The sequence below is a fragment of the Rana temporaria genome, chromosome 1 (assembly GCF_905171775.1).
Source record: "Rana temporaria chromosome 1, aRanTem1.1, whole genome shotgun sequence".
Classification (NCBI taxonomy): domain Eukaryota; kingdom Metazoa; phylum Chordata; class Amphibia; order Anura; family Ranidae; genus Rana; species Rana temporaria.
The window spans coordinates 618,811,776-618,883,864 of record NC_053489.1 but is presented as its reverse complement, the minus strand read 5'-3'; the positions used below and the strand labels follow the sequence as shown (position 1 = coordinate 618,883,864).

Genomic DNA, 72,089 nt, shown 5'->3' with positions numbered 1-72,089 from the left:
ACCATTAACGCATGTGGATAACTCACCATTTTGAAGACAGTGTGGCTGATTTACAAAACATGGAAAACCATTGGATTAATTACCCATAACTTCCTGAATTTTTTATTTATTTTTTTGGTTGAACTTGATTGGATGCTGTGCATAGATGCGCCAGTTTTTGTAAATCAGTTCCCAAAGTCAAATGTAAGTCAGCTGAAAGCAGGCAACCCCACTGTGCGTTTAATTAGTGCGACAGAGAAATAGTATGTGTTCAATAATCTGCTGTAACAAGCCTAAACTGATATCAACACAGCACAAATCCATTTCATGCAGAAACAATCACGCCTGTATAGCCCATAGATTTTTTATGGTTACGCAGCCTAATTATTTATAAGAGTTCATAATAAGTAAATGCTTAAATATAATTACATTATAAAAATATGCCTCAATTAAAACACGTTCACTAACAGGAGCCATAAGATTGGCCAATGTAGAGAAAGTATATGATGTCTTTATGGCGAGGACTAACATAATGCTCGGCTGTGAGGTTATTAGTTATCATGGTCGATATGAAGAAGAATAGAAGGCATAAGGAAGTTCACATATAATCTGCTCATTAGACACTCTCTAATCTTAAAGGTCACAGAGGTTTAGTAATGTATCAGCTGTAATGCAAGCCGTCTTGCTTTTGCCTTCTCTTGCCAGTCGGATGGGAGGTTTTCATACAGGTAGTGATAGGGCCGGATTCCAGACAAGGCCACCGAGGCCAGGCCTTGGGGCGGCAAAGGAAGTAAATCCGGGCCTGGTGATAGTCCACACAGCAGGTGGATTGAAATTGTCAGCAAACAACTTTACTGTGTCTTCTTTATAAAAAAAATATAACCAGTATTTCCAATATGCAATAACATACATAGCTTGTCCACAGCAATAAAAGGTAGTACAAAAAATATCCAAGAAGTCCCTTTCGGAAAAGGAAGACAGTCTTCAATAATAGTCGTCTGACTTGTCCAATGCTGCTGCCGCCACACAGGATCTCTCTATAGAGCCAGGCGCTCATGCACCCCAAGGTTTGAGTGATTTTGAGAAAGACCCTTGGGAGAGCAGTTGCCTCTTATATAAATACCACCACAGCATGGCATTAACCACTTCCCTACCCGCCCATAGTCAAATGACATCCACAGATGGGATCTCCTATCCTGGGTGGACGTCATATGACGTCCTGGGCTTCCCGGCCGTCTAGGGGGCGCGTGCGCGGCATCACTCACGACCCTGTGCGCGTGCCCAGCGGCCACGATGTCCGTCAGGCACCCGCGATTGCCCGCGATTACAGCAGGACCGTGGATCTGTGTGTGTAAACACACAGATCCACGTCCTGTCGGAGGTGAGGAGACCAATGTGTGTTCCCAGTACAGAGGAACACAGATCGGTTTCCTCCCCTTGTGAGTCCCCTCTCCCTACAGTTAGAATCACTCCCTAGAGAACATATTTAACCCCTTCAGCGCCACCTAGTGTTAACCCCTTCCCTGCCAGTCACATTTACACAGTAATCAGTGCAGTTTTATAGCACTAATTGCTGTATAAATGTAAATGGTCCCAAAAATGTGTCAGAACTGTCCGATCTGTCCGTCGCAATGTCACGGTCACAATAAAAATCGCAGATCGCTGCCACTACTAGTAAAAAAATAATAATAAAAAAAAATGCAATAAATCTATCCCCTATTTTGTAGACGCTATAACTTTTGCGCAAACCAATCAATATACGCTTATTGCGATTTTTTTTTTACCAAAAATATGTAGAAGAATACATATATATATATATATATTTTAAATTGTGATATTTATTAAATCAAAAGGTAAAAAAGATATATTTTTTTCAAATTGTCGCTCTTCTTTTTGTTTATAGCGCAAAAAATAAAAAACGCAGAGGTAATCATATACCACCAAACGAAAGCTCTATTTGTGGGAAAAAAAGGGAGTCAATTTTGTTTGGGAGCCACGTCGCACGACCACGCAATTGTCATTCAAAGTGCGACAGCGCTGAAAACTAAAAATTGGTCTGGGCAGGAAGGGAGTGAAAATGCCCTGTATTGAAGTGGTTAATAACCATGTTCACAAGAGAAAACTGCATGCTTTCAATGCCAAAATGGCTTTCCATGAAGATTTCATAGCATGAAAAGTGCTTCTAGCTGATAAACACACTGCGGTGGTCAGAGTGAACGCCTCCCTATGCCAAGACTTGTTCTTATAAAGTAAATTTGCTGCCTGATTCGTCAGAATTGGTAACGGAAGTGACATTCCATCGCCGCCATCTTGCTACACCCCACATAGTGAGGATACTCTGAGAAGGGGGAAAGCGGACATCTTGTTACACCCACAAGAGTTTTCCATTATACACTTATATTTAACAGGAAAGTGAGTTTATACAGTGAAATCCAGTACTTAGAAGTCCGTCTGACTGGTTAGATATTGAATTTTAAAATCAGCGAACTTCTGTCAGATTAGCAAACCTGTGAGATGTGCAGGCTTGCCGCTGCTTTTAGAATTCAACATAACAGTCAGACGGGGTTCTAAGTACTGGATTTCACTATATAAACTCACTTTCCTGTTAAACATAAGTGTAGAATGCAAAACTCTGGTGGGTGTAATAAAATGTCCGCTTTCCCCTTCTGATGCCGCGTACACACGATCATTTTTCGGCATGAAGAAAACGTTGTTTTTCAAAAACGTCATTTAAAATGATCGTGTGTGGGCTACACATCATTTTTCAGGCTCTGAAAAACGACAATTTTTTTTTTTCCGAACATGCTAAATTTTTAAACGTCGTTTTAAACAATGTCGTTTTTCGGGTTGTAAAAAATGATCGTGTGTGGGCTAAAACAACGTAAAATACCTGCGCATGCTCAGAAGCAATTTATGAGACGGGAGTGCTTGTTCGGGTAAAACTACCGTTCATAATGGAGTAAGCACAATTCATCACGCTGTAACAGACAGAAAAGCGTGAATCGTCTTTTACTAACATGGAATCAGCTAAAGCAGCCCAAAGGCGAATGGAACTTCCCCTTCAGAGTGCCGCTGTACGTGTTGTACGTCACCGCGCTTTGCTAGATCATTTTTTAAAAACGATGGTGTGTGGGCAACGTCGTTTTAATGATGAAGTTGGGAAAACTTCATTTTTTGGACATGCTGAAAAACAACGCTTTTTTTTCATGCTGAAAAATGATCGTGTATACGCGGCATCAGAGTACTCTTACAATACAATGCAGGGTGTAGCAAGACGGCGGCGACGGAATGTCACTTCTGTTACCAATTATGACGGGTTGCCTAATCTGACGAAACACCTGCATCCTCCTCAGTGAGTAACACTGTCATTCATCCGACATTTGGATTTCCCATCTCTGTAGCATTATAATACAGCCAGTGTTATATTCACCAGCCAAAGGTTACTTTGAACATCAAGGCCCGGATTCAGATACGAGTTACCACGGCGTATATATCTCCAGATACACCGTCGTATCTCTGAGTGTGCGGGGTCATATCTATGCGCCTGATTCTTAGAATCAGTTACGCATAGATTTTCCTAAGATCCGACCGGCGTAAGTCTCTTACGCCGTTGTATCTTAGTTGCATATTTACGCTGGACGCTAGGTGGCACTTCCGTATATTTACGCGTAGATTAGGTAGATACGCCGATTCAGAAACGTACGTCCGCCCGCCCGGCGCATTTTTTTACGTAGTTTACGTAAGGCTTTTTCCGGCGTAAAGTTACCCCTGCTCTATGAGGCGTAGCCAATGTTAAGTATGGACGGGCCAGCGTCGAATTTTGCATTGTTTACGTCGTTTGCGTAAGTTGTTCACGAATGGGGCTTTGCCTAAGTTATGTTCACGTCGAAACCAATGAGGCTTTGCGGCATAATTTGGAGCATGCGCACTGGGATACGTCCACGGACGGCGCATGCGCTGTTCGTAAAAACATAAAACACGCCCACCTCCTCCACATTTGAATTAGGCGGGCTTACGCCGGCCCAGTTACACCACGCCGCCGTAACTTACAGCGCAAGTTCTTTCTGAATATGGGACCTGCCGCTGTAAGTTACGGCGGCGTAGTGTATCTGAGATACGCAAATGTATCTGAATCCGGGCCTTATTGTATTCGAATGAGAAAATATTGTTTGTTTTTTTGTTTTTGTTTTTGTAATTGCTATGAAGCCTACACCTGCTGCACCATCTATGTTCATATTTACTGCACATTTAAAGGATTAAAATATACTCATTACATTTCTAGATAGATAGATAGCTGTGACGCCATGGATAGGCAACTGAACTGTGATTATGAAATAGATATTATGATTATGAATGTACACTCACAGCCTACAGACATGATGACTAATATGTATGTCCACTTTAGGGAACCCATACGTTGCTTGTGGCCTAGTAATGCAGTTTCATTGTTTATATGTGAGTGGAGATAACAGAGGGGTTGGTAATGATAGTACAGACTTCAGAGCATTCCACATATATTGCTTGTGTGCCCCTGGACATCACTAGGTCTAGGCACTCATTATCTGGTCACCCTCATGAACAAGCACAAAGGCACACTGAGGATAAATCTGCTCCCCGGCACCCTAATTGTAGTTATGCAGTCATTAATATAAATAGTAAATTAAACATTCCTTTCATCTATCCATTGTGTAATAAATTGGGTTTTCTATGGGTACAGATTTTTTTTAACGGAGAATCATTGTTGGGGTCTTGTCTCTAATCTTGGTCTATCTTACAAAGACAGTGTGGTTGCCAACATTCAACCTGAGAATAAAATGAATCTATCTAGGCTTTGCCCTCAGAATAAGCCAAACTTCGTATCCTAAGTATATGCTGCATATCTGATCTCATACAGTCTCTCTGTTGGGAACCACTAGGAGAAGTGTATGAGAAGGACGCGTCTACTTTGCAAGCTTTCCTGGTCCTTCGAAAGCCTCATACACACGATCGGACTTCCATCTGACTTTTCCGTGGATTTAGCTTCGAAGGGCGTTGTCCATGAACTTGGTATGCATACACAAGGCAGGACTTTTTCAGCCAACATGTGGTTTTTCAGCTCTGCACCGCACCCCTGTGGGCATCTTCTGCTATTGTTGTCTGATCTTTAGCATTGGTTCTGAGCATGCGTGTTTGTACTTTGGACTTTAGTCCGATGGACTTGTGTACACATGATCGGATTGGCCCACGTAGGACATTTGTTGCCGGAAAGTTTGCCTGTTCTCACAGCGAACATTTGTCTGATGAAGAAGCGAAAAAGTTTGTCCGATGGAGCGTACACACGGTTGGATTGTCCGCAAAAACAGGTCCGTCGGACAATTGTTATCAAAAAGTTTGATTGTGTGTATGGGCCTTACCAGTAATTACTAGGTCCACCACCTGCCTTCTCAGTGCATCTTCACTTGCAACTAATATATGGACCCAATATTTAATGAAAAATATATACATGTATACGTATAATGTACTGTCAGGGCCGGCCCTACCATGGGACCCGATGGTACCATTGTACCAGGCAGCACTTTCAGGGGGGCAGCAAATTTCCTGCCCGCATGCCATCCCATTCCGCCAGCTCCACTCTCCACTCCACTGTGGGGCTAATTGCCGCCCGACCGCTCCTCCCGTTCCGCTCTCCGCTCCACGGTGGGGTTAATTGCATGAATAGAGCCATAACAGGTCCTTTTTATACTCCTATATACATGTATAGAGCCATGATAGGTCAACTTTAGTTATTATGATATAAAATAATGGATATGGGGGCATTTTGGTGAACGTAACTTTTTTTTGGGGGGGCAGCATTTCATTCTTGGTACCAGGCAGCACAATGTCTTGGGCCGGCACTGTGTACTGTAGATTACAGACACCTACATCAGTCAGAATCACCAAATAGAATACTAAATAAGTATACACATTACACTACATACGTTGTTTGTATGGCCCCCGTGTGCTTGTATGCATGCCTGACAATGTTCAGACATGTTCCTAATGAGAAGACAGATGATGTCCTGGGGTATTTCCTCCCAGATCTGGACCAGGGCATCACTGAGCTCCCTAGCAGACCGGGGTGCAACCTGGTGGTGTCGGATGGACCAAAACATAATGTCCCAGACATGTTCTATTGGATTTAGGTCAGGTGAGTGTGGGGGCCATTCAATGGTATCAACTCCTTGATCCTCCAGGAACTGGCTGCATACTCTGACCACATGAGGCCGGGCATTGTTGTGCACCAGGAAGAACCCAAGACCCACTGCACCAGCGTAGAGTCTGACAATTGGTCCAAGGATTTCATCCCGATACCTAATGGCAGTCAGGGTGTCATTGTGTAGCCTGTAGAAGTCTATGTGGCCTTCCATGGATATGCCTCCCCAGACCATCACTGACCCACCACCAAACCGGTCATTCTGAATGATGTTACAGGCAGCATAAAGTTCTCTGTGGATTCTCCAGACCCGTTCACGTCTGTAACATATGCTCAGGGTGAACCTGCTCTCATCTGTGAAAAGCATGGGGCACCGGTGGCGGACCTGCCAATTCTGGTGTCCAATGGAAAATGCCAATCGAGCTCCACAGTGCCCGGCAGTAAGCCCTCAGGCCACCCTTATGAAATCTTTTTCTGATTGTTTGGTCAGAGACATTCACACCAGTGGCCTGCTGGAGGTCATTTTGTAGGGCTCTGGCAGTGCTCATTCTGTACCTCTTTGCACAAAGGAGCAGATACCAGTCCTGCTGATGGGTTAGGGACCTTCTACGGCTCTGTCCAGCTCTCCTAGAGTAACTGCCTGTCTCCTGGAATCTCCTCCATGCTCTTGAGACTGTGCTGGGAGATACAGCAAACCTTCTGGCAATGACACGTATTGATGTGCCATCCTGGAGGAGTTGGACTGCCTGTGCAACCTCTATAGGGTCCAGGTATCGCCTCATGCTACCAGTAGTGACACTGGCCCTAGCCAAATGCAAAACTAGTGAAAAACAGTCAGAAAAGATGAGTAGGTCGTCTCATTATTCCTCATTAACACCAAAGCAGCTGAACTGGTTAACAACCCCCTCTGCTACTAAACTGACCAGATTAATATCCTAGGAGTTCAATTGACTTGATGCTATACTCTGATTAAAAAGTGTTCCTTTCATTTTTTTGAGCAGTGTATTTTAGCAGAGGTCATAGAGAATAAAATGGCGGTCATTGCAATTTTTTTATGTCGCACGGGATTTGCTCAGCGGGTTTTCAAACGCAAGTTTTTGGGAGAAAATACACTTTAATTCATTTTAATGCACAAAAACACAAAACACAAATATCACCTTGTGATGCGGCAACACCCTAGTGCAAATAGGTGGAAATAGTATTTGTTCACAATAATACTGGATGTTTATTATTTACTTCTGATTAACTGCTAGCAACCGCTGCTGACTGATGACTGATGAGGAAGTGGATTTAACTTCTGCAAAACATGCCAGGACCTCAGCTACACTGTAGTTATATAACTAGTCAATACTACAACACTTTCTGTTGTATAGGATGAGTTGCATTTTATTTTTATATATTTGCTAGGGATTAGCAATATGACACAGCACAGATAAACATTTTACGGAGTAGCAATGGGCATGGCACAAACAAACAATTCATGGAGCATCAATGTAGCTTTATGGCACAACAATGTGAGATGATTCTCAGGGCGACAACGGGTACAGCAAGTGCTAGCAGTCCATGGAGTAAAAATATGGTACAGCAAAAGGAAACAGGCCACAGGGCAACAATAAGGCACAGTGAGGAAAAATGGCACAGCAAGAGGAGATGATCCTCTGGGCAGTAGAATCGCACAGCGAGGGTTAACAGTCCAGGGAGTGGAGATATGGCACAGCAAAAGGAGAACAGTCCACCCGACAACAATAAGGTACAGCAAAGGGTAGACAGGAGGGTTCAGGGACTCACGTTAAGAACACCCGATGGTCCCAGGCTACTGGTGAGTTGGTCTCAGTGACAGATGGCTGGTTTTAGAGGGTCTCTGAAGGCAGGTCCTAGGCCCGATGGGTCAAAAGAGAGAGAGGGAAAGGAGCTTTGGGCAGAGGTGTATTTAGGTTTTGTGCTGCCCTAGGCCTGACTAAACTCATGCACCCCCTAATTTGAAAATGACCCACCCTTCCTGTCAAGGACACACCCCTTCCTATGTAAGACCCGCCCTGTCATCTGTAAACCACACCACTTCCTATTTAGGCCCCACCTCATCCTCTCTGAATTAGCACACACAATCACACACCATTTAGTCCATACTTACATCAATCACTCCATAATGAAACTGACATGATGATGTTTTTAATAACTCAGATAACTTTAATAAACTGCGGACATACTGCATTAGATTACCAGAGACTGCGGACAAACTGCATTAGATTACCAGAGACTGCGGACATACTGCACAAGATTACCAGATACTGCAGACATACTGCATTAGATTACCAGATACTGCGGACATACTGCTTTAGATTACCAGATGATACTGCGGACATACTGCACGAGATTACCAGAGACTGCGGACATACTGCATTAGATTACCAGAGACTGCGGACATACTGCACAAGATTACCAGCGACTGCATTAGATTACCAGATACTGCAGGGGGGGGGTTGTCTGGCGGGCCTTGCGGCTGCTATTTTCGCCGAACAGTAAATTGGTCCTGTTTTGATTTCAAATACATCATCATCCCTCGCTCAGCCTCTTATCAATTTGTACCTGCTAAATTCTGAGTTCTGCCTGATCTGTTTGTTTCCCTCCACGGTCCACCGTCCGTCCACCATCGTTCAACTTCTCCCCTCTCCCTCGCTCCTCCTCCTCCTCTCCTCCCGTCCCGACCAGAGCAGACGCTATGATGCCGCACGGAGGCTGGTAGGCGGAGCATTGGGCTCCACCTCCACCAGCTAAACAGATGGCCCATTGATCATTCCATTTATGGGGGCGGAACTGGCAGTTGCTCCCCACAGTATGCGGCGTGCTCCCGTGACAAACAGAAAGGCAGCCAGCCGCAGGAAGCAATCTGAGCGGGCGGGTGGCTGCCTCTGAGTTGGGAAGACGGGTGGGGGGGTTTTCGTGCAGGGGGGCAGCGAAACACCGCCCCCCACAAAGTGCCACCCTAGGCCTAGGCCACAGATTGGGAGCCAACGAGAACAGAGGGCACAAGCAGTTGGGTAATGGGGCAGAGGCAGCTACCTGGAGGCCCAACCTCAGTGTAGGGTCCTCACATGCATATGTGGCATTAAGTGGGATTGGCAGAAGGATTACACGCTTCACTTGTAAGCAGGCAGTGGTTAATGCTACCTCAGCCAGGAAGTTGAGAGCTAACTGTGTTTTCCAGGTTTTTCTTGGCAGGCTTTCCTGGGATCGGAGTCCCCCCCCCCCCAATGTGTCCTATAGAAGGGACAGAGACCTGGACCCTCAAGCCGCCTAGGGGATTCCTATTTCTGTTCTGCTGGTTCAGTCCGGCCTCGCCAGACTTGTCCCCTTCTTCCACCGGAGTTTGGATATTCAGTGATATGCCAAAATTTGAGTTCCCACTGCTAAGGAGGATTGCTGGGGCTAGCAGTCCCTTCTGAAAAACGCCAGCCATGGACTTTGCTAAAGATGTACTCTTTACTGTGCAGGTATGCTGGGGCAGCCACAAGCCTAAGTTAGGTACTAGGTACATTATGGGAATGTTTGCACTTTATTCTGGACTGTTCACTGTCTGTCATCATGTTAATTCATTTAAATAAAGCATTTGAAACTATTTCCCTGCCTGGTCTGATCTGAAGTTACTGAAGGGGTGCAATGCAAGTAACCGGCACATATAGTTACAGTTCGGGTCAAAAAACACATTGGGTATGAAGATAATGGTACAAGAGTTACTACACTGTGAACAATACAAGTGGTTACCAGGGGTAATGTAGGTCTCTCTAGCAGCCTGCCATTAAGCGTGTACATGTGGCAGGTGAGGTGCCTCTTGCAGCGAGGAAAATGTTGTTGGCACTCCTTCAGCAGCGATCCATCTCCTATAGCAACGTGAGATCTGCACCGCTGGGGTCCTTGTCCTGTACACAGGTACGGAAGAGTAAGGCCCCATACAGACGACCGAACATGTCTGCTGAAACTGGTCCGCGAACCAGTTTCAGCAGACATGTTCGGTCATCTGTACAGCCGAGCGGACAGGATTCCAGCGTACATTTGCCCGCCGGGCCTTTTTCAAGCGGGAAAATATTTCTAAACATGTTTAGAAACAGCCCGCTGGAATCCTGTCCGTCGGACATGTTCGGTCGTCTGTACAGACCTACCGTACATGTCCGAGCAGCCGCCATCCCTCGCATGCGTCGAAGCATTGAACTGTCAGGGCCGCGCACGTCGCCGCGTCATCGTCGCGGGGACGGCGCGGCCTCGTCGCCGCGTATCGAGTACGCGCGGATTTCTGTATGATGGTGAGTACAGCCATCATATAGAAATCTCCGGGCAGACATGTACGCTGAAAACGGTCCGGCGGACCGTTTTCATCGTACATGTTTGCTCGTCTGTACGAGGCCAAAGAGTTAAGTGAAGTGCATATGTAAACAAAAACTCACCCAAGCTCTACCGCATGATTGTAGAATGATGAACTGAATAACGGTGCTCAGCCTTGTTGTGTCCCATAAACATCAAAATAGCAAAAAGAATGCCGGCTTAATTGCTTCTTCTTAAATCTTTATTTCGCAGTAACAGCAGGGTGACATCTAAAACGCTAACATGTTTTGGCAGAAAGATTTAAGAAGAAGCAATCGAGTTGCCGGCATTCTTTTTGATAAGTAAAGTGCATGCTTGGAGTCCGTGCTAGGTGCATGGTGGGATCCAATATGTTTACTGTGAGTGAGGTAGCGGTGATGATACGCTGGACAGGTGGGGAGGACATTGGCTCTGTGTGTCCCTCCTAAATGCACAAGTAACTGTGGTGATGTTTAGTACATCGAGAGAGTTTATTCAAGTTGTCTGTTCTAGTAATGGTACTCGAAGTGTAAGACAGTGACCTTGTAAAAAGTGCCTAGCGTAGCCTAGAAGAATTCACCCCGGGGTAGGCCTCTCATGTGACCCTTGCTTGGGCCCAATGAGGAAGGAAGCATGGAGGATGTGACGACCATCCCCATCATCACCCTACCCTTACACACTGGGTTCCCCATGTAGATATACCTAAGCCAGACATGATCTCATGACTCAGGCAACCTGATGCTTAGAATCTGATCACCTGGGCAACAGGCCTTACCCCCTTCCCACATGGCTACATCAGGTGTGCAGCTGGGGGTAAGCATTTTGTCTACAGTGGGGCACAGTGCAGGAAGAGGAGTGCACCGCAACCGCTAAATCTAAGTCTGTGGCCAGTATGAGGGAATTCACATATGAACTGCAGCAGAGGACCTACAGCTCTTCCGGGTAGTGAGTGCAAATTCCGTTGTGATAATACATAACCGGAGCCAATCAGCGGGTGCCGTAGACTCGATGTCTGCTGGCACCCACCAATCATCCTGCAGAGACAGAACGGCGATCTGCCTATGTAAACAAGACAGATTGCCCTTCAATCAGTAAAGAAGGCATGGATTCCATTACATTGACCCTAGCTCTGTCTCTGAGGACTGCAGAACACCTCCCCCATGTTATGGAGAAAAGGGAGAGGTGTTTGTATTCTATTACTGCAGTGTTGGCACTGCTCTTCCAAACAGTACAATGAGAAAGTAATGCCGCGTACACACGATCGGAAATTCCGTAAAGAAACCGTGGATTTTTTCCCAACGGAATTTTGCCTCAAACTTGTGTTGCATACACACGGTCACACAAAATCCTGACGGTCAAGAACGGGGTGACGTACAACACTGCGACAAGCCGAGAAAAATTAAGTTCAATGATTCTGAGCATGCATGTTTTTTTTTTTGCGCGTCGGAATTGCATACAGACTTTTGGAAATTCCGACAAGAACTTCTCCCGTCTGAAAAATTGAGAACACGGTCAGAATTTCTGACCAAAAGCTCCCATCAAACTTTTCTTGTCGGAATTTCCGACCGTGTGTATGCGGCATTAGAGTAGCAGTGCCTTGTTACCCTAGGACAGAGAGGGCCAGATTCAGGTAGGGTGCGCGTATTTGTGTGCGGGCGTAGCGTATCCTATTTACGCTACAACTCCGCAACTTTGACAGGCAAGTGCAGTATTCACAAAGCACTTGTTCCGTAAGTTGCGGCGGCGTAGCGTAAATAGGCCGGTGTAAGCCCGCCTAATTCAAATGTGGAAGATGTGGGCGTGTTTTATGTAAATTTATTGTGACCCCACGTAAATGACGCTTTTTCCGAACGGCGCATGCGCCGTCCGTGAAAGTATCCCAGTGCGCATACTCCAAATGACGCCACAAAGACTCATTGGTTTCGTCGTGAACGTAACTTACGCCCAGCCCCATTCAAGGACGACTTACGCAAACTACGTAAAACATGAAAAATTTGACGCGGTCCCGACGTCCATACTTAACATTAGCTGCGCCTCCTATAGCAGGGGTAACTATACGCCGGAAAAAGCCTAACGTAAACGACGTAAAAAACAATTGCCGGGCAAACGTACGTTTCTGGATCAGCGTATCTACCTAATTTGCATATTCAACGCGTAAATATACGGAAGCGTCACCTAGCAGCCAGCGTAATATTGCAACTAAGATACGACAGCGTAAGAGACTTACGCCGGTCGGATCTTAGTCAAATCTATGCGTAACTGATTCAGGCGCATAGATACGACGCTGCACACTCAGAGATACGACGGCGTATCTGGAGATACGCCGTCGTATCTCCTCTAAGAATCTGGCCCAGAGTGTGTAACTGGCAGCATCACTGGGTAAAAATAAAAGGAAAAAAAAATGAAATAAAACTAATGCAGCCACCATATCTAAGGATTGGTAAGTTGAAATGTATTACATTTTTGTTTTTGGCTTTAGATATACTAAACACATAACTAAAGGCAAACTTTTTTTTTTTTTTTTAGATAGAATGGTGAGGGAATAGAGTACCTGTCAGTTTGTATTGCTGTTTGTGCCCCCATTAGGGAGATTCACAGTCTCTATTTCTCCTGTTTACCATTATCACAGAGAGCAAAAGTAAAACAAAATCCCAAATTTTGAGTTGCCCCCAGTCTCTTGTCTTTTGTCACACTACACTGCTTTTTTTGGTAAATTAGTAGGGTTCATTCACATGGGGGGGCTGGATCTGGGAAAGGGGGCTTCCGGATTCTGATAAGCCCCCCACCTGCAGACCCCCACAACCACCGGCCAGGGTTGTGGGGAAGAAAACCTTGTCCCCATCAATATGCACCCCCCTATGTTGAGGGCATGTGGCCTGGTATGATTCAGGAGGGGGGGGGGGGGCGCTCGCTTGTCCCCTCTCTTTCCTGGCCTACCAGGCTGCATGCTTTGATACGGGTCTGGTATGGATTTTGGGGGGGGACCCTACACCATTTTTCAACATTTTGGCTTAGGGGGTGTCCCCTCCAAATCCATATCAGACCAACGGGTCCGGTAGAGCTTGGGTGAGTTTTTGTCTACATATGCACTTTGCTTAACTCTTTTTCTTCATACCTGTGTACAGGACGAGGATCCCATGCCATTTTTTTACATTCAGCTGTCAGCGGGGAAGCTTAGCAATGACCTATATGCAGTGAATGTAAAGCCCAAACAAAAAAAAAAAGCAAAACGCAAATTGCACTAAAATCGCAATAAAAACGCAGTACTTGCTATTTGAATGCGGGTCCAAACGCTGCATTTTGCGTGAAAAAAAGTCCCAGACCCTTTCCAAAAAAGCAAAGGTACAAAAATGCATTGATGTGAACGTGTTCCATAGGAACCCATGTTAAAAAAACGAAATGCGTCTCTGCAAATATCAAGAAGTGTGAAAAAACACATTCATGTGAATGGAGCCTGAGATGCCATTAAAGTTCATGCGCGTGTAAAGGCAGGCGTCCATGCGCGTGTAAAGGCAGGTGTCACAATACTTTTGGTAATATAGAGTATGGGGTAGATTCAGATAGAATCGTCTATCTGTGCGCCCGGCATAACGTATCTCAGATACGTTACGCCGCTGTAATTTAGGGCGCAAGTTCTGTATTCAGAAACAACTTGCGCCCTTAGTTACAGCTGCGTAATGTATCTGTGTCGGCATAAGCCCGCCTAATTCAAATGTGGATGATGTGGGCGTGTTTTATGTATATTAACTGTGACCCCGCGTATCAGACGTTTTTTTACGAACGGCGCATGCGCCGTTCGTGAAAAAATCCCAGTGCGCATGCTCGAAATTCCGCCGCAAATCGCCATTGCTTTCGACGTGAATGTAAATTACGTCCAGCCCTATTCGCGAATGACTTACGCAAACGACGTAAAACTTTCAAAACTCAACGCGGGAACGACGGCCATACTTAACATAGGATACGAATCATATAGCAGGGGTAACTATACGCCGAAAAAAGCCTAACGTAAACGACGTAAAAAAATGCGCCGGCCGGACGTACGTTTCTGAATCGGCGGATCTAGCTCATTTGTATATTCCTTGCGTAAATCTATGGAAGCGCCACCTAGCGGCCAGCGTAAATATGCAGCCTAAGATACGACGGTGTAAAACACTTACGCCGGACGGATCTTAGGGAAATCTATGCGTAACTGATTCTATGAATCAGGCGCATAGATACGACCGGCTGGACTCAGAGATACGACGGCGTATCTGGAGATATGCCGTCGTATATTCTATCTGAATCTACCCCTTAATGTATAGCTGTGTGAAAATTGACGGCGCTATAGAAGTACCTGTAATAATAAATAAAATACAAATATAAAAAACTATATATATTTATATATATATATATATATATATATATATATATATATATATATATATATATATATATATATTATATATATATATATATATATATATATATATATATATATATATAAAATCCTTCCTGACTAATATTTTATGAGCAAATATTGCAATGTTCTCAAAACCAAATGTTAATATAGGAGGAGGATGAACAGAACTATTTTAGGTGAAGTTCGGCTTTAAGTAGAACTAAAGGAAAAACGTTTTTCCTCACTTTGAATAGGGTAAAGAAATAAATATGTTCAAGCTGATTTCTGAAGAATTTGTTTCCTATTTTAGTTTATTGAAGTTTCCTATTTCAGATCTGATGGGATTTTTTTTTGGCACCATAAAAGTCCTTTCTAACCATCCAAGCAACCCCCATTAAACCCTGGACACTAGACTCTTGTAGAATGCAGACATTAAAGCGGAGGAACAATAGGTTTGGGGAGGGTCCTGAGTCTGAGGTTCCCAATCTGTGTGGATTGCTTGGAGCTGAGTCAGACACATGATCGCAGTCAGCTGACAAGCCAGTCTCAGGACAAGCCAAGCTGCAAACACAGGAGGAAGTTTGAAAGTTTGGATTGTATTCCAAGTCCTATGAAGAAGTCTGCTGTCTGGGGACATGCCACTGTCACCATGCATAGACTCCGGGGGGTCATTGGTGGGCTCTTCGGCTTTGGTGAGTAGACACCATACACACTATCGGAGGCTCTTTCATTCACTTTTATCCTCATTTCAATGGATCAGTGCAGCTTTCATTAAATAGTCACATGATGTGAAATTATTAGGGGCTTTATCTGTCAAAGGCCAGAAACCGGACAACCCGGTGGCCCAAAAATGTGTGTCTTCTGCCACGGTGAGCAGAAAGAGCCACCAAAATGTCTTTTTTTATTTTAATTTCTTTTTCCGACTGCTTGGCCTGAAATGAAGGGCACTAATAGGAAATGTTTCTACACAGGATTTATGCAGAATTTTAATTTGGATTTAATTATGAAGATGTGTGAAAACTTTTGTACATATACCGCTTATTGTGTGCTTTAAAACGTTACTCCGTGCCACGGCACCGAGACTTTATACTTTTCTCTTTTCTATAATCACATACAGATAGAAATAATTGACGACCTGACATTTAAAAACTCTTATGCATAGTTTGGGTGATGAATATGTAGTAGCGTTTTACTGCTTTTGCTTTGCTTAAGATAATGTGGTTGCTTAAAAAACAAAAATACCATAAACAAATTGTAGTAATTGATGGGCTATGTATGCTATGACTGCATTATTTTTTTTTTTTTTTTTACTGAACACAATTAATAATAATAATAATAATAATAGTTCTTCTTTTAAAGAGGGGGAAAAACAAAAATCATAGCAAGCACATATTGTTATCCTAGAGTCTGAAATAAATCTGGAGTCGAGATTAGCAGTTAGACAGTATGCTGTATGATAGAGGTATACATGTCTTCATTATTAACATTTATATAAGCCTGATGTATACCTGAAATACGTGTTTTTTTTTTTTTGTTTTTTTTTTTCTTCTTATTTCTTCTCAATCAAGATAGGGCATTGTTAACGCTCTGGTGATATATTAATGTTATCTTATACATAGAGAATAAGATAATAAATAAAATATATATTCAATTTATTGTTGGGGGGGGGGAGATGCAGTAATAGTTTTGCCCATCTGCTGTTGTTTTTTTCACTGAACGCAAGTTAAAAATAAATAATAATAATACAAAAATACACACACTCACACTCCACTAATACTATTAGATAATTGATTGGACTAATGTTGTTATGACTGCATTTTTTCACTAAACACAATTAGAAAAATATTTATTATAATATGATTTTTATTATTATAACTGCTGTTTTCACTAAACCCAATGTAAAATATTATTTCATTTTTTGTTGGGTTTGCATTTTTTCCCTGAACCCTGGTTAAAAAAAATATTAGTAGTAGTAATATTACTTTAAGTATGCAAATAATTCAATACATGATGCGAGATTAATTGCAATTTTTTTTGTAAGGGGAGGGTAAGATTTCCCCTTCACCATCTATACTAGTAAGACTTCGTCACCAGGACTGCTGAAAACTTCTGCCGCACAAAAATGGTCTTTATAAAAAAAATTAAAATAACATTTTTTTTTTTTTCTTTGCAAAGGCTGCAGGGAAAAAAATTAGGGTCTAACTATTCTACAATTTTAAAGAGCTGGCTACGTTTTGGGCTTAAAAAGATCATCTACCTGAGTACCTAATTGTAACACATAACTCCCTAACATCTATATACAAGGTAAGAATACTGAAGAAACACCTATTTTTAATCAAATCTAAATACTTCCTTCCCTGGTGACACGACAGAAGGTGAGGATTTTTTATTTTATTTTTTTTCTAAATAAGAACACAGAAAGCAAATAAACCTTGTCCAAAGCAAGGAGCAAATTATCTGCAGGAAGTCCTGAAAAAACTATCATGGAAAGTTCTGTAATAAATGGGCACTTCAGGGGCACTTGGTTATTACCAAACGTTTATGTTACTTACCAAGTAGGGAAATGTTGCATCCAACGTGTTGTGCTGCATACATGCACACCAAGCATACACAGCACTTTTCTCCTCCCTCCCTTTTTAATTTTTTTTTTTGCTAAAGCCCAACCTGGCTAAAAATGTTTGGTAGTTTCTGGAGTGTAGAGAAAAAAAAAATTAACTCCGATGACCTCCAATCTTCTTTTTATTTCTATACATTTGCAGCCAGAATTGGCAATGGAATTGGTGCTTCAGCTTTTTGTTATGACTTGGGATCTTTTGCCCTATTCCATGCCCCATCTTCAGTATCAGTGAGAGGAATTGTGCCCCATCACTTGTGTCATTGGGAGGAATTATGCCCCAATCGTTGGTGTCTTTGGTAGGAATTGGGCCCCATTGTTGATGTCATTGGGTGGAATTGTGCCCCATCCTTGGTGTAATTGGGCCCAATTGTTGGTGTCATTATGAGTAAGTGTGCCCCTTTTGTTGGTGTCAGTGAATGAAATGGTTCCCCAAGGGCTGGATAAAAGCAAGCAAAGGGTCGCATCTGGCCCCCGGGCCGCAGTTTGGAGACCACTGATCAAGAAGATTGCAAACACACAGATGGGAATCTTTTATTGCAGAAGAGACATGGTGGGGTTGATTTATTGATACTGGAGTGTGCAAAATCGGCTTCCAGGATTTTATGTCAAAGCTTAATTGAACAAGCTGATTGGCTATAATGCCTAGCTGCACCAGATGTGTAGCCTCCATTGTTAGTAGATCAACCCCTGTACATCAACCCCGTCTGTCCAACCCGCAATATAAATCCTGCCTGGCCACCATTTTTTATTTGAGGTTTATTTACACTTGCTTCGAATTTAAAACACATTAAAGTGCCTATTGCTTCAACATGCGCTTTTCTTTTTTTTTTTTTTTTTTGCTTTGTTTTTGATGCTTCTGTGATGCTTTTTTTTTTTTTTTTTTAAGCTTGACAAATGCCCTGTGTGTGTTGATTTTCTATTTTCTCAAAGTACTGCAGATCCCTAGATTATTAGTATCCCCTTTCAGCAGATCCTCAGCTCATTAGAACCCCCTTTCCGCAGATCCCCCCCCCCCCAGCTCATTACTACCCCCTTTCAGCAGATTCCTGGCTCGGCAGTAACCTCCCAGCTCTGCTGATTCCCCCGCTGCAGCAGCAGGAACCTCCCCAGCTCCTCTCTCTTTTTCTCTCTTTCTCTCGTATCCAGCTCTGCTGATCCTCCTCAGTACTATCTCTTTGGTCCCCACTCACCTCCTGCTATAGTGTTCACACTTTGCACACCACATGCGCCATCTGTTAGTTGCTCCACTCCGGTCTAGCTTTGACCTTTCTTCCTGAGTCTCCATGAATGTGATGTCTGCACCAGACACTACCAAAATATATACACATGAACTGGAAGTGACTACTGATGTCTTTCTGTTTCGCTTGTTGGTTTCGCAGTGCATCCTGGGATATCGCATACCTCTAAAACAAGCAAAGCTATCTCTGAATAAAAGACTCTCAAATACTTCCGGTGCTGTTAGTGAGCATTGTGATTTACTTATATGGAGGCTTTGGTGACTCTTTGAACCACCAAGAAAGCGACATGGGGTATATATTTTTATTTATTGTTTGTAAGCAAAAACAACCATGTGAACTAACCATTTTATTTGGTGAGAGGTGCTTTGATTGGCATTCAGAGTGCTTCAAAAAAAAAAAATTTGTCAAATGCCAAATTTTGAAGCAAGTGTAAACAAGCCTGGAAAAGCATTATAAACCTTCCTACCTGCACCTTGTGTATTTCACCTACTTAAAATGAACACACAGACTATAGTACAGCAAATCTTCAGATTCCGGTGTCAGCAGTTTGTGTTCAAACAAGCAGCATGGCACTGCACAGGGTTAATACACAGGGCCGCCATCAGGAATTATGGGGCCCCTTACACGGCTTCAGGCATGGGCCCCCTGGAGCAGAGAAAAAAAGTATAAAAAAAGAAATAACAAAAAATATTAAAAAAAAAATGCAATTTTCTTATATAAAAAAGGGGGGTTGCCAATCCGGAGCCCTGGGGACCTCTGGGCCTTTTAATAATAAAAAAAAAATATATATATATATATATATATATATTAAAAAATAAATAAACATTTATTAAAAAAAAGGGGGGGTGGCCACATGGGCCCTCTGCGAACCTCTGGGCCCTTTAATAAATATATATATATATATATATATATATATATATATATATATATATATATATATATATATATATATATATATATATATATATATATATATATATATATATATATAAAAATGTATTTATTTATTTTTTATAAAAAAAAAGGGGGGTTGCCTTCCGGGGCCCTGGGGACCTCCAAAACCCCCTTTCCTAAAAATAATTATAAAAAATCAATTATAAAAAAAAAAAAATGGGGTTTCCATTCAGGCCCCTTACAGGTGTACTGCCTGTACCCCCCCTGATGGCGGCCCTGTTAATACATGACCTCTGTCTGTAGTGTGAAAACTGACACATGCTGTGAAGAAATTGTATATTGATTGATTTTTGAGCTTAGTTAGGCGCCAAATGCCCACTGTGAAGTGAGCGTCTAAGCGCCGCTGGTGAGATGTTACTTTGAATCAATCCGTGGTGAGGAAGAGAGAGGAAAGAGAAGAGAGGGCGGTGACAGGAAAGGGTATCCAGCCCTTAGGGGAGCAAGAGGAAAGAGCCGTGGAGTGTAAGAGAGAGAAATAGAAACAAAAAAGAGGCAATGGGGATACTAGAAGAGGGGTAGAAGACATCATAGATGTCTGAATAGTCAGGGCCGTTCCGGGATCATGGTTATTAGGGAGGCAAGTGGCCCCTTCAATGAGGTGGCGGACTGTGAGAGGGGGAAAAAAAAAAAAAAGTCTAGTTCTGGTGCAGGTCAGAGCTACACTGTAATTGGATCTAACACAAGCAGGCAGAACATTCACAGCAGCCACCCCTCCTGTACAGGTGTAAAACCAAATGTGAAATAGAGGCTGCACAGGCCCCATGAAACATAGGCGGGTTGCTATTGTACCCAAAATCATGGCCCATTAATTTTTATTGTCCTCTTGCTGATCTGTTTCTGAAGTAAGAATTTTGCCCTGTTGATCAGCAAACCTTTATTACCTCCTGATTAGATAATTGAAATGCACCCACCCCCTATCTCAATCAGTATAAATATATGCATCCTTTTGGGGAAAGCATAAGCAGGGGGGCTCTTCTTTCTCCGAGTGGGGGCTCTTCTTTCTCCGAGTGGGGGCTCTTCTTTCTCCGAGTGGGGGCTCTTCTTTCTCCGAGTGGGAGCACTTCTTTCTCTGCACTTCAGCGATTGCACAAAGCGAAGGAAAATAAAATACCTTGCTATTTATAATACAGGTATACTTTGTTACAGTTTTCACTTTTCCTCCCCTTTCTAAAATGTCTACCACTCCTTCTGACAGCTGTGTTTTCTATCCTTTAAACTGTCTTTCCCTCACTCCTCTTCTCCACCCCACTATATATATATATATATATATATATATATATATTTATATTCTCACCCTCACTTCTGCCCTCTTCTTATTACTGCACACGCCAACTCATGCTAATTCTAGAGTCAAACGCCCAATACTCCAAATCACTGGGGCATGTCCCCTCATATAAATCACATTACCTCCCTCACCCTTATGCTTCTCCTATCCTCTGGTGATGTCTCCCCAAACCCTGGCCCTCCTTCATCTAATTGTGCTCAATGCACCCATTACCCTACACCCTCTGGATGCAGCCGCAATGCACACAATCTAGTTCCCATTTCTCTTCTTCCCAAGACCAGACTCCCTTTCTCTTGCGCCCTTTGGAATGCTCGCTCTGTCTGTAACAAACTCGCCTCTCTCCACGATCTCTTTATCGCTAAATCATTTAATCTACTCGCCATTACTGAAACCTGGCTTCACGAATCCGACACTGCGTCTTCTGCTGCTCTATCTTCTTTGGACTCACTCCCCCAGACCCAGTGGACGCAAAGGAGGGGGTGTTGGAAACCTATTAGCTCCACATAGCACCTTTCAGGTACTTCACCCACCTCCCTCTCTGGCACTCGCCTCATTTTGAGGCACATTGCATTCGTCTCTTCTCCCCAGTTTCTTTAAGGATAGCTGTGATCTACCGGCCCCCGTCCAGTATCCTCCTTTATTAATGACTTCTCTGCCTGGCTACTCTACTTTCTCTCTTCTGAAATCCCCACAATCATTCTTGGTGACTTCAACATCCCTACTAATGCGAACACTCCTGCAACTTCCAAACCTCTGTCTAACCTCCTCCTTTGACCTGAAGCAATGGATACATGCTCCTACTCACTCTGAAGGCAATACCCTTGACCTTGTCTTTTACCACCTATGCACTCCATGCAACCTCTCCAACTATCCTCTTCGCTGGTTCTCTACCTACTTATCCAACCGCACCTTCAGCGTTGCTTACAACTCTACTTCCTCCTCTCCTCTACTTCCATTCTCTGGGGTCCCCCAAGGTTCTGTTCTTGGACCTCGCGTATTTTCAATCTACACCTCCTCCCTGGGTCAGCTGATAGCCTCCCACGGCTTCCAATAACACCTTTGCGCTGATGACACTCAAATCTATTTCTCTACCCCTCAACTCACTCCTTCATTCTCCTCACATATCACTAATTTAATATCGGATATATCAGTTTGGATGTCGCACCACTTCCTCAAACTCACTCTATCCAAAACGGAACTTATCATTTTCCCTCCCCACGTGCCTCTTCCCCTGATCTCTCTGTCAACATTGATGGCGCAACTATCAGCCCATCCCCACATGTCAAGGTCCTAGGAGTAGTCCTGGACTCTGAACTGTCCTTTAAGCCTCACGTTCAATCACTGTCCAAATCTTGCCACCTCAACCTTCGCAACATCTCCAAAATACGCCCATTTCTAACCAATGACGCCACAAAACTCTAATTCACTCCCTGCTCATCTCTCGCCTTGATTACTGCAACTCCCTCCTCATTGGCTTACCTCTGCATACTCTAACCCCCCCTTCAATCCATGATGAATGCTGCTGCCAGACTCATCCACCTTACCAACCGCTCTGTCTCCGCTACTCCCCTCTGTCAATCCCTCCACTGGCTTCCGCTCACCTAACAAATTTAATTCAAACTACTAACAATTACCTACAAAGCCATCCACAACTCTGCCCCCAGTTACATCAATGACCTAGTCTCTAAATACCAACCTAATCGTTCTTATTAAGGCCTCCTACTCTCTAGCTCTCTCATCACCTGCTCCCATGCTCATCTCCAGGACTTTTCCAGAGCCTCTCCAAGCCTATGGAACTCCTTACCCCAATCTATCCGTCTATTTCCTTCTCTATTGGCTTTTAGAGGATCCCTGAAAACCCCCCTCTTCAGAGAAGCCTATCCTACCCAACCCTAACAACTGTATTTTCATTTGAGTCCATCTGATCATACCCCACAGCTAACTACCTTGTGTTCCACTTGACCCTCCCTTCTAGATTGTAAGCTCTAACAAGCAGGGCCCTCGGATCCCTCCTGTATTGATTTGTACTGTCTTCCCTGATGTAAAGTGCTGCGCAAACTGTTGGCGTTGTATAAATCCTGTATACAGTGGGGATCGAAAGTTTGGGCACCCCAGGTAAAAAATTGTATTAATGTGCATTACGAAGCCAAGGAAAGATGGAAAAATCTCCCAAGGCATCAAATTACAGATTAGACATTCTTATAATATGTCAAAAAAAGTTAGATTTTATTTCCATCATTTACACTTTCAAAATTACAGAAAACAAAAAAATGGTGTCTGCAAAAGTTTGGGCACCCTGCAGAATTTATAGCATGCACTGCCCCCTTTGCAAAGCTGAGACCTGCCAGTGTCATGAATTGTTCTCAATCATCGTCTGGGAAGACCAGGTGATGTCAATCTCAAAAGGTTTGAAATGCCCAGACTCATCTGACCTTGCCCCAACAATTAGCACCATGGGTTCTTCTAAGCAGTTGTCTAGAAAACTGAAACTGAAAATAGTTGAGGCTCACAAAGCTGGAGAAGGCTATAAGAAGATAGCAAAGCGTTTTTAGATGTCAATATCCTCTGTTCGGAATGTAATTAAGAAATGGCAGTCATCAGGAACAGTGGAAGTTAAAGCAAGATCTGGAAAACCAAGGAAAATATCAGACAGAACAGCTTGCAGGATTGTGAGAAAACCAATTCAAAACCCACGTTTGACTGCACGATCCCTCCAGAAAGATCTGGCAGACACTGGAGTTAGGTACACTATTCCACTATAAAAGAGATATTTGTACAAATATGGTCTTCATGGAAGAGTCAGAAGAAAACCTCTTCTACGTCTTCACCACAAAAATCAGCGTTTGAACTTTGCAAATGAACATATAGACAAGCCTGATGCATTTTGGAAACAAGTTCTGTGGACCGATGAGGTTAAAATTAGGGGTGCACCGAAATGGAAATTTCAGAAACGAAACCGAAAAAAAAAAAAAAAAAAATCAATCCGAAAATGACTTTTCTTCCCCCCCCCCCCCCCCCTATTTCAATTTTTTTTGGATGGGCACAGTGGTGGCGTTTGATGGGCACAGTGGTGGCGTTTGATGTTTTTTTTGGTAGTCAGAGAAGGCAAGCATGGCTCAATAACACACAAGTTTTTAAAAAAAAAAACGTTTGTGTGTTATTGAGCCACGTATATAAGAATGTCTAATCTGTAATTTGATGCCTTTTGGAGATTTTTCCATCTTTCCTTGGCTTCGTTATGCACATTAATACAAATTTTTACCTGGGGTGCCCAAACTTTCGATCCCCACTGTAATAATAATAAATAATATTGTGACCTCTGAAGCGACGTTGGTGTGCATGGGGTGATTAAAGTGTGCCCAGGCACACCCTGTGTGCACTCCTATGACACCTACAGAAGGAAGTTCGAGAGTTCTAAATTTCTAGAATGAGACACCTGGAAGTTATCGAACCTCAAGTACAAATATACTATATTGCAATTTACAAGATCTTCATTGTGGTGGCTGGATTTGTGTTTGTTTATAAGCTAAGATCACTTTCTGTAAATAGAGAAAATACCTATAGGTTTAAGAGTGCTGTGTCCCCCGTCACTTCCTGTGAGATGAATCCAAAGCACAAATCATGTTATCTTCTTTTCAGGCCCACTGCTTTACCATACAGGAAGTGTTCATTCTGTCTGGTGGTGCCTTTATGGGTGTTTTTTGGGGGTTTTTTTTTTTTTTTTTTTTGTTTTTTTTTTTTTTTTTTTAGGGCAGAGCATGGTTTACCTTTCTTTATAACTTTATAGAAATGTCACAAGCCAGGGGGAAAGAAGTATGTGTGTTTGCAGAATAACCCTGTTGGGTGGTGTGAATTGATTTGTTGCTTTTTATTCCTTGCAGCATGTTTGGTTGGTAGTCAGCTGACCACAACTAGTATTGTGATGACCCCCGCCGATTTCAACTGCAGCTCCGTTAATACCACTGAATGCATGGTGTGCCCTGCTGGTACTTACCCTGATAATGGTAAGTGCACATATCACTCGGGTTGTTTATAACTGTGTTGTCTCTCAGCCCTGGTTCACACTGGGCTGCGGGAGTGAAGCCGTGTGAGTTCAGCTGAACTCTCACGATTTCACTCCCGCCAGCAGTCCCGATTTCGGCCGCGATTTAAGAGACATCTGTGCAGGTTTCTGCACAGATGTCTATGTAAATCGCGGCCCGAAATCGCAAAAAGTAGTACAGAAACTACTTTTTGAAATTGGTGCAGCGCCGCAGATGCGGCGTCGCACCGATTAGGACGGTGTCATTGCCGACAATTGGCGGCAAATGCCACCAATTTGAGATGCGATTACACATGTGAAATCGCATCTCAAATCAAAGGAAATCGTACCCAGTGTGAACCTGGGCTAAGTGTCCGTTACGTTTGGCAAAGCTTGACAAACCAATTCTGGATTTCCAGCTGAATATTTTATATTTTACTGCTGCAACCACTTTTTGGGAGTACATACATGGACGGTACAGTTGGGTAAACAGAATCTGTCTTACACTACATCATCATGTTCATAGAAGCCTGACAAGCACACTTGGCCTCACCCACTCACAGATTTACTTCTACCATAGGTGGAGCATAATGGACTAGGTCAGCCACTGACTTCTTGAATATTTTACATACCTCAGCATCAATATCTCCCTGTTGCATCCCTTAGGCTCCATCATACCTCCCAACTTTTTGAGATAGGATTAAGGGACACCTACCGGCAGAAGCATGCAGGCATAGGCCACACCCCTTGCCGCGCCCCCTTAAAGGAGAATTGTAGAAAAAACAAGATTGGTTAAACCCACAAGTGCTTTTTTTTTTTTTTTTTTTTTTACCACTACTATTTCTTTATATTGGCCTTTGGAAATTACAAATGCAGCAATTTAAAATTTGTATGAAAGGTTTAACACTAGAAAAACAATTTTTATAGATAAAAAGTGCATTTTATATACATATATAATCAGACCAAAATGAGGGACAGAGGGACATTGCTACAAATCAGGGACAATCCCTCCAAATCAGGGACAGTTGGGAGCTATGGGCTCCATTCACATGAGCGTTTTTGGTATGCTGCAATTCCCAACAGCAGGAATCTACATGTGTGCAAACGGGCATGCATAACTGCAACCCATGACAGCCTGTCATTGCAGTTTATGGGCTCAGAAGCTGCTGCTATCCACACAGCGGAGGCTGAGGGGGCGAGCAGGAGTGTCAGGACACTCTACTTTGCAGATAGAGAAAGGAGCTGTGTGTTACAGTAGTGGGCATCCTGACACTCCTGTTCGCCCTCTCCCCCCTCAAGAGGCTTTCTCCACACCAGGGAGAAAGCCTCACATTACTGTGTGGAGTTACAGACAGAAGAACAGGAAGTGAGGATTTCTCAGAAGAAATAAGGACATTTAAAAGCAAAATGGAAGGATGAGGTAAGTGAAGGAGGACTGCACTAAGGTAAAGGAAGCTATTTAGGGGAAAAAAATGTTTTTTTCCTTTACAACCCCATTTGTTGGAGCCCTCAGAAAAGCCTGTTTTTTCTGGGTATGGGGGAATATGTGACCTTCGCCACTTCCGTCCAGAATGTAGTAATCTACCCAGAGTGGCCAATCACCAGGCCTCAACTTTATCACCTGAGGGTCCTTAGCACTTTGTAAGCTCTGACACCAAGCTTACTCAAAAAGATTTGACCTGGGGCTATGACAAGTAAACAGGGTGTTGGAGGAATGGCATTAAGGTGAGAATTGTGAGCTTTGTTTTGAGACGTTATTGCTTTGACCTGATTGGGACACAATCCTTTTAGGGTGACCACGTGTCGCGGATTGCCCGGGACAGTCCCGCATTCTGCAGGTCTGTCCCGGGCACCTTCACACTGGGACAATACAGTGTCCCGGAATGTAACTGACACAGGTCTTAGCATGAACCCCTCAGAGCTTAAGATGTGACACCCCCCCCCCCAAATAGTGAAGAACTACAGGTCCCAGCATAGATCTGTGAAATCTATGGGATCACACCCTTAGATCTCACGGGTTCATGCTGGGAGATTCAAATTGGGGGGGTCACATCTTTAGATATCAGGGGTTCATGCTGGGATTGGTAGTCCTTTACTTTGGGGGTGTGTGACCTCCCCAGAGCTAAAGTTGTGAGACCCCCGCCCCCCAAATAGTGAAGAACTACAGGTCCCAGCATAAACCTGTGAAATCTATGGGATCACACCCTTAGATCTCAGGGGTTCATGCTGGGTGTTGTAGTCCTTAAAATTTGGGGGGGGGTCACATCTTTAGATATTAGGAGTTCATGCTGGGACTTGTAGTCCTTCACTTTTGGGGGGATGTGACCCCCCAAAAGTGAAGGATTACAGGTCCCACCATGAACCCCTCAGAGCTGGATATGTGACCCCCCCCCCCCCAACCAGTAAAGAACTACAGGTCCCAAGATGAACCAGTGAAATCTGTGGGGTCACAAAAAAGGTATAAAAAAATTATCTTTTTTTAGGAAGGGGGGGGGGGGGGAGGGTGTCCCAGAATGGCAGTTTGGAAATGTGGTGACCCTAAATCCTTTTAAATAATGCATCCTAGATTATCGAAGGCCTCATTGAAGTTTCCCAGTGCATTGCAATCAGCAGTTAGTAATACTGTGCAGTAACTTTAGCCAAGGGCGGCCATGAACTTTCTCGAGTAGGAAGTAGTATGGAAAAGGCAATAATCTAGTTATTTAATCCTCGTCTGTCATATGAGCTTAAATTGGGTGAGTGAGTCAGCTGCAAGAAACTATTTCTGTTCAGATGACAGAATGGAACCATTCACAGTAATTTAGAGACAAACGGGAATTGTAGATGGTCTCATTTACTGGTATATTTGATGGCTATGCTTTTCTATTAAAAACACACAACCTCTTATTAACCTTGTGTTTTTTTTTTTTACCTGCATAAGTTGTGCATTGATCGTGTGGTTTCATCATGTCATTTGTTGCCCTGTATATATACAGGCCTATAGTAGAGTAAATCTTCATATTCCGGTGTTGGAAATTTCTGTGTTCAAGCTTGAGGTATTTGGCATGACACTGCAAAGGTTAATGTAGGACCTCTGTTGTGTGAGAACTGACACTTCCTGTGAAGAAACTACATGCCTCTCAGTCTAGTGCTCTGCAGATGAGAGCTAATTTAGTAATTGGATCTAACGGACCTAAAAAGGCTTGACTTAGAAGGGGAGAGTTGTTTCATCAAACTAGCCTTGCCACATTTGATGTAAGGCAGAGAAAATGGCAAGTCCATGGATTGGCCGCTGTGTGACCTGGAACAAGTTGCCTATCTGTTTAATGAATAGGGACAAGCAAGGGGAATGAATACATATAGGAATTGATAAGCCATGACATGACAAACTGCAGCCACAACATGTGAGCCCCTCATTACAAGGCAAGGCAAGGCAAGCAAATGACACAGGGAATAGAGCCCCACCTAGTTAAAACATTTAAAAGCATACAATGTCTTGTGTATCGCCAACCGAAAGTGTTTAAAGAAATAACCATTTAATTATTGATGATGAAAAAGTGTGTTTCACCAAGTCAATAGTCTTATTTCTTTAGGAAGAGAACGAAAAAAACGAAAGAGCTTGGGAGGAGCCGCTGTACGAACTATGCAATGTTAGTAAAGCGATTTCCCCCCCCCCCCCCCCCCGCTGAGCTATTGTCTCCTGCCTGATCTTTTTTGGTCATGCTCCTTCGATAGACGCTGGATGAACGACCCGATTTCTGTCGGATCGGCTAACGTATAGTACATGGGCTGAATACTGCCTGTGTGTAAAGCACCTTAACAACTTCTTGTTGTACACAAATTTTTTTCCCCAATTTTATTTTTACTGGTATGTAGCGCTACCCCCGCAGGAGCCGCTGGTTTGTTGTTGGGATCGGCATATTAAGTTACCTCACTGTTGTCTAGGGGTGTAGCTGATGAATAAAATAGTGAGCGAATGTCCAGTACATGAAAGAAAGTTTTCAAATGCTTTATTTCAGGCCCAACATGGCCAACATCAACATGCAGTAGGAAGGAAAAGGTTGATGAAGCGATAGAGAACTTTGCGGTATCAGGCCTGGATATAGAAAGAGCAATCCTGCTCTCAGCAGCACAATGATAGTAGTCACTGTTCGTCGCCACTCTAGCCAGAGTGGGTGAAGTGCCCCCGGACAGACTTCTGCCACAAGCCTGGCAGCCGAAGTGTCACTTTAGATTGCTGGGAGGAACACGCCTCTGCCACAGACCTGGCTCTGGGGCCTCTGCCACAGACCTAGCTCTAGGGCCTCTGTCACAGGCCTAGTACTTAAATGAGCTAAATGGACGAATTGGGCGAATCCTCCCAGTAAACTGAACATAGGTCACCGGATGACAGCAAAGAGTACCTGTCAGCATTCCAGTCACCAGATCCCAGATGGTTCGTTCAAGCTCTGTTGGACAACCTGCCTGCGGGTTCTCCTCAAGCCGATCCCCCCAATAGAGCGGCACCCAGCCTGGGATCTTCTCAGTAAAGCGGGGGACCCAGTAAGTCACTGGGGCCCCTCTCTGCAATATGGAGCTCTGCGTAGCATGCGACCCCGGCCTGGAAGGCAATCGCCGGGGTCCGTTGGATGCGTGCACCCTAAAGGTGGATGCCGCACCTGGAACCCGGAACCCACGGGGAGAACCAATAAAGATGGCTTCTGCCACAGATATACCCCTCCCTAGCATGCCCCACGAGGGAAAAGTCCTCTAATTGGCTGCTGGGGAGAAGTGGCTCTGCCAGAATCCCTCTAGCGCCACCTGTCGCCCAGGGGTGGAAACAACACCCCTGGAGCGCAGGCTGACCTACAGGACAGTTCAGGAATGACAGCAGACCATAATTTAACAAATTGTGAATGGGAGCAAAATAACTCTCCCATTCCCCACTAACTTTAGCGTAGTGCCCGTACTGAAAGTAAGGGGGCACTACAGGTATCATTTTAGACAAGATTTTTACCGGCTGGTCCTGTCTCTATCTCTCTATCTATCACCTCTCTCTCGCTATCTTGTATACTCACCTATTCCGTCCTTTATTGCAGATACAGAATTTTGTCAGTGCTGTTCCAACGCTTCCTGCGTAAACTCCTCACATTGCTTACCTTGCCAGTTCGGATATTACCAGCCACACAGTGGTCAAGCTGATTGCCTGCCATGCCCACAGGGCTTTTATACCAAGTAAGTCATAAAAACAATTGACATTTCGCTTTTACAGATCCCTTTCCCACAAAACGCAGGTAACTGCACATAGTGAGAACTGGCTCTTAAAGCAAAACTGCTTGTAATTTACCATAGTTATACAGTAAAACCTTGGATTGCGAGCATAATTCGTAATTGTATACATCGCTCCTAAAGTGCTGCAAAGATACTGCTTGCAGGACTTTTTTCTTTTTTTTTTTTTGTCCTGCAAGCGAACCACTCACTGGAGTGACAGGAAAGGTGCTTTACAGGCACTATTTTTAGCGCTATAGCGACTGTAAAGCACCTCAGTGTAAAAGTAGCCTAAATGTAATCCTATTGCTACACTCAGGCCCCATACACACGGGAGGATTTATCCGCGGATACGGTCCAGCGGACCGTTTCCGCGGATAAATCCTCTCGAGGATTTCAGCAGATTTCTCTGCGATGGAGTGTACTCTCCATTGCATTGAAATCCGCGCCGAAATCCTCTGGCGATGACGTGTCGCGCCGTCGCCGCGATTATGACGCGGCGACGTGCGCGACGCTGTCATATAAGGAATTCCACGCATGCGTCGAATCATTACGACGCATGCGGGGGATCCCTTCGGACGGATGGATTCGGTGAGTCTGTACAGACCAGCGTATCCATCCGTTGGGATGGATTCCAGCAGATGGATTTGTTCTGCATGTCAGCGAATATCCGATCTGCTGGAATCCATCCCAGGGGAGATATATCCGCGGAAACAGATCCGCTGGCGTGTACACACCATAGGATCTATCCGCAGAAACCCATTTGCTGGAATTTATCTGCGGATGGATTCTATAGTGTGTATGGGGCCTCAGAGGCGCCTCTTCTCTCTTTTATACTCAGTTGTGACATGATGCTACTTGTATATCAAGTAAATATTTATGTAAAAATGTTGCTTGTCTTGCAAAAAGTTACTCTCAAACTAAGATTTTACTATATAGGGAAATGCAGTATTTTGATATCGATCTGACTGTTTTGATGTTGAATTTTAAAATCCGACTGACTCTTTAGATGCTCAATTATAAAAGCAGCGGCGTTCGATCAGCAAACCTGTGAGATCAGCGGGCAATCAGCTTGATCTCACAGGTTTGCTGATCTGACAGAACGCTGCTGCTTTTATAATTGAACATCTAAAGAGTCAGTCGGGTTCAAAATACTGTATTTCACTACATAAGCTCAGTTTAATGCTAAAAATGCATGTGAAATGGCCGACTCCGGTGGGTGTAACAAGATGTCCACTTGCCGGCGTCTCACTGTTTCCTTATTGTGGGCGAGTGCGGGGTGTACCAAGATGGCCGTGACGGAACATCACTTGCGTTACAAAATTTGACGGGTCGCCTAATCTGACAGAACACCTGCATTTAACTCTGGCCCCATGAACACGATAAGCAATTACAAACACCTCTAAAGTCACGTTTTCAAAGGCAAAAACCGGCGTTTAAAACGCCCGTTTTTGCCGCGAATTGCGCAGCGTTTTGCCGCGTTTGCGGCTGTCAGCGCTTATCTCAAAGACATTGTAGACCCTCCCAAAGTTTAAAACGCAAAAATAAAACGCTTCTGAACCCAAAATTTTGCGTCTGAAAAAACGGACATAAACCCAACTGCTTTAAAACGCCAAAAAATGTGATTGTGTGCATGGACACATAGGATAACATTAAATGTGTTCAGGGGCAGTTGAAAAAAATGCCCAAATGCCTCTGAACTCGAGTTTAGCATCGTCTCGTGTGCATGGGGCCTTACAGTTTATAGAAAGTGTTTTATAGATGTAACATTTGTAAATGGTGACATGTGCAGGCCAGATGTATGAACCCCACAGATCTGCACCTCCTATAACAGGCTTATTTTGTCTATGTGATACAATAAATATGGAAGTAATCATTTTTATTTTATTTTTGCTATTTTGTCCTGTAGCACTTCAAAAAGTGAGGTTTGTCAGTCATGTCAGCCAGGATCTTTTTCTAATGCAAGCGCATCCGTGTTGTGTACATCGTGTGAAAAAGGTATGGTCACGTATTTATGATGGTACACTGTAGCAGAAGCTATGGGATTAAAGCCCAGCTCTGGCAATGCAAGAAATATTAAGTGTCAAGGGGTTATAGTTCATGGCTGCTGCTGCAAGCTTGGTATTAATATCTTTTACAGCCGGTAATCCATTTTCAGGTAAAGGGGATCCTGGTGGCTCTAGAGCTAACCAATCACTTTTAAGGGTCTCTGAAGGTGCAGTCCACTACTGACTCTTGCAGTTTCCCAGGCTCCCATTCATTCCGGGATCTCAGGGCTGTGGTAAAATGCTGTAGCAGTGAGAGCTGGAAAAGACTAATATACCCAGCACAGAACATATTCATAACATATTCAAGCACAATCTGTGCTTGGTTAGCTGCAGCGGAGGGCAAGAGAGACATTGAGGGTATAATAGACCCTTGATGTCTCCATAGAGCAGTGGTTCTCAGCCTGGGGGTCGAATGATGATTTGCCAGGGGTCACCGAATCCTGGGCTGTTCCTGAAGCCCGCACCGCCCTACCAGCCTTTTTGCCCACTCAGCCTCTTCGCAGCCTCCCACTCAGTTCACGGCATGACTGGGGGCAGAGACTAGAGGTCAGCTGACTGGTGAGGAATGTGAAGTGGAAGGGGCTGGAGGAGACCCTATCTCCTGATTTCGGCAAAGGTGTCACTGCTACGAGACACCACAAAGGGGTTTTAATATTGTACAAGTGGAAAGGAACTCAGGGAGCTGTACATTTTCATGGGTTATGGGTGCAAATTACTTGACTTGCCTTGGGTGCTGACAACCCATGCTATGAAAATAATTTTACTGTTAGGGGTCCCGACAACCTGGGAAATTTTATCAAGGGGTCACTAAACTAGAAAGGTTGAGAACCACTGCCATAGAGGGTACCTGTCATCTTCCCAAGCTGTCACACAGGGGGCTGGTTAGTTCTCTTGTGATGGCAGTAAAGTTACAAAAAGAACAGGAGGGGAAAAAAAATATATAAACAAAATGATGCACTCCCATTCAATGCGAATGTGCAGGGCATGCACATGTGTGGGAAAATAACACACATTTGAGGTCTTGCCGCAAACATCAGAGTGAGAGCAGTAGTTCTAGGGCCATAATTCATGGTTCACTCCTAACCTGTAAATATTTTTAAAACCTATAGAACATTTGGGGTACTAATAGTTTTTTTACAATTTCACAGGCATGTACAATGTTTAGACTTAACATGTTCGTTATCTATTTTGACGAAACCTAATCTCTAAGGGCCAGATTCACAGCCGAGATACGACGGAGTATCTCAGATACTCCGTCGTATCTCTCAGAGTATCTATGCGACTGATTCATAGAATCAGTTACGCATAGATAGGCAGAAGATCCGACAGGTGTAATTGTTTACACTGTCGGATCTTAGGATGCAATACCGCGGCCGCCGCTGGGGGGAGTTCGCGTCGTAAACCAGCGTCGGGTATGCAAATTAGTAGTTACGGCGATCCACGACGGTTTTTCGTGTTCGCTACGTCGCTGCTAGTCTAGTTTCCCGTCGCAAAGTTAGTCGTCGTTTTAGGTGCCCTAACTTTACACAGCACACGTATGTGCTGTATAAAGTATGGCCGTCGTTCCTGCGTCGAAATTTAAAAATGTTTCCTTCTTGTGTAAGACTTCCGGGAATACGGAAGTACGCTACGCACGTCGCCATTCGAAAAAATTACGTCACTTCGCGCAAAGCACGGCGGGAAATTCAAAAGGGAGCATGCACAGTAGGTCCGGCGCGGGAGCGCGCATAATTTAAATGGCACACGCCCCTTTGAATTACACGGGCTTACGCCGGAGCCCGCCGGCGGAAGTTTTCTTGCAAGTGCTTTGTGAATCAGGCACTTGCGTTGAAAACTTGCGGCAGTGTAACGTATCTACGATACGTTGCGCCGCCGCGATTCTACGTGAATCTGGCCCTTAGATTTTACCAGAAATTTTTGCACAAAAATTAATTTTAGTATATTTTTTCCTTTTAAAATATGCTTTGGGTTAACCGCTTGGCATGTATAGAGTGACCTAAAAAACTGCAACTGCCACTGTTTTATTCTCCAGGGTCTTTGCTTTCAGAAAATATAATTGTTTGGGGGTTTACAGTAATTTCTAGCAATAGATTCAGAATTTAACGTGTGCAAAGAAATTGATTGCCCCGGTTAATTTAGAGTGTCCAGATTAAAGAGAAGCCAAATTGATTTATCTGATTTGACCCCTCTGTCTGTTGCTCTGCAGAGCTATTTCCTGAATTTGTAAATTTGTGCTACTATAGGGTTTTATAAGGATCCTGGGAAAACGCAGGCTCCCTCGTTTGCAAAAGGAAGATTATTTTTCTTCTTGAGTGGATGACGTGGAATCATTTGACAGATTGAGCAACACCAGAACAAAGCACAAATGTTTTCCTGTGGTCTGTGTTGCTATCAACCTTGTAATGTTTTCATAGAGTTCTGTAAGGCAGTAATGTGTACATAAAGTAGACCTGGCAGAACCAGTTTTTTAACAACATTCTTGCTGCACAGAACTGGATCCATTGATCTGAAAAGTGGTCAATAAGCACAATTAAAATTTAAAACCAATATTTTATATGAAGATCTGGTCCATAGCTGGGGTGGCACTACACCATTATCAACAACAGATTTTGACCCATCTGAGCATCAGACTAACCCCTAGGCATGTGCTTTTCGTTTTGTTCCGAATCGAAATTCGGACGAATTTTTCATTATTCTGACATTCGGATGCATACGAATTCCTGAATTGTAATATTAACGAATTTACCGAATCCGAACGAACGTTTTCGAACCGAAAACAACTTCTATTCGAATCGAATTTGAAAACGATTCGATTCGAAAACCAATTCAAATGAAAATTGAAAGCAAATTTGAATCAAAATCTAAAAAATATAAATCGATTTCTAAAAAAGAATACAATAAAATAGAATATAAAATAATAAAACAATAGAATGAAAATCAAAGAATAGTAAAGAACAGAATGGAATTTAATAGAATGTAATCAAATACAATAGAATATGACCTAGCTTCTTCTATCTATCTTCCATTTTCTGAAAATCGAAAATCCATATAGAATGAACTCAAATTCGAATAGAAAAATATTAGAAGAGTAGAATAATGTGTGTGTGTGTGTGTGTGTGTGTGTGTGTGTGTGTGTGTGTGTGTGTGTGTATATATATATATATATATATATATATATATATATATATATATATATATATATATATATATATATATATATATATATATATATATATACACATACACACATTATTCTACTCTTCTAATATTTTTCTATTCGAATTTGAGTTCATTCTATGTGAATTTCGAATTTCAGAAAATGGAAGATAGATAGAAGATAGATAGAAAGAAGCCAGGTCATATTCTATTGTATTTGATTACATTCTATTAAATTCCATTCTGTTCTTTACTATTCTTTGATTTTCATTCTATTGTTTTATTATTTTATATTCTATTTTATTGTATTCTTTTTTTAGAAATTGATTTATATTTTTTAGATTTTGATTCAAATTTGCTTTCAATTTTCATTCGAATTTGTTTTCGAATTCGATTGAATAGAAATTGTTTTCGAATCCGATTTGAAATATTTTCGAATTCGACCGGATTTTTCGAAATTCGGTCGAAAACGAACGAATTGCGAAAACAAAATTTAACACATGTAACAAATCTAACTTAACGAAATTAAATAACAAATTAAAACGAAACAAAATTATCTGGTTTTGGATAATTCAGCATATTTTCCAGTCTAAATACAAATGTTCATGTAAATTTATCTAAAGCCAGAAGAAAAAATGTAACATATTGCACCTTGCCAATCTGCTATTGTGCTGGCTTCTTTCGTTTTTCTTTTTTGAGGTTCGTTTTTTTTTTTTTTACTAAGCTGTCCAGGAAAAGTGGCAGTTAGGGGGTTAAGACAAACCATTTAACACTGTAATGGGTGCTAACAATGGTCAGTGTTTATGTAAAATCTTTCTCCCAAAAGAAAACTGCTGTAACTGATTGCAAAGTTTTAGCTGGAGTTTGACTTTAATTGTTAGTCAAGTCCATCTAAATTTGCTAGTGCCATCTAAAGCCTCATACACACGATCGGACTTCCATAGGACAAATCCATGGAACTTGTTCTGCATACAGACGGCAGAACTTTTTCAGCCAACATACACAAAACTATGTTTTTCAGCTCTTTAGCGCCACCTTTTGGGCGACTTCTGCTAATGTTGTCTGATGGTTGGCATTGGTTCGGAGCATGCGTGTTTGTACTTTTGGATTTTAGTCCGACAGACTTGTGTACACAAGCGGCTATTTAAGGCTTGTTCATTCTTATAAGGTTGGAACTATTAAACTCATCCATTACGGTTGTGGTGAGGTAGGCCACAGTTCCCTAAATATGCCATGATCTAACCAGAGTTTTTTTGTTTCTTCCTAAAGGTTTCTTTTCATCCATTCAGAATGCCACACAATGCCAGCCATGTACACCAGGGTCATTTTGCAAGTAAGTTAATGTTTCTTTTCCTATTATATGATAAACTAACTTTTTAAACAGAGCTCTTTCCACTAGACATGTGCACTGCCATGTGCCGTTTTTTTTCGTTTGTTATTTTCGTTTTCTTTATTTTTTCGTAAATTCAGGAAATTCGAAAAAAAAAATTTCCGTTTTTCATTCGTTTTTTTTTTTTTTTTCGGAAATTCTTAAATTTCGAAAAAAAAAATAATTTTTTTTGCTTTTTTCGTAAATTCGGAAAATTTTCGGATTTCCTAAAAAGCAAAGAAACCAAAAAAAAAATAATTTTTGGAAATTCGGAAATTTAGGAATTTACGAATTTTTCAATTTTCGAAATTTCGATTTTTGACATTTCGCATTTTTCAGTTTTCGCATTTTTCAATTTCGAATTTTCGAAATTCGGCAATACGAGAATTCGAAAATTCGAAATTTGAAACATTTTATTCAATTTTCGAAATTTCGAATTTTCGAAATTCGGAAATACGAAAATTCGAAATTCGGAAAATTTGAAAAATGTGAAAAATTCGAAATCTGAAAAATACCAAATTTGAAAAATTCGAAAATTGAAAAATTCGAAATTGGAAAAGTGAAAAAAATCGAAATGTGAAAAATTCTAAAATTCGAATTTTTTTCGTATTTCCGAATTTCAAAATGAATTAGAAAAATTCGAAAATTGAAAAATTCGAAATCTGAAAAATTGGAAAATCGAAAATTCGGAATTTCGAAAATGGAAAAATTCGAAAATGGAAAAATTCTAAAATTCGGAATTTCGAAAATTCTAAAATCCGAAAATTTTTCGTATTTGCGAATTTCCGAAATTCGTAAAAAAAAAAGGAAATACGAAAATTTGTAAATTCAAAATTTTCGGAAGTCCGAAAATTCGTAAATACGAAAATTCGTAATTAACGAATTTTCGTAAAAAAACGAATTGGAAACAAAACAAATTGCACATGTCTACTTTCCACCCTGCTTGCACTTTAGTCCAAGGTTACCAAAGCTGTATTAAGAGTATGCATAGTGCTGTTTCCAATTTGGCAAGAAACAACCCAAGACGGCTAGTAAAATTCAGAGCAGACCACAAGTTGGCTTAGCTTTCCTTAAAGTGGATGTAAACCGGATTCATGAAATTTGAGCTGGGCACATATATCTGCAGTATTTTATTATCTCTCGTCAATGAGCTAAGTCCCATAGTTCTTTCCTGAACTGTTCCTCTGTTATTAGCCAGATAACTCCTGACAAATTCTCAGACACTTTAGACAAAGGCAGTCTGAATCTTCTGTCAGGGGAGGTTGCTAAAATAGATTAGCCGAGAGCAGGCCCTATTACAAAGCACCTCCTGAGAGTCTCTACTTACGATGAGAGGGGGAGTGTGCCTTTCCTCCAATCAGCAATTTTAGCTATCTTGGCTGTATGCCCAGACATCACACTCTGTGTTAACCAGGAAGAGAAAATCTTCTAACACGATTTCTAAACGGTATATAAATATGAAGACAGCAGATATACTTGTATGAAAAAGAGGGACCCCACAATCAGGAGAATGTCAGTGTTTGTAAGTCACCACATCCCTAGAGTTATGGAAAAAACATGAAATACCCCCTCAAGGGTGGGACTTTATAAGTGACACAAACACGTGAATGAGTAGAAAAATATATAGCAAATTTATTTAAACAATTTAAGTAAGGACATCGTACAGTGTCCTAGCAAGGATAAAAAACCACATGCAAGTGGTATACAGATCCTATTTGTAAAGCAATAAAACAGACATGAGACAAAAATTGGTCCAACCCGACAGCCGTTTCGGTATCTGTGATCCTTCTTCAAGGGGTATTACAGACGATCATTGTGTCAGAGAAATACATGTCTATTAGAAAAGAGATATATACACATATTACATAGAAAAAATTCAACTTAAACAATATTTACAACTCTAGTGACCGAAATTGTTAAAAAACATGGGGAAGGGGGAGACAAGAAAAGGACAGCCATACAACTATGTCATTTATCAAAACAGATATGAGTTACTTACAGTCAATAAGATCTGTAGATAGAGTCCTGTCTCAGTGTGAAAGTACGCCAAAAACAAGGGGAAAATGCTGTATATGGAGATCAATGTCTCTGTGTTCACGGGGAGGATATACAATCATAGCCTACCAAAAAGGTCCACGCCTAGGGAAGGAAGGGAAAGAGGAAAGAAGAAAAAAAAAAAAAAAAAAAAAAAAAAAAAAAAAAAAAAAAATAATAATAATATATATATATAATATGCATATATCATTATTTGTTGCATTCAAAGAGTTAAATGCAGACACACATTTATAGCAAAAAAGAGTAACCCCATAGAGCTGGTAATCCAAAAATGGAGAGTAACTTACCAGATATGGGAATCCATATAGGAGAGGGTATGCATGTGCCAGAGAACAAAAGTTCAGCCACAAGGAGACAAACTACCCAGATTATCCTATGTTTCAGGAAGGGTGGATTGCTGGGTGATCGCAGGCAGAGATCACTGGAAAAAGGAATTTAGGAGACTAGACTAGCCATACATATTATTTATATATACTCCTAAATTCCTTTTTCCAGTGATCTCTGCCTGCGATCACCCAGCAATCCACCCTTCCTGAAACATAGGATAATCTGGGTAGTTTGTCTCCTTGTGGCTGAACTTTTGTTCTCTGGCACATGCATACCCTCTCCTATATGGATTCCCATATCTGGTAAGTTACTCTCCATTTTTGGATTACCAGCTCTATGGGGTTACTCTTTTTTGCTATAAATGTGTGTCTGCATTTAACTCTTTGAATGCAACAAATAATGATATATGCATATTATATATATATATTATTATTTTTTTTTTTTTTTTTTTTTTTTTTTTTTTTTTTTCTTTTTCTTTTCTCTTTCCCTTCCTTCCCTAGGCGTGGACCTTTTTGGTAGGCTATGATTGTATATCCTCCCCGTGAACACAGAGACATTGATCTCCATATACAGCATTTTCCCCTTGTTTTTGGCGTACTTTCACACTGAGACAGGACTCTATCTACAGATCTTATTGACTGTAAGTAACTCATATCTGTTTTGATAAATGACATAGTTGTATGGCTGTCCTTTTCTTGTCTCCCCCTTCCCCATGTTTTTTAACAATTTCGGTCACTAGAGTTGTAAATATTGTTTAAGTTGAATTTTTTCTATGTAATATGTGTATATATCTCTTTTCTAATAGACATGTATTTCTCTGACACAATGATCGTCTGTAATACCCCTTGAAGAAGGATCACAGATACCGAAACGGCTGTCGGGTTGGACCAATTTTTGTCTCATGTCTGTTTTATTGCTTTACAAATAGGATCTGTATACCACTTGCATGTGGTTTTTTATCCTTGCTAGGACACTGTACGATGTCCTTACTTAAATTGTTTAAATAAATTTGCTATATATTTTTCTACTCATTCACGTGTTTGTGTCACTTATAAAGTCCCACCCTTGAGGGGGTATTTCATGTTTTTTCCAGATATACTTGTAAAACCTATGTAGGGAGATTTGGTTTATCCCTGTGTATCTGAGGCTGTTCACTTCACTGGGTGTATGGGGGGTTTACATCCACTTTAATTTAATTTAAAATTCTGTGTAACCCACTCTATCTGGATTTCAGATAGTTGCTTGCATGTAGGATGGGTTAATCGTCGTCGTGATGATTGGACTCCTGTAAATTGCTATCTGTGCCTATTTTACAATGTGCGTTTGAACTTAAAGCGGAGTTCCAACCACAATTAGCATTTTTTAAATGTACGTCCTTTCATCCTGCGTTTTTATAATATAAATCTGGTCACTTACTATTTTACAATCCGCCGCCGATCCGCATAGATATTCAAAAAAGATAGTTTATAAAACTATATCTACACCGTTGTCATTTTGCTTGTGGGCATTGTGAAGCCTACAGGCACTTACTTCCTGGAAGTCTTGGATGGGGAGTGATAATTGGACAGCGCACTGCATCCTGGGAAATGATGACACACATTTCCCAGGAGCATTAGAGGGAGATGATGCCAGAATCCTAGGTGGTTTCAAAGGCAGATTTCGTGGGACTGCATAGCAACAGGCATTTCCAGATGAGTAAAAAAAAAAAAAATTATTTTTCTTTTTTAGTCGTAAGCTACAGTTTTTAAAGAATTTTTTTTTTTTTTTTGATGGAACCTCCACTTTAATTACTGACTTTTCTCTATAGACATGTTGCAGTCTGACAGTGCAATCTGCAATAGCTTTACCAATCACTACACTACCAGTCAAAAGTTTTAGAACAAACCAATTTTTTAATTTTTTTCAATTTTTTTATGCAGTTTAATATCTCCATGTACTCTGAAAATAAAGCATAGAACAAATGGACATAAAAAGTAAATCACAGAATCATGTTCTTTAACAGTGTAATCTAATTTTTTAACTCAAATCAAAGTAGCCTCCTTTTGCAGATATATCAGCAGAACGCACTTTCTACAACAGAAATCAAACATTGTTCTAAACGTTCTTCCCAACACTGTTGCAGATGTTTCCACAAATGTGTTGCACTTGTAGGTTGCATTGCTTTCACCCTTCGGTCCAGATCATCCCAAACCAGCTTGATTGGCTATAAGTCTGAAACCTGTGCTGGCCATTCCATGATTTGAAGCCTCCCGTCTTATTTTTTTTCTTCTAAGGTAGTTCTGACACAGCCTGGAGGTATGATTTGGGTCATTATCTTGTAGAATGAACCCCTGACCAACTAGATGTATTTTAAAGGGTATTGCATGGTGCTGAAAAATGCTGTGGTAGTTGTTTAGGTTCCGGATGCCACTCGCTCTGTGCAAGGATCCAGCAGAAGAGCCCCAGACCATCACGTTTCCTCTTGGATGTTTGATACTTGGTGTCACACTGAGGAACCATTCTTTCACCTACTCGGCAGCATACAAACACCCTGGGTGGTGAACCAAAGATCTCAAATTTAGATTCATAGGTCCAGAAGACCGTCTTCCAGTCTTCAGTAGTCCAATTTTCAAATTTTTCAAATATCGAATTTTCGTATTTCCGATTTTTTTCAATTTTCGAATTTTTCCATTTCAAATTTTTTTCATTTCGAATTTTTTCATTTCGGAAATTCGAAATTCGGAAATTCAGAATTCGGAAATTTGAAACATTTTTCAATTTTCGAAATTTGAAACATTTTTCAATTTTCGAAATTTGAAACATTTTTCAATTTTCGAAATTTGAAACATTTTTCAATTTTCGAAATTTGAAACATTCAAACTTTTCGAAATTTGAAACATTCAAACTTTTCGAAATTTGAAACATTCAAACTTTTCGAAATTTGAAACATTCAAACTTTTCGAAATTTGAAACATTCAAACTTTTCGAAATTTGAAACATTCAAACTTTTCGAAATTTGAAACATTCAAACTTTTCGAAATTTGAAACATTCAAACTTTTCCAATTTTCCAATTTTCGATTTTTTCAAATCGAAAATTGGAAAATTGGGAAATTGAAAATTGGAAAAATTCGAAAATGGAAAAAATCGAAAATTCGGAATTTCGAAAATGGAAAAATTTGAAAATGGAAAAATTCGAAAATGGAAAAATTTGTAAAAAAAAAACAGATTCTTCCAGTCTTCAGTAGTCCACTGGCAGTGCTTCAGGGCCCAGGCAAGCCTCTTCTTTTTTTGCCATCTTGGCAATGGTTTTCTTACAGCTGAGCTCGAAGTCTTCTCTTCACAGTTGAAATGGAGTCTTGCTTTGATCAGTGTTGGGCAGTGATTCTGTTGTGGCTTTTGGTCTGCCAGACCTCAGCCTATCAGTTTCTTCCAGTTTCTAAGTGCCTTTTGATGGTGTAGGAAACTACTCACTGCCACCTTGGCTTTTTTTTTTCTCTAAAGGAAAGAATCTGAAGGAAAGTTATAATTGTCTTCCTTTTGTTAATTGCCTTTTTCTTGCCATTTTGAGAGCAATATACTACTTCCCGCAGTACAATACTGTCCAAATATTGCTTAAAGCGGGGTTCCAACCACAATTGGCATTTTTTTGAATGTATGTCCTTTCATCATGCGTTTTTATAATATACATCCGGTCACTATTTTACAATACGCTGCCGCTCTGCATAGTTATTAAAAAAAGATAGTTTATAAAACTATGTCCACACCGTTGTCATTTTGCTTGTGGGCATTGCGAAGCCCACAAGCACTTACTTCCTGGAAGTCTTGGATGGGGAGTGATAATTGGGTAGCGCACTGCATCCTGGGAAATTACACACATTTCCCAGGAGCATTAGAGGGAGCTGATGTCAGGATCCTAGGTGATTCCAAAGGCAGATTTCAAGGGACCGCATAGCAACAGGCATTTCCAGATGAGTAAAAAAAAAAATATTTTTTTCTTTTTTAGGTCTAATGAGCACAATAATGAAAAAAAAATTTGGGATGGAAACTCCACTTTAAAGGAGAAGTCCAGCCTGAGCTCATTTGGCTGGACTTTTGGGTCATAGGAGTGCAATTAGTTTTGCACTCCTCTGACCCGTTTTCAGCAGAGAGCGGTCATAAGTCCCCAAGAATCAGTCCAGGCACTGTGTCACCCCGACTCTATAAGTCTGGATCTGGCAGGTGCCTTGACTGATAGCCGTCTCAGTGAGCTCTTGAGACGGCCGCTCCCCGGCACTCCACAGCTCTGCGCTCCAGTGAGCTTGGAGAAGCAGAGCAGAAGAGCTGCTGACTGATAGGCAGCAGCTCTATGCTCAGGGAGCTGAGAGAACCCGAGCCATCGGTGGTGTTCGATGGCTCTGTTCTCAGTAAAGAGGTGGCAGGGGACAGATGCAGCATCGGACCAATTCTGCATCCACCTAGGTAAGTATGATTAGGGAAAAAACAAACAAACCCGTACATCTTCTTTTAAGAGGGTGTAGTAACAGTCTGTTTCAGCACTGCTTTTATACAGAGAGCTTGTAAGTAATCGAGAAAATGTTGGACACCTGTAGGAATTGTTAGTATTCACTTTCAAGGCTTGATTTACTTGCATCGCTGCAGAATAACTGTGAGTTCCTCTGGCAGTTTTACCTTTGTACCATTTCAAGTTATTCATTGGACCTAAACTTTGTAAAATTCAATAAAAACTGGAAAGCTAGGGGTTTGGCAGTATTTCTTGCTGCATTTTGACAAAAGTTAATCTACCATAGAAAAGCTGCATGACAAACTAACAAAACAGGTATTTTATATTCAGTTTATAGAGGAGGTGCCTTCTTACCCTGGAACCAAATTGGGGGGGGGGGGGGGGGAGGAGAGGAGGGAAACGCTTGAAAAAGTTAAAAATACAAAGCGCATGCAGTCTGGTGGCTTGTCTGTATACATTTGGCAGGACTGTTATTCTGCGAGTAGTTTCACCAGGGGCAAAATGGCATTTTGTATGATGTGTTTTTGTGATGTAATACATGCATGTCAATGGGGTAATGTACTAATCGTATGTCTGAATTTTCCCAGTACTAGCAGCTGCACCAGCTGTGCTCTGTGTCCTGCTGGGGAGGAGGCTGTAAATAGCGGCTCGGCAGACTGCACTCCATGTAGTCCTGGTAAAGTACATGTTTAATTTTACTATGATATTGAAAACTGAATCTCCAGAAGAACAGCTTAAAGCGGGAGTTCACCCGAAAAAATGTTTTTAATGCTACATAGGCAGATATGCACAATACAATACACTAGTTACATGAACTGTATGATTTGACAACTCCGTTATGCACAATGTAGGATGTAGCTTGTCAAGCAAGTGTGTATTAAAGTGGAGGTTCACCCAAAAACTCAATTTTTAACCTTAGATTGGGCCTAATTACGGGAAGCAGAATCGGGTGTTTTGGTTAAAATCAATGCAGTACTTACCTTTTTTAAAATCGATGTTCTCCCGCCGCTTTCCGGGTATGGTCTTCGGGACTGGGCATTCCTATTTGATTGACAGCCTTCCGACGGTCGCATACAGCGCGTCACGAGTTGCCGAATGTTGGTACGGCGCCTGCGCACCGACGTCCGGCTACTTTCGGAAACTGGTGACGCGCTGTATGCGACGGTCGGAAGGCTGTCAATCAAGTAGGAACGCCCAGTCCCGCAGCCCATACCCGGAAGCGTCGGGAGAACATCTATCTCAAAAAAGGTAAGTACTGCATTGATTTTAACCAAAACACCCGATTCTGTTTTCCGTAATTAGGCCCAATCTAAAGTTAAAAATTTACTTTTTGGGTGAACCTCCACTTTAATACACACTTGCTTGACAAGCTACATCCTGCATTGTGCATAACGGAGTTGTCAAATCATACAGTACATGTAACTAGTGTATTGTATTGTGCATATCTGCCTATGTAGCATTCTTTCAGGCATTGGGGGCAGGTGAAGTAGCAGATAAATTTGTTAGAGGAAAAGAAGACCTTGGCAGGATGATGGTGAAGAGAGGTCCTTGGCAGGGTGATGATGAAAAAGAGAGGACCTCAGTAGGTTGATGCTGGCTTATGGTCCAAAGAGAAGGAAGTTGCAGAGCTATAACAGGAATTGGTGGCGTTACCCCTCAGTCTATGTAACATGTAATGATACATAGACTCAAGTGTGATTTGAACACAGATTATTTCAACTACTCATGTAGATTATTAGGTGGTATGTCATTTATTTAAACATCTCTTGTAATAGAAAAAAAGCATGACGGGACCTCTTTAATGTGAGATCTGAGGTCAAAAAGACCTCATATTTACACTTTAAATGCAATAAAAAAAAAGTACCCTTTTTAAGACTATTGGGCAAAAGTGACGTTTGATGTAGCTTCTGTCTTCCAATGGTATGAACCCAAGTGGGGGCCATCTTTCCCTCACTTTGCATCCATACTGTGGAGTGGTGGGAGGGGGGGGGGGGGTGTGCACCTTTCCCGCTGCCGATTTTTTTTATTTTTAAAGCGATCTTGCTGTGAATCTGCCACAGAGGCCACTTTTAAAATGATACTGGGCTTATGGCAGCTACTTTATTCATATCTGTGTTCTTACGCAAGATTGTGAGTGAGCCCGCTCCCTTGGCTGAGAAGCAAACCCACAAATTAATGGTCTCAGGATGCATTACACAGGACTGATGGTAGCGCTCGCCGTTTCTTCTGGATGCCCCAAACAATCAGAAAGGTGATCAGAGAAAATTACTTTACCCCAGTCCTCAGCAGGCCAATCCCTGTACCTTTTGTAGAATATCAGTCTGTCCCTGATGGTTTTTCCTGGAGAGAAGTGGCTTCTTTGCTGCCCTTCTTGACACCAGGCCATCCTCCAAAAGTCTTCTCCTCACTGTGCATGCAGATGCATTTGCACTTGCCTGCTGCCATTCCTGAGCAAGCTCTACACTAGTGGTGTGCGGATCCCACAGCTGAATCAACTGTAGGAGACGGTTCTGGCGCTTGCTGGACTTTCTTGGGTGCCCTGAAGCCTTCACAAATGCAGTGGAAATGTTTTTTTTTTTTTTATAAGATTAAGTAAATTTTCATGACAAAGGGGGACTTTGTAATTCACCTGATCTCTCTTCATAACATTCTGGAGTATATGCAAATTGCCATCATAAAAACTGAGGCAGCAGACTTTGTGAAAATTCATATTTGTGTCATTCTCAAAACTTTTGGCAACGGTTGTAGGTAACCAGAACATGCCAGATACCGGCAAGTTCTAGGCACCCCTAAGTGCATGCTAGGTAGCATTTTTAATTTCTTGCTTATGTGGATGGGGTAGGGGTGGGGGCTCGGGCCCGTAGACAGGATGGTGGGCTGTTTGTTAAGGATAGGGAAGGTGTTCCCCACTGTAGACGGGGTAGGGGGGCTCCCTACTGTCAATTAAGGCTCGGCTCAATAGGCTTCAATTGGGAAGCTGCAGAAAAAGAAGAAAAAAAAATGCAAATTGCACCAAAAAAAAAAAAAAAAATGTGTGTGAAAAAAACGCAAAGCACTGCAGAAACGGATCAAAAGCAAATTGCATAGGTGTGAACCAGGCCTAAGAAGGGCTTATCACTGTGAATAAGGGATGGGCTGGCCATTGTTGACTGGGTAGGGTCCCCTCCGCTGTGGACAGGGTAAAGGGCTCTAAGAATTTAGTATTTTTTGCAAAGTAAAATTTTACCACATTCACTGAGCTCTGGGGAAAGTTCCCTTGCAAAGTTCAACTTCCAATACAAATTGAATAGCTTATTTGCCTTTAGTAAATGAACCCTGAGTATAGATGTCATTGGATCAAATGGAAATCTATGAAAATGTAGCATGAATAACCCATATTTCTCCCTCCTGTTAGGAATGTATAAAGGACCCAAAGACCCAAGATGTCTGCATTGCCGAGATGGTGAATACCAAGCGGAGTCGGGAGCGGATCGCTGTAACGTGTGCCCTATAGATCACTATTGTCCAGTAAGTAGATTGCTGATGCATTATTCTAAATTACTTTGATATTTTCCGTTTTAGTATATTGTGATTGCAAACCAACATGTGCACCCAACATACATATACTTGTGTGCTATAAATTGTATTCCACCAGATATCTGGCAGAATTAATTATTATATTTATATATATACATACACATTTTTCAAAATGCTTTGAAGAGGAGAGAGAAGCGCCAAGCCAGTCCTTTTAAACAGCTTAGGAATTTATTCAGTATATAAGTATAAAACAACACTAAAAACTTGTGTGAAAATTGTTGGCGCACTTGCAAAGTGCTAGAGCGGGTGGCAACTTCCACATGCAGTGTCACAGGAGGGCCGCCGGAAAGTCTTTATTGAGGGATCCACGAGCACAGTGTGTTAGCCGCAGCTGGAGCCTCAATGAGCCTCATTGAGATGTCGGCTGGGTGTGAGTGGTCCAGGGCTGCAAACTGGGGAGCCACCCACACGCTGTCCGGCCAATTGGAATGCATTTCAAAGGCACGGCCTCGCCTTCTTCATTAGCTCCTTTTGTTCACAATGATTGGGTTCCCCAACCGTCACCTGAAGCAGCCTCACTCCCTTTTACAGCGTTCATTTCGAGACTTTTTTTTTTAGAGACTAATTTTGGGGGTTCATCCCCCAGAACTTTTAATTCACTCACCATTCACATGGTTGCACCTTCATGTATCCGCATGCAGATGCATGCCTTTTCATTTAAATTTTAAACTTTAATCTTTTTCATAAAATGGTTTAGCGCTGAACATTATCCAAATATTGTGTATGTGTTCCCTCCTAATAACAAAATGCTTTGCATGGTATATTCAATTGACCGAAAGGGAGCAAATCACTACTGTGGTCATATACAATAAGGGTGGATCCCAAAGGTAAAGTATAGGTGGTAAATCTAGAACCTTCTGAATCTCAAAAAGGACAGCACTTGCTTTCTCTGCTTTTTTTATTTCTTCTAAAGGGCACCATAGCTGTCAAGTATCCTAAATATAGTATTTTTTTTGTGTGTGTAGAGCCCTGACATCGGTCCTATAACCTGTCCAGAAGATGCATTCTGCCCTGCTGGAAGCACAGAGCCCAGTTACTGTATGGAGACGTTCCTGCGGAAGTCTGGGGACTCCTGTGAAATGGCCCCTCTCACTATAGTGCTTCTTGTTGTCTGCGCAGCTGGTAAGCTGGAATACAGTGCTGCCTTACTTTATGTAGAAGTGACTTATTTTTTTCCCAATTCTTCCTACCTTAAACCAATGGAACCTCTTAGCAAAAAATGTAACTCTGTCTAACTGCCATACCATATCACAATACTTTGAAGCCTCATGCACACTGGACGTTTTTACAGCTGCTGTTTTTGGCTTCAGACTTTTTTTGTTTTTTTTGTTTCTACAGTCAAACTCTTCAGCATGTTACCCTCTGTGTCCATGCACACGTAGGCTGTTATCAACTGTTTTTGGATGGAAAACCCCCCACAAAACTAGTGGGTTCTGAGAGGCCTATTTCAGCTGTAAAAATGCTCTAACGTCAAACGCCTAAAAGCGCTGATAGATGCTCAAAAACACTGTCAGAAGTTTTTTCACCTTTTAATGCATAGGATGCATTAAGGTGAAAAAACACAAGCCTTTACAACCCCTTTAAGGCCTCATGCACACAGGATGTTTTTACTGCCACTTTTAGGGGTGTCAGGTGGTGGCGTTTTTTTTCCCTGATTCAAAACGCCCCTCCATGTTTAGAAGCTTTTAGGGGCAGGGTCAGTGCGTCCAGGAGCAGAAGAGTTTGGGCAGAAAAAAGGTTTGACGCTTCTAGGCGTGTTTAGTGCTTGAATGTTAATTAATTTCAATGGCCAGAATAAATTATTATTTTGGCCAATGAAATGAATTGGTGCCCAAGCACTTGATGCCTGTAAACATGCCTAAAGTATTAGGCACTTTTACAAGCATCAGTCTTTTTTTCTGCAAAGACGCTGCTGCCAGGGGGGGGACTCTGAGAGATTTAACGTCCTGTGTGCATGAGGCATAACAGTCGGCCCACTAGAGCTCACAGAGCAATCCTGAAGAACCTTATGGCCAAAGATGGCATCAAATGAGGTCTGAACATCCACCTGGTAAAACTTGATGAATGTTTTGCAAATCTAAGAAACGGATACCGGATGCTGGAAATTGTATATTATCCTTTCCAGGTGCATCTTCATGGCAGCACACAATGGGTTGTGGATCCGCCCCCACAATCTGATATGACTGGTTAACTATAAATCAAAGACAGACCCGGCTCACAGCATTCTCTGTAACTCTCACCATTTGGGCGGGAATCTGTATGCCGCCATAAATATGCACCAAGAAAGGAAAATTATGGAAGGGCGAGTATACAATTTTCCATTTTCCTGGTGCATTATGGCAGCATACAATGGGGACTAACTCTCCATACGGGAGGGTGCAAGAAAAATGTTGTAATCGGTAGCGCAAGTATGCACCATGAATTTTCCAAATTTTACGATCGTGAGCCGGGTTCACCTATTAACGTGTAATGAAAGTATTCTGGGAGAACCATATTGCTGACTTGCAAATAGCCTCAGGAGACACTCGGCTGTCCACAGAGCTGGCACTGGCCTAGTTAAATGTGCTCCTAAGACCTCCGAAAAAGAAGGCCTTGTGAAGAGTAGGCTCTTTTAATTGTCTTAACAATTTAGTAGGTGATTGTACGTGTTGATGTTTACTGACCCTGTCATAAGTGACATGGGAACCAAGTACAGATTTCAGCTTTCCTGAATGAAAAGGTAGCTGCAAAGCAGGTCACTAGAGTTAGATTAACATCCAGGAGATGTGGTTCTCTCACTCAACCAAGAAAGACGGTAAATGTATTTCCTGGTTAAATTGGAAATTGCTAAAGTTGAAGAAAAAAAACAAAAAAAACACAACAAGCACAGGAAGTTGAAGTCATGCAAGATAGAAAACCTCCAATCAATTCTATTATTTATAAATCTGGGAGACTAGATGATCTGTAGGTTTATCAGACACCTACTTGTCCAAACTCATCCACCAGGTTCAGTGCCTCCCCTTCGGTCTGTACATCTCTCCCAGGGCATCCACAAAGGTCTTACTGTCTGCAATAGCAACAGGAAAAATTTAGTAGAACTTCCACAAGAGACTATCCATCCCCTGATGGAGAAAGTCAAAGGTGCTTTGGAAGTGAAGTCTCTTCTAGCAGAACCAGTACCAGAGTATCCTTGGTTCCATCAACTTTGGTAACCTGGCTGACTGGAAGAGATCGAAAGATGCCATTAGTAATATCAGTGCCTGAGCATGCTCTGATCGCCACCCTGGAAAGTCTCTAGCCAGGAAACTGAGCATGAGAGGCAGGAAGTGATGCAGCCTCTGTTACCAGAGTGTACTTGCATTGCTGCCACCATCTTGGAAATGGCAAATGCCCATAAAACAGAGATGAAAAGTAAAAAGCATATGGAAAGCAAAGGGAAACGTTGTCGCTTATGTTAAAGCCTTCTATGACAGATCTGCGCCAACCATATAGCTCATTTAGAGACTGTACAGGAAGCACTTCTACCTAGAAGAGGCTTAACCTGGCTGGGGCAACAAACGGTAAGGGATACCTTGTGACTCTAGTCCTGATCAGATGAGGGAGAAAAAAAAAAAGACTGCTGTGAGCCGGGTCTGTCTTGATTTTATAGTTAACCAGTCCTGTCAGGTTGTGGGGGCAGAGCCACAACCCATTGTATGCTGCCATGATGCACCAGGAAAGTGATCTTTTACAGGTTAGGGCCACCAAATCAAACCTGTCTCACAGAGGTGAGGGCAGTAAGGAAAGCAACCTCATGAGCTGGAGTAGTATCCCCGACAGGTTCAAAGGAAGGTTTATATGGAGCCAACAGAACCAGGCTGAGATCTGCCGAATCGCAGGGGAACGTATACTGGACCTTACAGCTTTGTTTTGCCATTGTCCAATCTCCTGAAGGCAGCATAACCATATGTACCTGAAATACTTGGTGTGTTCCTATGAAATGGCAGTTTTAGAATACAATAATCCTTATATCTCCTGCTATCAAATGAAGAAATTAAAGCGGGAGTTCAACCAATTCCTTTTTTTTTTTTTTTTTTTTTTCCTTAGCTTCCTGCTCGTTTTGTCTAGGGGAATTGGCTATTTGTTTTAAAATATGATCCGTACTTACCCGTTTTCGAGATGCATCTTCTTCCGTCGCTTCCGGGTATGGGTCTTCGGGAATGGGCGTTCCTTCTTGATTGACAGTCTTCCGAGAGGCTTCCGACGGTCTCATCCATCGCTTCTTTCGGAAAATCGTGACGCGATGGATGCGACCGTCGGAAGCCTCTCGGAAGACTGTCAATCAAGAAGGAACGCCCATTCCCGCAGCCCATACCCGGAAGCGACGGAGAGGATGCATCTCGTAAACGGGTAAGTACTGCTCATATTTTAAAACAAATAGCCGATTCCCCTAGACAAAACGAGCAGGAATCTAAGGCTAAAAAGTGCCCTCTAAGGGTGAACCACCGCTTTAAGAGTTTTTCACAGATTCCAACCCTTATAAAGCCTCATACACACGATCAGACTTCAACAAACTTTTCCTTGGATTTTTGTCCAACGGGCACACCCATAGCATACACACGCTCTGACTTTTCTGCAAACTTTCCCAACATCACGTATTTTTTCTGCTCTTTACGGCCACCCTTTGGTCAACTTGTGTTATTGTTGGTTGATTTTAACATTGGTTCTGGGCATCCGCGTTTGTACTTTGTTGGTCGGACTAGGCACCATCGAACTTTTCTTGCCGAAAAAGTTTGTCCGTTTGCAGAGCGAACTTGTCTGATGAAAACCAAAAAAGTTTGTCCGATGGAGCCTACACCCGGTCGGATTTTTTTTTTTTTTTTAAAACGTTCTCATTTTGAAGTTTGTTGGCAAAAAGTCTGACGGTGTGTACGGGCCTTTAGTATAATTTAGCTATGGCCTGCTGTCTTTATTTGGTCATGGAAGAACTTGGTGACTCTTAATATCCTAATAATTTATGGGAGGTGGTACATTTGTCCATATGTTATGAAATGCTCATTACTGCCATGGTGTTAGTAATTGTTGCTATTCTCTTCTCCTCCTGTACAGTATTGTTGTTTGCTGTGATTTATGTGGTGAGGAAGCACAGAATGGCAGAGCAAAGACAACCTATGACCGCTTTCACACCAAAGTCTCCCCTACTAAAATCGCAACGTTCATCAAGCTCCATATACGGGCTCGACTACGACGCAGAACCTGTGTATGCTGGATGGTGACCAGCTTAGATTTGGCAAGACAGTAGTTTAATGTAAAAAGAAAAAAAAATTGTACAGTTTGTGAATAATCTGTATTTAATGTTCCTGTTAGATTTCTCAAGCTATATATAGTGTAGAGCCAGGCACCTGTAAAGACTTGTATAGTAGAGAATGTAAATATTGGTGCTTTGTATATGGCAGATGCTTGTTAGTTGACTGTCCAATGCTTTTGTTGTATAGAATATTTTCTTTGCAGAACTGAAGTTTTTTTTTTTTTAATCATTATTAATAATAGATGTGGTTATACCTCATAAAATGTTTGAAGCTTTACAATATGGGTAAAACTGCTGTGCACAACAATTGTGCAAGTTATCTGTGTAACAGGAAAAAATGAGCAAAAAGATATTTGTTTTGTGTTCCTATTTGTAACTTATTTCATTTTGAACATTCTGGGTCAGAACCTTTTTGTCAGAATTTCATTACTGCCTGGGCCCCCCTTATATTGTTATATTTGTCCTATGATAGGTTGTCACCAGGACTGACTGTGAGGGGAGATCAAACTGTCTCATTTCCTATTGTCTGGGGAAACCTCCCCAGTGGGCACACAGAAACCAAAAACCAGACCGATCTTCTAACCCTTTACCAATTCTGTCAAAAACTGGACAAAAGGAAAGGCCGGAGTTCCACTTTTACTTTCCAGACTTCAATGGTAATCTAAACCAGTGGTCATCAACCCTGTCCTCAGGGCCCACTAACAGGCCAGGTTTGCAAGATAACTGAAATACATCAGAGGTGATATCATTTGCTGCTCAGTGATTGCAGTATTCTAGCCTGCATCTCCCCAAGGTAATACATAAAACCTGGCCTGTTAGTGGGCCCTAAGGACAGGTTTGATGACCTCTGACATATATTTTGCGGTTTGCAAGTGGTTTAGTGGGATTATAGCTGAAGATATCAGCCATAACCCAGGTATTGTTGGTTTGTGTTTTTCAGGCGGGGGGCTAGTTTTTTCTTTCAGAAGCGGTGGTGGAGTCTCTCAGGCTTACCTATTCTGCCAGCTCGCCCGCACAGGCGATCAAAAAGTAGATTCACTTTGATCGACTCTCTGGCCTTGGAAGAATGGAGTGACGTTGCTTTCGATCCAGGGCGAAATTAAACAATTATTGTTTTAAAAAAAAAAAAATTTTGCCAAATAAATTGCATTTGAAAAACTGCTGCGCAAATACCATGGGACATAAAAAATTGCAACGATTGACATTTTATTCCCTAGGGTCTCTGCTAAACAAATACTATATAATGTTTGGGGATAAAAGTAATTTTCTAGCAAAAGAAATCAGTATTTTTAACTTTATAATTACAAAGTGAGTGCAGCGCTAAACTAATTACAAAACGTGTGAATGAAATAAGTGAATAATACAATCCTTAAAGAATTTTCCACAAAAAAAAAATGTTCAAAAAGGGAAAAAACGAAAGCAGAGTCCCATTCAAATTCTAATCCGAAAATGTCTGTGAACAGTTAACTCCAAAGTAGACCAAGATGAATTGCAAGAAAAGCAGTTAGTGACCCCAATCTTCCCATAAATCAAAAACGTGTTTAGGTCACCACCGAAGTGTATGGTAGCCTTCTTACCAAAAAGCCGTGACTGCGGATCACAGTCTCACCAAGCCCAGGGAAATACGGTCTGACCAAAACCAATGTTGTATCCGGAACACTAGCTAGTATTTTAATGTTGCTCAAAATGAAAAACAAAAGCTTCCATAGTGCAGTATGTTAATTCAGATAATTTAATAAAAGAATAAATTGCACTTACAGCAACAGTCACGACTTTTTGGTAAGCAGGCTACCATACACTTGGGTGTTGACCTGAACACGATTTATGGGAAGATTGGTGTCCCTAACTGCTTTTCTTGCAATTCATCTTGGTCTACTTTGGAGTTAACTCTTCACAGACTTTTTCGGATTAGAATTTGAATGAGACTCTGCTTTAGTTTTCCCTTTTCTAAAAAATGTTTGTGGAAAATTCTTTAAGGATTATATTATTCACTTATTTCATTCACATGTTTTGTAATCAGTTTAGTGCTGCAATCACTTTGTAATTACATTTTGTCTAGGTTTTTTGTACTGAACTTATAAGTGCTGGCTGCTTTTCATTTTCAGTTTTTTCACTCAGTCATTTATTTTTTAGAGCAGCGTTGGCCCCTCGGGCTTCTTTTTCTTACTGATTTAAAACTTGTAAACAAAAAGTCCAACAAAAGGCCTGGTCTTCAAGTGGTTAATTTGTAAACCACTTGTCTGTAGGTGTAGGGCATAGGTGTCAAACACAAGGGCAGCGGGCTGAATCTGGCCCTTCAGGCCATTTCATGTGGCCCTCGAGAGCTCCAGCCCCTTACTTTTTGCTTTCAAGCAATGGATCCAGCAGCTGCATAAGGAAAGGGGGGGGAGCACTGTGATGTGTGCTCAACTTTTTTCAGTACAATCTTTTTTTATTGAAATATTTGAAAGGCAAGAACAACAGTAATGATCCCACGCAGGGCAAATAAACAAAGTATATCATGGCACAGCTTAGTAATACACAGTAAAAGCATGTGATCGTAGAAATTTCCGGCTAAGGCTGGGGGGTCAACATAGAGTAGAAGAGCTTAAAGCGGGAGTTCACCCATAAACATTTTTTTACCCTTAGATTGATGCTCATTTTGTCTAGGGGAATCGGCTAGTTGTTTTAAAATCCGAGCAGTACTTACCGTTGTAGAGAGCGATCTTCTCCGCCGCTTCCGGGTATGGGTCTTAGGGACTGGGCGTTCCTTCTTGATTGACAGTCTTCCAACAGGCTTCCGACGGTCGCATCCATCGCGTCACAAGTAGCCTAAAGAAGCCGAACGTTGGTGCGGCTCTATACTGCGCCTGCGCACCGACGTTCGGCTACTTTCGGAAAATTGTGATGCGATGGATGCGACCGTCGGAAGCCTGTCAATCAAAATAGGAACGCCCAGTCCCGCAGCCCATACCCGGAAGCGGCGGAGAAGATCGCTCTCTACAACGGTAAGTCTAGCTTCGATTTTAAAACAACTAGCCGATTCCCCTAGACAAAATGAGCAGGAATCTAAGGGTAAAAAATGATATTTCCGGGTGAACCTCCACTTTAATTGCTCCGGGGTAAGGCATGGGGTAGTCAATAACAAGTTTGGAAACAAGACTAGAGTTGGGATCTTACGGACAAGAAGAGAAAAAAAAAAAAAAAGAGAGAGAGAAAGCGAGAAAAAAAAGAAAGGAGGTACAGAGCAGGAAAGTTGGGTAGGAAAAGGGTTCAAGGTTCCCCTTGAGGTCAATTAGCAAGGCCTAGGCTGGTCAGGTGAAGAGTGGGAAGAGGGCAAGACCACCATGGGCCTCACACCTTAAAAGGGGGGGGGTGGGGGCGCGCTCAACTTCTGATGGTGGGGTGGCTCTTGACATCCAATGTAAGGGGAGGGGATGCGCTGGACATCTAATCTTACAGATGCAACTGGCCCTTTTGAGGGCAATCGATGCTGATGTGTTCCACAATGAAATTGAGTTTGACACCCTTGGTGTAGAGTATCAAATTCTTAAACATATTTTGGCAAACCACATATGTTTTTAAAGCAGCTTTTTATTTATTTTTTTGCTGTTCCAAGGTTATAGTCATACTGGTAGTAAGGCGGTATGTGGCAAGCTGGTCAAAGCTTTGCGAGGCACCTCCTGATGAGGTCCAAGCCGTAATAGTGAGTGTAATGGCTGCTCGACAGTATTATGGATCTATCTCAAATTGCCCTTCTGTGCAAAGCCTTAAAGTGGTATGTATAAATGTATGTTGTAGCTCCTACCAGTCTTCAATTCCTTTGTTTCTGAAGAGGTTTCACAGTGCAAGCCAAAGGTAGCTGCTGAGAACAGCACTGCTCCTTGGTTCCCAACGAATATGCCACAGCTGGCTGGTTCTGCTGCTCCAATTACTCTTAAAGCAGAGGTTCTGCCGAATATTTTTTTTTTTTTTTTTTTTTTTAAAGCCAGCAGCTAAAAATACTGCAGCTGCTGACTTTTAAAATATGGACACTTACCTGTCCAGCGTGCCCACGATGTCCGCAGCTGAGGACGAGCAATCACTCTTCCCTCGGCTGAACCCGCGGCCATCCTCGGTGAGGGAATCGGGAAGTGAAGCGTTGCAGCTTCACTGCCCGGATCCCTACTGCACATGCGCGAGTAGCGCGGCGTGCCATCACTGGTCCCCGCTCTCTTCTGGGAACAGTGTGTTTCCCAGAAGACAGCGGGGGTGTGTCTGCCGCACTAGTGTATTCCTGGAAGTGGGAGCAAATACCTGTCTTAGACATGTATCTGCACCCCCTCCCCCCTGAAAGGTACCAAATGTGACACCGGAGTGGGGGGAGGGTTCCGAAAAGCAGAAGTTCCATTTTTGGGTGGAACTCCGCTTTAAAGAGGAAGTAAACCCCAACAGGTTTTACTTCCTCTTTTTTTTTTCCTCCTGCTCCCCCCCCCAAAGTAAAAGCATAATGGGTGTGTATGCATCTTACCTGAAAACAAACCCCATGTTGTCCCCGCTGGTGGCAGCATCCATCTTCGTCCCTCTTCCTTCAGGGGCCCGCGGACTCCTGTACTGTGACTGTCTGGAGTCACATGACGTCACTCCCAGGCATGGGTGTGGGAACCATCTGTCACAGTACTTGCTAGTGAAGGAAAGGCAGAGGTCCGTTTTTTTTTTCACAGAGCATGTGCCGATAGCATGCAGGTTTAGGAGATATTTAAAGTAGCTACAGGTAAGCCTCATTATAGGCTTACCTATAGGTAAAAGTGGTGTAACTAGGTTTACAACCACTTTAAGCTGGGTATACACGGATCAAAATTCATCCGGTTCAGCAGGGGCAGATAGCATTCTGATCTGTGTAGCCCTCCCTGACAGAAACTGATCATTGGATTGGCTGTAGAACAGACCAGCTGCAAAGCCTTCCTTGATCAGTGGTTTGCAGCGCTGATCAAGGTATTCTCATGGTGGCAAATAACGTTCTCAGAATACAATGTCCTATTGGGGGAGGTCCTCCATCCAAGTTGCTTGCAGATGCAGGAAACTGTGGGCCCCCCCCCCCCTACTAAAACAGTATTTTGGAGAAATTAAAATCAAAACCTTTTTTAGTTTTGGATTGAGTGGAAAGAGATTACAACACCTGTCAGGTTGTTGTTTTTTTTTTTATAACACCTGTCATGCAGCAGGCTGAAATGGGAGGGGTTCCAGCCCCCCCCCCCCATATTTCAGCCTGCTGCCTGAAACTATAAAAACGTGTTGTGTGTACCTAGTTTTCTATTTGTACAAGTAAAACTAGAGGTTTTTTTTCCATTTTGGATACAGTAAGCATAACCCCCTGTCAGTTTTTTATTTATTTTTTTGCCATCTGTGTCCTGGTTGGGAGATTACCCTTCACTTCCTGTCCTGTAGCCAAAACAGAATGGGAGGGAATCCCTGGTTGTCCCCAAAACAAGTATTCCCATTGGAAGATTTCCCTTCTATTTGTGTTTTGGTGCCAACCCAAAATTACTTTTTTTTTTTTTTACTTCCACCTTTCAATCACTAGGACAAATAAAGAGGGTACATTTCCCTAGGGGAGCACAGACAGCAATAACAACCTGACAGGTGTTGTAATCTCTTTCCACTCGATCCAAAACTAAAAAAGGTTTTGGTTTTACTTTTAATTGCTCCAAAATACTGGTTTAGTGGGGTGGGGGGAAAAAAAAAAAAAAAACTTGTTTTTAGATTATACAAATGTATACTACCTTAAAAGTTCCGTTCTCAGGGGAATGTTTGTTCTTTCGATTATGGACCATGCCATATACACTCACTGGCCACTGTTTTAGGTATGCTTTGCCAGTACCGGGTTGGACCCCCCCTTTCCCTTCAGAACTGCCTTCATTCTTAATGGCGTATATTCAATACGGTGTTGGAAACATTCCTCAGAGATTTTGCTCCATAGTGACATGATTGCATCACGCAGTTGCTGGCTGCACATCTATGATGCAAATGTTCCACTACATCCCAAAGGTGCTCTATTTGATGAGATGTGGTGACTGTGGAGGTCATTGGAGTACAGTGATCTCATTGTCATGTTTAAGAAACCAGTAAGATGACTGAGCATTATCTTGCTGGAAGGAGCCATCAAAAGATGGGTACACTGTAGTCATAAAGGGATGGACATGGTCAGCAACAATACTCAGGTAGGCCGTGGTGTTTAAACGATGCTCAGTTGGTACTAAGGGGCCCAAAGTGTGTTTAAAACAGACCAAAAAGGCACAAATAAAGTTAATTGTTGGCGATTACATACACACACACACACACATATACATACATATTAGCTGATGCTTCGTTGCTTGCTGCAGAGAAAAAAAGAGTAGGAACACCAGGTGCCCTAGGCAGCTGCCTAGTGGTAGCACCAGCCATGGATAGCTCTAGACCACTAGAAGAGGCACCAACTATCGTATTTATCGGCATATAACGCGCACTTTTTTCCCCTTAAAAACAGGGGGAAATCGTGGGTGTGCGTTTTACGCCGATCCACTGTCTCTGAGCGCCGCCGCTGACATATACCGAGCGCAGTACACTCGGCTAGGCTCGTGGTCACGCCCTGCGAGAGGAGCCGAGCGTACTGCGCTCTGTATATGTCGGCGGCGGCGCTCGGAGACAGCGCGGGAGAAGCGGGGAGGACACCACAAAGTCCGAAGACGGACACCGGACAAGGCCGCCGATGGACACCGGGCAAGACACCCGAAGAGGGACATTTAAACAAAGTATTTTTTTTTTCCAGGAAATTTCCCTCCTAGAACTGGGTGCACGCTATACGCCGGTGAGCGCTATACCCAGATAAATACGGTAAAAAAAAAAAAAAAAAGCTATAAACTATAAGAAAAGAGCTTTTAAAAAATATAAAAATGAAGGAACACTAGTGTTGTTTAAATGTTACAAAGAATATAAAAGGATATGTAAAAAGGAAATCAAGGATGCAAAAATTCAAAATGAACGACAGATTGCAAAAGATAGTAGGACAAACCCCAAGAAATTCTTCAAATATATTAATAGTAAAAAGGTGAAGTCTGAGCATGTAGGCCCTTTACAAAATAATCTAGAGTGGGTGACTGGGGACAAAGAGAAGGCTAATTTATTAAATACCGTATTTACCGGCGTATAACGCGCATCCCAATTTTAAGAGGGAATTGACTCAACCCCCCCCCCCCCCCCCCCCCTTCAACTTATGCCTGGAAATTTAATCCCTTTTGGCTGTCAGTCGTCCCCAATTTGGCAGAGGCTGGAGCTGAGTGGGACTTTTTTTTTCTCCAGACCAATAGGGGAAATGCGACGTTGGGTCAGGTGGTCGCGCAGGCGGAGCAGTCCCTCGCGGAGGCGGAGAGAGCGTTTGTCTCTGACCCCTCCTCGTCCACAGCTTGCCAGTTAAAAATGCAAACCCGAGTTGTGAATGGTCTCCTCTGAGAAAGCGGAAAGGAAAATATTCTACAGTAAACAGAGGACGTATGAGTGCGGAGAACGCGCAGGGTGACTCCTGGCCTATTTGGCCCATCTGGATCACAGACCTCCCACGGTGGGTTCTCTTCGTGGCGCTGGAGGTACATTGCTTTATGATCCTGATGAGGTTGCCGGGGAGTTCCGCTCCTTCGCCTCATTGTACTCTTCCGTCGCTAATAATCCTAGACATTGAGCTGCCCACGCTGTCGGAATCTCAGGTGAAGATTCTTGAGTCTCCTATAACTATAGACGAAATAACACAGGCGCTGTCTATGCTTAATCCCTCTAAGGCGCCCGGATCGGATGGTCTCCCCCTGGAGTTTTACACTGCTTACGGCGAGTCCCTTGTCCCCAGGCTTCAGGAGCTATTTGCATATACTTTTGAATCGGATTCCATGCCTGGTTCTATGAGGGAGGCTTATATCGTACTCATCCCCAAACCCGACAAGAATTTAGAACTTCCCGAATCTTACTGACCAATATCCCTACTTCAACTAGACATTAAGATCCTGGCGGTGCGGCTAAATGGTGTGATCCTTACGTTAATTTATCCCGACCAGACCGGGTTCATGCCTGCTAAAAACACGGCCTACAATTTGCGTAGACTACATATGAACTTACAAGCTGAGCATGACCAAGTGGGATCTAGGGTCGTGGTGTCTCTCAATGCCGCAAAAGCCTTCGACTCTGTCGAATGGGACTATCTTTGGGAATGCCTAGCGCGTTTCGGCTTTGGGCCCAAGTTTATAAAATGGATCCGCCTCCTGTATCAGGACCCGTGCACCAGGATCTTGGTTAATGGTTGGGTATCGGCCCCTTTTCCCCTATGTAGGGGAACCAGGCAGGGGTGCCCGTTGTCCCCGTTACTGTATGCTTTGGCCGTGGAGCCTCTGGCATCCTCCCTCGGGAGGCACCTGGGTGTTCGCGCTCTCCGTTGTGGGGAGCTGGTGGAGACGGTGCGCTTATACGCTGACAACATGCTTCTCTACTTGGCAGATGCCGGCCATTCCCTACAGACTGCCCTAGAGGTTATCCAGGCTTTTGGTCGATACTCTGGGCTGCGCATTAATTGGGATAAATCCCAGATCCTTCCCATAGACGTGAGTGTTCCCACAGAACTTCAGGCCTCCTCCCCTCTCCTCTCCTTAGGGTTAGCTCCCTGAAATATCTAGGGATTCGGATTTCTAGATCCCCTGAGGACTACGTTGCTCTGAACCTAGAGCCGCTGATACAGTTTTTAAAATCCAAGACGCAGATCTGGGCTAAGTTACCACTAGGTGTGATGGGCTGAGTGAACTTAATCAAAATGATTCTCCTCCCTAATTTTTGTATGTACTCTGGCATGCCCCTGGATATCTTCCCCTTAGATTTTTTAAATCCATCTAGGCCATCCTTAACCTCCCTGGCGGTATGATTCTGTCTGGAATTACGTACCAAAAGCGGTACAATTATTTGCAAGGAAATTTGGCATTTAATACTGTAGGCCTGTAATTCTTAGGAATAACTCACTTAAATCTGACCAAACAAGAATCTAATAGGCATCCCGGGTATGACATTTTTTTAAAAACAAAATTATAAATTATAATATAATAAATAATTATAAATAATTATAACAAATAATAATATAATTCTAATAAAAATTATTCAATAATGTAATCAAATCAAAATCACTGAAATTTTCTCAGTTGCAAAATTGTCGCTGTCATTATTATTTTTTTTTTTATGACGAATTTCCCCACAAATCGCTATCGCACAATTCTGCAAGTGATTATAATTTATTATCGCTGTTTTCTAGCTGATCTAAAACCATTTTTGACATAAAGGGACACTTTTGGTTGCTATGGACAATCTACAGTTTGCAGAAAGAAAGAACCGTTTTTATTATATAAAAGTACATGTAGGGCACTGGGCAGACCACTAGGGACAAGGGGGGGTGTGTATTTTTTACATACAGTACTGTAATCTATAAGATTACAGTATACTGTATGTATAGTGTTTGTTTACGTTTTTGAATTTGGCGCCGATCTCCGCTCCCGTGCGTCGTAACGTCGCAGGGAACGGAGATCGGCGGCAGAGGAGAATGCTGTGTGAATCGAGCGAGGTCCCGCTCGCTCACAGAGCGCGGTGGCATCGCTGGATCCAGGACAAGGTAAGCCAGCGCACGCTGCAGGCTCTGCATATCTACCCCGAGCGTGACTCGGGGTTACTGATTATAGCAGAAAAAATCCACCCCGAGTCACGCTCGGGGATACCGCCAGGGGGGTTTAAGGGTCACTAAAGGAATTTTTTTTTTTTAGCTAAATAGCTTCCTTTACCTTACTGCAGTCCTGGTTTCATGTCCTCATTGCTCGTTTTTGCTCTGATGTTGCTGTAATACTACTCTGTTCTGGACACTTCCTGGTTGTCTGGCTCCGTATGAAAAAAGTCATGGGAGTTTCGTTTTCCTAGCCATGACTTCTCTATGGCACTGTCCAGCACAGAGGCATAAAATAACATGCAAAGACTAAACTACTTTCAGTTTCGTTTTTGCATCTAAGAGGCACATTATATGATTGATTTTTATCTATTTTTAATCGTTTTTAAAAGGAATCATTTAACTATTATGTCTCTATACCAGGGGTCTCAAAGTACCGGCCCGCGGACCGGTTTTAAATGGCCCGCAGGCAGGGCGGGTGCCGCGGAAGTGTAGATCGAGGTGCATGAAGAGTAGTGCAGGAAGCGTCTGTCATAAGTTCACTTGTCTCTCATGTCACACTGCTACTCCCTCGGCGGCCCCTCCTCTCTTCTCGTCCATCCCCATTTGCTTGTGACAGGGGGGGGTGGCTGCCGGGGAGTAGCAGCATGACATGAGAGACAAGTGAACTTATGACAGACGCTTTCTGCGCTACTCTGCCTTTGAAGAAAACAACAAGTAAATGCTGACCTGTGCCCTGATGTGCTCTCATGGTGCCCTGATGTGCCCCATGTACCCTGATGTGCTGGGCTCTGTACATCAGGGTACCCTGATGTGCCATGTCCTGAGCCCCATGTTCCCTGATGTGCTCGTATGTGCCCTGATATGCCTCATGTGCTCTGATGTGGCCCATGTACCCTGATGTGCCATGGGGCACAATCAGGGAACATGGGGCACATGAGAGCACAGCACATCAGGACAGGGCACATGGCGGTACAGGACATGGCACATCAGGACAGGGCACATGAAACAGCACATCAGGGTACAAAGCCCAGCACATCAGGGTACCCTGATGTGCTGGGCTTTGTACCCTGATGTGCCGTTTCATGTGCCCTGTACCCTGATGTGCCATGTCCTGATGTGCTCTCATGTACCCCATGTTTCCTGGTGTGCCCCATGTTCCCTGATGTGCTCTCATGTGCCCTGATATGCCCCATGTACCCTGATGTGGCCTATGTACCCTGATGTGCTGGGCTTTGTACCCTGATGTGCTGTTTCATGTGCCCTGTACCCTGGTGTGCCATGTGCCCTGATATGCCGTGTTGTGCTGTACCCCTATGTGCTGTGCTCTGATGTGCCCTGTACCCTGATGTGCTGGGCTTTGTACCCTGATGTGCACTCATGTAGTGGTCAGGGTTAATAATGCGTTCGCTGACACCAGTACTGTTTTTGAAGTTTCAAAGTTTGCATGCGGCCCCCCATGGGATATGGAAACTTGTCTTGTGGCTCTCAGGTAACTTGAGTTTGAGACCCCTGTTCTATACCCTGTAAACAGTCATTTCAGCAAAAATGTTTTTTTCCTTTAGTGATCCTTTAATTCGTTTGTGTGGGGTGTGGCCCGACACAAGCTGTTCTGGTAGGCATTGAAGAACCCCACTGACCTAGGTGGCGCATCCTTAACTGACTTTAATCTATATTATCTGGTGGCGCAGCTATCCCACTTCTTTTACTTGGACAAGAACAATAGAGACCGTTACCTGGCGCTCGTATGCTCCCCGCATGTTCCCGGGGTTACTCACCCTTTTCAGGTTCTCTTTAGGGACTTGGGGGGTGCTTGGACGCTGGGAAATCGTAGGGGGTTGCTCTACCATCATTGTAAAATCTGGGAGGTGGTGGGGCGTAGGCTTAAGGTCCTGCCCACCTACTCACACGCCCCTGTGGGATAATCCCGGCCTGCGTGAGTTGCTAACCGTCCCGGATCAGATCTTGTGGCTTCATCAAGGGGTGAGGCATTTGTCTGATGTATACCAGAGCAGTTTTGAAATCATTTCAACAGCTTAAGGCAGTGTTTCTCAATTCCAGTCCTCAGGCCCCCCCAACAGGTCAGGTTTTCCCTCAGATGAAAAGGCTGTGGTGATTACTAAGGCAGTGAAACTGATCAAATCACCTGTGCAAAATAATGGAAATCCTGAAAACCTGACCTGTTGGGGGGGCCTGAGGACTGGAATTGAGAAACACTGGCTTAAGGACAGGTTTAACCTCCCCAACTCGATGCACTTTCGCTACCTCCAGCTCCGCCATGCTCTTCAAGCTCAATTTGGTGATGTCCCTTCCAATATTGAACAGCTTGATATTCTTCGTACCATTGTGGGGCTGGACTCCCGGAAACTTATTTCGGATTTCTATGCTTCACTTCCTTATCCTACGGCTACCATTTTGGCTTACAAGCTTAAGGACCGTTGGGCTGCAGACATGGGATGAGTTGGAGGATGACGAATGGGAGGATGCTTTGGAGACCAGCAAGAAGGTCTCAGTTAAGTTGTCGCACCGTCTGACACATCTTTACATCTTGCACAGATCTTATCTCACTCCTATCCGCCTGGCCAAATATAAACCCGACCATAATCCTTTATGCCCTAGATGTGACAGCCCCTCCAGTACCCTTTTCCATCTCCTTTGGTCCTGTCCGGTTATACAAGATTACTGGATGCACATTGTGCAATTTATTCATGACGAGATGGGGTCTCCCCTGACACTATGCCCTAAGCAATGTCTACTGGGAATATTCCCAGACCCTGACTCGGATAAATACCACAAGATATTTCTTTAGGAGTCGTTTATTGCCAGGCTGCTTGTGGCACGGCGGTGGCTTCAGGTTGTGCCGCCTTCTCTCCGGGAGTGGATCTCTGCGGTTAACTGCGTACTACCCTATAAAAAAAAAAAATTACGCTTATAGGGGCTGCCCGGCCAAATATGGCAAGATTTGGGACTCGGATAGGAACTGTTGCCACGTGTAATGATATCTCCCCCTGAATCTCTGTTTTTCTATGTATACTTGCCCTGTCCCCGTGCCTAGCTGTGTGTTTCGTGCACGCATTTAGTAGGCCTCACGGCCGCCCCTGACAGGAAATTTGCTCTGGCATTTTATGTTTCTGTTTTTGTGAAGTTCTTCTTTGCTTGGCCCTGACGATCCAGTGTTTTTTTTTTTTTTCAATTCTTTATTTTTCCATTTTTCACAATTCCACAAAAACAGGGATATTACCACATCAGAAAATAAAAGCCAACAGTCAGACAACTATACATTATACTTGTTCCTGACCTATCTCTGACCATAATTGCCTCTAACTAAATACACTACCATATAGATCCAGAGCTAACTACCCGCTCTTCTTATTTCCTATTCCCCCAGAACATTTGACGTGTCCTCTCCCTGTTTGAGATAGTGAAAATCCCCATCTCCCCCCTCCCGCCCCAACGTCCGGACCCTTTGTCCAAAACCTTCCCGAGCAAAAAAAAAAAAAAGTCAATTCCTCCTCCTCTACCTCTCCCTCCATCCCCCCTCCTCTCACCTACTCCCCTCGTTCCCTATAACTAGTATAGGGAGCCCATATCTCCCTAAACTTCTCCTCCTGTTCCCTCAGAGCCATCATGAGATTCTCCATACATTGGATTTCCCTAATTTTTTCATGCCATTGTGGTCTACTTGGTGAACACGTGCTCTTCCATAAGGCTGGGATGCATGCTCTAGCTGTTATTAGCAGATATCTTACCAAAGATTTTTTATAATTTTCTACTGATATCGGAATATCCAACAGCAGGAAGACCGCTGGGTTCTCTCCAAGAGACATTTCAGTTATCTCTTCTATTTCCTCTGATACCATCTTCCAGAAATCTTTCACTCCTTCACAATTCCAAAAAATATGTATCAGAGTTCCCTCTTCTTTTAGACATCGCCAACAAAGATTTGACGTTTGTGGAAAAATTTGATTTAAAACTTCTGGAGTCCTATACCACCTGCTCAGAATCTTATATCCTCCCTCCTGGTACTTGGATGCTAGGGAGGCTTTATGATTAAATTAAAAAAAAAAATTCCTGACTCTCTGTAAAAATTACCCCTAGGTCTCTCTCCCAGGTATGTATAAAGCCTATTTCTTGTGGGGCTTTAAGTTCGTTAACCAGGGAATAAAACAATGATAACGAATGTCTCACCGCTTCTCCCTTGAGACACAGTTTCTCAAATTCCGACAGTCTTACCCTCACCGTTGTCTGACCCTGCATTGATCGCAGGAAACCCCTTAACTGTCTTCTCCTATATGGCTCTAAGTCCTCTGCTAGTTCACTTTCTATTTCCTCCCATGTCATTACCCGGTTTTCCTTCTGGAAGTGAATCAGTCTAGTTTTGCCTTGTCTTTTTAAATTCTCGAACCCTGGGTCATTCAGACCTGGCATAAATGCCGGGTTTCCCAGGACTGGAGTCAGAGGATTTGCTTCTGTTTCATCATTTGATTTTCTAAATACTTTTTTCACCACCCTGATTGTCGTCCCTATCGTTGGATGCTTTTTAACTGGTTGTGGTAAAATGGTTCTAGAAAGCCAAATTAGTCCTTCCAATGGTAATTCTATCATTGCCTGTTCTAAGAGGATCCATGGTTTAACCTTCGGGGTAACGCACCAATCCAAAGCTCTTGACAAATGCACAGCCTCGTAGTATGCGAGTGGGTCTGGAAAACCTACGCCCCCTTTTTCCTTTGGTAATGTTAAGATATCTCTCCTGACTCTGGCTGGTTTCCCTGCCCAAATAAATCCCGCAAACTTCGCTCTGATTTCTTTCAAAAAACCTTGAGGTATGCTGGTAGGGAGCGTCTGTAATAAATATAATAACCTCGGCATTGCATTCATCTTTATAATATTGACCCTGCCGAACCAGGTAAAAACCTCCTTATCCCATTTCTGTAGGTCACGTTTTATTTGCCTCGCCAACGGTGCTAAATTTAGCTCTAAGATTCTGTTTAATTTCTTCGGGATTTTAGTCCCTAGATATCCAATATGTGAGTTTGTCCATTTGAATGGGAAAAAAGAGGCTAATTGTCGTTGTTGTACCATATTCATCTCCACCCCCATTGCCTCCGATTTGTCATAGTTTACTTTAAAGTTTGAAAGCACGCCATATTTAGCAATCTCGGCCAACAATGGGGGAAGAGATAAAGTAGGTTCCGTAAGAGAAAACATCAGATCATCAGCAAAAGCTGCCAGTTTGTATACTCCTCCCTTTACACAAATACCTCTGATGTCGGTATTCAGCCTTATTGTCCTTAAGAAGGGTTCAAGTGTCAAAATAAAAATAATTGGTGACAGAGGGCAACCTTGCCGCGTCCCATTCCGTATCTCAAAGGGTTCCGACATAATCTCGTTTATCTTTATTCTAGCTTTCGGCTGTGAATATAGGCTCATAACCCATCTTTGCATCCCCTCCCCCAAACCAATATATTTTATGATTGTTTTTAAAAACTTCCAATCCACCCTATCGAACGCTTTTTCGGCATCAGTAGATACCAGAACTAGAGCTTTCTTAAATACCTGGGAGAGATGGATCGCATTAATCACCCGCTGCGTATTTTCCCTGCCTTCCCTTCCTGGGGTAAATCCCACCTGATCTTGGTGTATCAAATCAGGGATATGTGGTAGTATTCTATTTGCTAGGATTTTTGTAAAGATCTTCAAATCTACGTTTAATAGCGATATAGGGCGATAATTCGAGCATAGTGTTAAATCCTTTCCCTCCTTAGGTATAACCGCTATATGTGCCATAAGGGCTTCCTCCGGTATCCCCTGTCCTTCTCTTATCGCGTTATATGCCTTTAAAAATCTTGGCATCAGTTTTTCTGCATAGGTCTTATAGTAAAAAAGGGTAAACCCATCAGGGCCGGGAGCTTTACCTGGTTTTAGCAATTTAAGGGTATTTGTAAATTCCTCAGCTGTAATCGGCCCTTCCATACTTCTCCCAATTTCCTCATTCCTGACTTCTCTATGTATTCCTTTATCTTCTCCTCCTGCCCACTAGTCTTTCCTGTGTCCCGCTCTTCTTTTAATTGGTATAGGTTCGTATAGTAGTTTTTAAATACTTTTGCAATTTCTTGTGAGGATTTCACTATCTTATCCCCTGTTGTTTTGATACCTTCTATGTGATTTTGGGTCCTCGTTTCTCTTAGTGCCCTCGCTAGCATCCTACTAGGCTTATTACCATATTCGTAGAAGGCTCGTTTACATCTTCTTAATGAGGCTTTTGCTTTGTCTGTTAATAACAAGTTCAGTTCGTCCCGCGCCTGCCTCAGCTTCTCCTCAATCTGAATTGCCAGCGATTTTTTGTGTACCTTTTCCAATTTACGAATTTCTCCCAATAATGTTTCCATCTGTATCCCTATCCTACGTTTCCTTCGTGTTCCCATTGAAATTAAAATCCCTCTCATGAAACATTTGTGTGTTTCCCAAATGCAACTTGGGGAAACCTCTCCTACCTCATTATCAGAAAAGAACCCCTCCATTTCCTGGACTATCTTTCCCTCATATTCTGGGTCTTTCAGGAGGGATTCGTTTATTTTCCAGTGCCACTCGCGGACTACGGGTTCTCCCCATTCCAGTATGCAATTTGTCGGTGAGTGATCAGATATTGTAAATGAGCCAATGGAGGCCTCCACTATATTGTGTAAAAAGTTTTGCGATACAAATATATAGTCTATTCGGAAGTATGTTTTATGTTTGGCTGAAAAAAAAGTGTAATCTCTCTCATGGATATGCATGGTCCTCCAGCTATCTACCACCTGTATCTCCTGTAGCAAACTCTTTGCTTTACTTAATTTGCTATATGATATATGCGATGTTCCCTTGGATGTGTCTAGGATAGGATCTAGGGCCATATTCAAATCCCCTGCCAGTATAATTCTACCTTCTGCATTCAGCTGTACCAAATTAATGTATTTCTCCAACACTGCGCTCTGTCCTTCATTAGGCATATAAGCGTTAACCAGAGTTACTTTTTGATCATTTAAATAGCCTTTTACTATAAGTAGACGCCCTTCCTCGTCCTGAATTACCTTTGATTCTTTCCATGAAATCATCTTTGATAACATGATTGCAACCCCCATTTGTCTTTGTTGTCGATGAGGAACTCTGGTACACAGTTGGAAATCTATGATTACCCAATTTTGGACTTTTATTTTTCTTAAAATGGGTCTCTTGGAGAAAAACGACATGTGTCTTTAGTCTCCATAATTCTGCTAACAATTTAGATCTTTTCTCAGGGTTGTTTAACCCTTTCACATTATAAGAAATCAAATTGATCCTTGCCATTTTAGGGTCTCAATCACGTGACTCCTTGGGAAACTAGTAGAGGTACCAAATGGGGAGATAGAGGGCGGAGGGGAGGAGAGTCCCCCCACGAAGAGAGAGAAAAGAAGGAGGCAAAAAAAAATCTCTTAAGTCCTCAAATCCGGTTGAACCCCTAGGATCCCAGAAAGGACAAAAAAAAAAAAAAGGGAGAGAAAAAAATAAAAAAATAAGACAAAATCGATCCAGTGTTTTTTCACTCCGCACTGAAAATATGTTCCATCGCTGTGTACCCATGCGTTACATTTTGTACAGATGCAGCACATATATCATTGTAGGACCTGTATGTTTTATTTCTCCGCACAATAAAGCACCATGTTATTTGTAAAATAAAAAAAAAATAAAAAACATGGACAGAGGCGTGGACGTGGTATACCTGGATTTTGCAAAAGCGCTCGATGCAGTTCCGCACACGGCTCATGTGTAAGGTTTACAGGATTGGAAAGGCCTAGTTAGACTTACCGTGACGGTATTTCTAAGAGCCTTTCAGGACAACCCTGGAGAGAGCGCAGCTCCGCCTCTTTTTCAGGAAACACATGTGATCCTTTAAGATCCCTCCTCTTCCACCATGGCCTCAGTTATTGTGTTGTCTCCGACAACTGGAAAACAAAGCACAGAAGAACCACAACAAACCATGATAGACATTCAAACACATTTTAATTAAATACCTAGGGAGGGAATATATCGGTTGTCCTGAAAGGCACCTTTCCTTTAGCTTGATAGCTTTCTGTAATGGCTTGTCTAAGCCACCTACCTAAAGTACTTTTGGAAGCCTTCTCTCCCTTGTGGGGCCCTGAGAATACTATGAACAGGGCGTTCGACTTCCAAAACTCTTTAGTGACTGAAAGGAAGTGGAGTAGACATCTTCTCACATCCAGAGTATTGAAGACTTCCTCTCCTGCATTAGAAGGTTTAGATGAAAAGGTGGGAAGAATTATTTCCTGAGACCTGTGAAAATCCGAAGAAACTTTCGGAAGAAAGGCTGGATCAGTACGGAGGATTATCCTGGAAATATTCTCAGAAAAGGCTCTGTGATTGCCAGTGCTTGAAGCTCGCTGACTCTTCTTGCCGTGGTGATAGCCACTAAAAAAAACTGTTTTGAGCACCAAACTTTTCAAAGAAATGTCTTGTAAGGGTTCGAACGGAGCTCCCGTAAGACCCTGTAACACAATGGATAAATCCCAACTGGGAAAAACTTTAAGGGCTACTGGTCTACTTCGAACAAGTGCCCTAAAGAATCTTGAAATTAAATCTTCTCTAGAGGTTTTTCAAAATAAACTGAAAGGGCTGCCACCTGAGTCTTCAGGGTGCTGGCTGCCAACCCCTTTTCCATTCCTGCATGGAGAAATTCTAAAACAGAGATTACATTTTTTGACCTGAAGATTTTTGGAAGAGCACCAGGAGTTGTATTTTTTCCAAACCTTGAGGTAAAATGGCCCTGGTTACCTCTTTCCTGCTGGATAGAAGGGTTTTTACCACCTTATCAGACAGTCCTTTGGCTCTTAAGAGATCCTCTTCAGAAACCAGGCTGTTAAGTGCAGCCTGTCCGCTTCCGCATGGTTCACAGGACCCTGAGAAAGAAGGTCTTTCCTGAACGGTAGTTTCCACGGTGGTTTTGTGGCTAAATTCAAAAGTGTCGCAAACCAAGGTCTTTTTGGCCAGTAGGGAGTAACTAGAATCATATTGGTTTCTTCCTCAGAACTAATGGGATTAGTGCAAAGGGGGGAAAAGCGTAGCACAGTTGGTAACGCCAGGGCATCTATGCCCACCGCCTGATCTTCCCTGTGAATAGAGAAGAACTCTCAAACTTTTGCGTTTTCCTGGCTGGCAAACAGATCTATTTGAGGTCTCCCCCATTTCTGGGAGATCGCTGAGAAGACTTCCTGATTTAAGCTCCACTCTGCCTCTACTATGCTTTTTCTGCTTAGGAGGTCTGCCAATAGGTTCTGAGACCCTTTCAGATGAACTGCTGACAGTGATGCTACGTTCAGTTCTGCCCAGGACAACAGGCGATTGGCTAGCTCCATAAGGCCCTTGCTCCTGGTTCCCCCTTGTTTTATAACATATGCCACCGCTGTCGTGTTGTCTGTTAGGATTTGTATGTGGCGACCCCTTACTGCTTCCTGGAAAGCAAGGAGATCCAGGAAGATGGCTTTTAATTCCCTCCAATTCGATGACTTTCTCGCTTCTGACTTGGACCAAGTGCCCTGTGTGGTCTGACCGTCTAGATGGGGCCCGCCCAGCCCTAGGAGCTTGCGTCCGTCGTTAGACGTTTGTCTATAGGGAAGACCCTTTGTCAGGTCGTTTGGGTTTCTCCACCACCAGAGTGCTCTTTTTACATTTGACGTTAGTCTGAAGTGTTTTTCTAGCAACTCTTGGTGCGACCAGGTCTGAAGGATGTTTATCTGAAGGGGAAGGGAATGCAACCTTGCCCATTGACCTGCCGGGATCGAGGCCGTGAGCAGACCCAACACTGCCATAGCTGACCTGCCAGAAATCCAAAGGTTTGTCTGAACCTAAGCTACAGCGGAGACTACTTTCTCCTGAGGAAGAAACACTGTCTGAAGCACA

General features: G+C 42.7%; 1 protein-coding gene and 2 long non-coding RNA genes across 3 annotated transcripts; 2 read left to right on the top strand and 1 right to left on the bottom strand.

The window, feature by feature from the left end:
- The first annotated feature begins 15,269 nt into the window (after window positions 1–15,269).
- Window positions 15,270–52,852, top strand: LOC120924368 (tumor necrosis factor receptor superfamily member 9-like). Its single transcript, XM_040335292.1, has 9 exons — window positions 15,270–15,556; window positions 24,840–24,962; window positions 30,037–30,172; window positions 32,115–32,203; window positions 36,679–36,742; window positions 44,229–44,317; window positions 47,036–47,148; window positions 48,183–48,339; window positions 52,285–52,852. The coding sequence occupies exons 1-9, from the start codon at window positions 15,475–15,477 to the stop codon at window positions 52,449–52,451; spliced, it is 1,020 nt and encodes a 339-aa protein (XP_040191226.1). The 5' UTR covers window positions 15,270–15,474; the 3' UTR covers window positions 52,452–52,852.
- On the bottom strand, window positions 38,387–39,269 carry LOC120924369. Its single transcript, XR_005746360.1, has 3 exons — window positions 39,121–39,269; window positions 38,778–38,917; window positions 38,387–38,612 (listed from the first exon to the last, which is right to left on the bottom strand). It is a non-coding gene; the product is annotated as an uncharacterized LOC120924369 (long non-coding RNA).
- LOC120924370 lies at window positions 39,291–40,191 on the top strand. The gene is made up of 3 exons (XR_005746361.1): window positions 39,291–39,462; window positions 39,661–39,800; window positions 39,966–40,191. It is a non-coding gene; the product is annotated as an uncharacterized LOC120924370 (long non-coding RNA).
- Window positions 52,853–72,089: the final 19,237 nt, after the last annotated feature.

Coding starts and splice junctions, on each gene's coding strand:
- LOC120924368 (XM_040335292.1), top strand. CDS start 15,475: ATGAAGAAGTCTGCTGTCTGGGGACATGCCACTGTCACCATGCATAGA. Junction 24,963..30,036: donor TGGTACTTACCCTGATAATG/GTAAGTGCACAT, acceptor CCTTTATTGCAG/ATACAGAATTTTGTCAGTGC. Junction 36,743..44,228: donor ACACCAGGGTCATTTTGCAA/GTAAGTTAATGT, acceptor GAATTTTCCCAG/TACTAGCAGCTGCACCAGCT.